This window comes from Malania oleifera, chromosome 4 (genome assembly GCF_029873635.1).
Source record: "Malania oleifera isolate guangnan ecotype guangnan chromosome 4, ASM2987363v1, whole genome shotgun sequence".
Classification (NCBI taxonomy): Eukaryota; Viridiplantae; Streptophyta; class Magnoliopsida; order Santalales; family Ximeniaceae; genus Malania; species Malania oleifera.
Window position 1 is genome coordinate 16,759,146 of NC_080420.1, and position 72,089 is coordinate 16,831,234.

General features: G+C 36.2%; 4 protein-coding genes across 4 annotated transcripts; all 4 read left to right on the plus strand.

Annotated features, from left to right (window-relative positions):
* The first annotated feature begins 900 nt into the window (after nucleotides 1-900).
* On the plus strand, nucleotides 901-30,046 carry LOC131152816 (endonuclease 4-like). Its single transcript, XM_058104692.1, has 9 exons — nucleotides 901-1,371; nucleotides 7,143-7,323; nucleotides 7,819-7,929; nucleotides 7,999-8,054; nucleotides 9,664-9,747; nucleotides 9,988-10,080; nucleotides 24,253-24,320; nucleotides 27,980-28,053; nucleotides 29,557-30,046. Exons 1-9 carry the CDS (start codon nucleotides 1,258-1,260, stop codon nucleotides 29,673-29,675), a joined length of 900 nt encoding a protein of 299 aa, XP_057960675.1. The 5' UTR covers nucleotides 901-1,257; the 3' UTR covers nucleotides 29,676-30,046.
* LOC131152815 (endonuclease 1) lies at nucleotides 29,969-33,648 on the plus strand. Its single transcript, XM_058104691.1, has 9 exons — nucleotides 29,969-30,183; nucleotides 30,919-31,099; nucleotides 31,195-31,302; nucleotides 31,445-31,500; nucleotides 31,977-32,060; nucleotides 32,250-32,345; nucleotides 32,506-32,570; nucleotides 33,186-33,259; nucleotides 33,371-33,648. The coding sequence occupies exons 1-9, from the start codon at nucleotides 30,046-30,048 to the stop codon at nucleotides 33,496-33,498; spliced, it is 930 nt and encodes a 309-aa protein (XP_057960674.1). The 5' UTR covers nucleotides 29,969-30,045; the 3' UTR covers nucleotides 33,499-33,648.
* A 7,987-nt stretch (nucleotides 33,649-41,635) lies between these two features.
* On the plus strand, nucleotides 41,636-43,590 carry LOC131153255 (tetrahydroberberine oxidase-like). The gene has a single exon (XM_058105443.1). It carries the CDS (start codon nucleotides 41,667-41,669, stop codon nucleotides 43,326-43,328), a length of 1,662 nt encoding a protein of 553 aa, XP_057961426.1. The 5' UTR covers nucleotides 41,636-41,666; the 3' UTR covers nucleotides 43,329-43,590.
* Nucleotides 43,591-48,000: 4,410 nt separating this feature from the next.
* LOC131153706 (uncharacterized) lies at nucleotides 48,001-48,810 on the plus strand. Its single transcript, XM_058106155.1, has 3 exons — nucleotides 48,001-48,099; nucleotides 48,210-48,296; nucleotides 48,421-48,810. Exons 1-3 carry the CDS (start codon nucleotides 48,001-48,003, stop codon nucleotides 48,808-48,810), a joined length of 576 nt encoding a protein of 191 aa, XP_057962138.1.
* The last annotated feature ends 23,279 nt before the right edge of the window (nucleotides 48,811-72,089 follow it).

Here is a 72,089-nt window from a genome sequence, read left to right on the forward strand (position 1 = left end):
TGCTTCACCTCAAAAATTCTTGGAGCATTTTGCTGAGCAAAACATTGTTCTAGCTCCAACCAAAGCTGATGTGCAGTCTCTGCATGTGTAGTGCTAGCCTTGATATCAACTGCCATTGTGTTCTGCATCCATGTTATCACGATGTCATTGTACCTCAGCCAATGTTTCATTGGAGGATCATTGGGGTCAGAAGGTTCACAGATGGTGCCATCAATGAATCCGAGCTTGTTCTGAATCCGCAAAGCCCTCTTCATAGATCTAGCCCAAGAATAGTAGTTGCTGGAGTCCAAGGTATGAGTGACAAGCATTGCACCTGAACCATCGCTGTTGCCAATATAATAAGGACTGGTGGGTTGCGTTGGGTCGTGAGGAACAGCTCCTGACCAATTGGTGTTTGGCTGCACAGGAATGGTGTTTGGTGGTGGGTTTGGAGGAGTGGTTTGGCTGGTATTGATGGATTCCTCCATCACTGCTTTGATATCATATAAGATTTTGCGTTTTGCTTGTTGTAAATGAAAACTACTGAACTGCAAGAGATCGAGTACAGGGGAGAGAGGGAGAGAATTTACTTTACTGTAAAAGCTAAAAATGCTGAACTAAGAGAGAGAGAGAGAGAGAGAGATGGAGAAAATTTTCGTGAATTTCTTTTGTTACAAATTACTGTACAGGATCAGTATATATAGAGTACAAAAAGGAATTAAAGAATCAGTTGGTTACTAACCACAGAAATAATATACAGTTATTTCTAACAATTTTCTATAACGAAAAAGAAGAGAAAACAAAAAAAAAAAGATAAAAAAAGAAACTGTTATGGATGGCTGCTGCAACATCTTAATTTCTTTCAATCTTCAACATAAAGGGACTTCATTAAAAAGGGGCCAAAAACAAATATATATATATATATATATATAACAAAACCCTCTATGGCGAATGGCGTTAACTCGAGTTAGCATTTGGAGTTTTCGTGGGACCCAGCAGTTATCCAAACCCCTAGGCCCCCATAAAATTGGATGCGCCCCGGTTGAATCCACCTCGAAGTTTCCGTTTTTTCTGATCCGTTGGAAGTGATTCCGGCCGGAGTTAAGATCAGTTTCCCATAGCTACCGCCCAGAGTGCAGCTCACCGGTGGTCGGGGCTGACCCACCAAAAAGTTTTGCACATCTGCAAGAACTGAGACTACTATCATTCATCTTCACGCTCAGCTCATTCGTCACTGGAAGTCTCTCTCTGAGATTCTTTGTGTTCTGATCAGCAGATATGGTTTGGTCCTATGTGCACTTTATTGGGAGCGCAATCGTACTCTGTTCATTGATTCCAGGAGCTCTGGGATGGGGAAAGGAGGGACACTACGCTGTCTGTAAAATAGCCGAGGTAAGGCCTTCTCTATGTTTATAATAATGGGTTTTTGGAATTGGGTACTTTTGGTTTGTTTTATATTTGTCGTTCGAAGAGTAAAGTGTTCATCTGAGTGCATAAAAAACAAATTTGGAACAATATTTTATGACCCATCTGGCATATATGCAGGTTCAAATCTTAGCAGTCCAAGTTCTGCCCCCATTTAAACTTATGGATATGTTGCAGCCTTTTGGGTGTAGCCATAAAACTTTGTTTCAATGGAAAAAAATTTGTTTGAAAATTATAGCTTTGAAGGAGAGTTTATCTGTGTTGCCTATATTGGACCCAGAAGCTTGGATTCGCGAATGGGTGTTGAAATCGTGCTTTAGTTCTAGTAAATTATACGCTTTATTCATTTCATCAAGGTAATTAGTTCTCTTTTAGAAGATTATTTTGATTATTTTTGTTCTGCAGATCTTAATTAAGTAAATGCCTAAATGGATATACCATTGTGTGAGATGGAAATTGTAAGGAAATTATCACAAAATTCCCAAATCATGTGAGAAACAAAATAGAGAATAACACACACTGGAGGAAAAATAATATACGCACAAGGCAGTATTTATGTGGTTCGATAATTTTGCCTACGTCCACGGAGTTGTAGGGATTTCACTATTATTAGGAAGAAAATACAGAGTGCGGCTGTACAATTTCAATGCATCAACCCTAGTCACCAAAACAATAGTTTTTATATCCTGCGCACAAGATTCACAATGGGCTAGAAAACGGACCAAAATTTTTTTCCTAGGGGGCCCCCCAAGCCTCCGCTCCATGGACTAGACTTCATAAAGAAGAATGTCCCATTAAAAAACCACGCAACATTATTTCAGGTCAGGATATCATCCGGATCAAACACAACTAGGCTCCAAAAAAGCCCAACAAATCTCCCACTTGGAGACTAGTTCATTCACCAACATCACCCGCAATCCTCCAAAAGAACAATCCCTCATCCTTGCTAGAATGCCAACTGAAGCTACACACGGCTTAAGCTTCTCAATAGTGACACCCTTAGTCAACATGTCTGTTAGGTTCTTAGATCCACAGATCTTCTCAAATATTACCAGCTTATTTTCAACAAGGTAACTGATAAAGTGGTATTTTGTCTGTATATGCTTCAACTTTGAATGAAAAGCCGAATTTTTAACAAGAAAAATTGCACTCTGATTGTCATTGTGTAGAATGCCCATCTCCTGCTTCTTACCCAATTCATCTAAGAAGCTATGTAGCCAAATCATCTTCTTTTTAGTTTCAGTTGTTGCAACATACTCAGCTTCTGTGGTAGACAAAGTAACAATCTTTTGTAGATTTGAAGCCCAAGAGCTGTACCACCTAAAGTAAATACAAACCCAGTAGTACTCTTTCTACTATCAATATCACTAGCAAAATCAGCATCTACATAACCCTGTACTTTCAGAATCCACATGACTGCCTCCTAATGCTGCTTTCCTGGTCTACTCATGAATCTGCTCACAACTCCCACTGCATGTGCAATGTTTGGCCTTGTACACACCATAGCATACATCAAGCTACCAATAGTTGAGGCATAGGGCACCTTGCTCATATGGTTCCTTTCTTCTTCTGTCTTCGGTGACTATTCTTTACTTAGTTTGAAATGACTACCCAAGGGTGTGCTCACTGGTTTAACTTCATTCATGTTGAACCTGTTGAGAATTTTCTTCACATACTTTGACTGTGCAAGCTTCAATGTACCATTAGCCTTGTCTTTAATGATTCTTATACCAAGGATTTGTTTTGCAGCTCCCAAATCCTTCATTGCAAACTGTTTTGACAATTGCTTCTTTAGATTATGAATCTCCTCAATGCTAGACCCTACAATGAGCATATCATCTACATACAACAGTAAAATGATGTAAGAATTGCCAAATAACTTAATATAGTAACAGTGATCAACTTCTCATATCTTGAACCCAATTCTATGCATAAAACTATCAAATTTCTTATACCACTGTCTTGGAGCTTGTTTTAGGCCATACAAGCTCTTTCTCAGTTTGCAGACTAGATTCTCTTGTCTCTGAACAATGAACCCTTCTGGCTGAATCATGTAAATGTCTTCCTCCAATTCACCATGAAGGAATGTCGTTTTCACATCTGACTGCTCAAGATATAGGTTTTTTGCAGCCATCATTCCCAGTACCAGTCTAATTGTTGACATCTTCACAAATGGAGAAGATATTTCTGAGTAGTCAATGCCCTTCTTCTACTAGAACCCTTTGACAACTAATCTAGCCTTATAATGTTTGCTACCATCATGCTAATTCTTTATTTTCTATACCTACTTGTTGTGCAAAGCCTTCTTCCCTACTAGCAATTTAGTCAGTTCCCATGTCTGATTCCCAACAAGGAATCATCTCATCCTTCATGGCTAACTCCCACTTACTTGAATTTTCATCCTATAAGGCTTTATCATAACACTCTGGCTCACCACTATCAGTTAACAGGAGATAATTTAGAGCGGGTGAATAACGCTGTGGAGGTCTAATGGTCCTGGAAGATCTACGGACTTCAGCTATAGGTGTACTTTGATCTACTGTGATTCTACATTCTCCTTATCCTCTTCACTTTTTCTTGGACAATACTTTCAGTCAATTCATCTAAGTTGACAAACTCAAATTTCTTCTGATCTATCTATGTGACATCTAGCACTATAGTTGACCTGTCCTTGTACATAACTTGTTCATTAAATATCACATTTCTACTTCTGATGATTATTTTGTTTTGTTTATCCCAAAATCGATAGCCAAATTTCTCATCACCATAGACAATGAAAAAACATATTTTAGATTTTGCATCAAGTTTATTATGAGCATCAAAATCAATATGAACATAAGAAACACAACCAAAAACTTTTAAATGGGAAAAATTTGCCTCTTTATTGCTCCAAAACTCTTCAGGAAGTCTGAACTTCATGGGAATTGAAGTTCCTCGGTTTATCAGGTAAGCTGCAGTACTAACAGCATTAGTCCATAAGGTTTTTGGTAGTTCAGCATGTAACCTCATACTCCTAGCATCATTGAGAGGTCTTTTTATGTGCTTAGCCACACCATTTTGCTGTGGTGTCCTAAAACTGGTCTTCTCCATCCTAATTCCATGTGCAGCACAATACTCACTGAACCCTCCATCTATGTACTCACCTCCATTGTTTGACCTCAAACATTTTACTTTCAAACCAGTCTCTGTCTCAACCATAGCCTTCCACTTCTTAAAAGTCTTACATCATATTTATTTTTCAAAAAATAAACCCATACCTTTCTGGTTGAGTCATCAATGAAAGTGATGTAATACCTTGAACCTCCAAGGGATGCAACCGGAGAAGGCCCCCACAGATCAGTGTGTACTAACTCCAATTTTTCAGCCTTCGGTGTCTTGCCAGTTTTCAAGAAGCTTACCTTTTTCTGCTTTCCTAAGATGCAACTTTCACGCATGTTGAAATCAACGGACTTCAATTTTGGTAGTTTCCCTTTTGATGGCAACATCTTCATCCATTTCTCACTCATGTGACCAAGTTTGCGGTGCCATAAGCTTGTATCAATACTTGCTTCAACAACTGCAATTGTGTCTCTTGGACTTGAGGTCATATATAGAGTATCAGTCTTCTTTCCACGAGCTAATACTCTGGCTCCCTTTGTAACCTTCCAAGTACTACCAACAAATAACATTGCATGTCCTTCATCATCAAGTTGTCCAATAGAAATCAGATTCCTCCTTAGGTCAGGAATGTATCGAACCTTCTCCAGTAACCAAACAGACCCATTGGGCAACAACATCCGGACGTTTCCTATACCCACAACATCCAAGGCTGTACCATTAGCCAAATACACTTTACCAAAATCACCTGCAACATAGTTCTGTATGATTTCTTGGTGTGAAGTGGTATGAAATGAAGCTCTTGAGTCCAAAACCCATTCATCAAGTGGACTGTCTACTGCAAGAAGTAATGCATCTTGTACCTCTTCTGTTACAGCATTAGCATAATCATCTTCATTCTTCGTCTTAAGACTTTTGCATTGCCTCCTAAAGTGACCCATTTTCCCACAGTTCCAGCATTGTACTTGTTGGTCTGATCTAGATTTACTTCTATTTCGATTATTATTTCTAGATTTTGATCTGCCCTGATTTGAATTTTTGTCATTGCTTTTGCCTTTTGTCTCAAGGTTTAGGGAAAAACTAGATCCTAAGGTTTTACCTGCATCTTTTCTGGGAATCTCCTCAGCCAGAATAAAATCTCGTATCTCGTATGTCATTGTACTTCAGTTTTTCTTTTCCTGTAGAATTGCTTACTGACATCCTTATTGCCTCCCAACTGTTTGGCAAGGAAGTTGAAATGATCAGTGCACGGATCTCATCATCAAAATCAATTTCTACAGACGAAAATTGATTTGTGATAGTGTTAAACTCATTTAGATGTTGTTCTACTAATGCATTTTCCGCCATCTTCAAATTGAACAGTTTCTTCATCAGATGCACCTTGTTGTTTGTTGACGACTTTTCATACATACCAGACAAGACCTTCATCAGATCTGCTGTGGTCTTCTCCTTTACAACATTGTCTGCAACAAACCTAGATAGAGTTAACCTGATAACTCTCAGTACCTGTTTGTCAAGAAGAGTCCATTCCTCATCCTTCATAGTCACAGGTTTTTCTGCTAGAAGCGGCAAATGCAACTTCTTCCTATAAAGATAATCCTCGATTTGCATCCTCCAGAATTCAAAGTCTGTGCCATCTAACTTTTCTATTCTAGGCGCCTTTCCTGCTTCCTTTGCCATTGCTCCCATTCAAACCTAACCCTAGGCTATGATACCAGTTGTTAGGAAATTATCACGAAATTCCCAAATCCTATGAGAAACAAAATAGAAAAAAACACATGCCAAAGAAAAAATAATCACATGCACAAGACAGTATTTACGTGGTTCGGCAATTTTGCCTACGTCCACAAAGTTGTAGGGATTTCACTATTATTAGGAAGAAAATACAGAGTGCGGCCGCACAATTTCAATGCATCAACCCTAATCACCAAAACAACAGTTTTTATATCCTGTGCACAGGATTCACAATGGGCTACAAAATGGGTCAAAATTTTTTTCCTAGGGGGGACTCCCTCGGCCTAAGCCTCCACTCCATGGACTAGGCCTCATAAAGAAGAACCTCCCATTAAAAAGCCACACAACATTATTTCGGGTCAGGATATCATCCGGATAAAACACAACTAGGCTCCACAAAGCCCAACAGGAAATGGGTGTTTAGCAATGAGTATGCAAAAGTTGGACTATCAGCCGTATGGGAGTTTGTCATCACCCCAATTCTGTAGTTTTAACTAGCTTGTTGCAGCAGTGTTTGCACTTGGGACACAATTTTTTTTTTTTACACGTCTCCTTAAGATCAGCTACATATGGTAAAATTTTGGTCAATGCACAATTTTAGTTTGTAGCTGTAATCAGCTAGCACTCTTGCATTATATGGAATGCATTTCTAAGTTCACCTTCCTCAAAAGCTTAATGAGCGAGAGTTGTGGGTGCTTAAAATTATACATTTAGCTGTATGTGTGGGGCAAAAACTTTTCCACTGAGAGTTTGTGGAACAGTCCCTATCTTCTTAAATTTAAACTTCATAGCATGTTGAAATGTGGTTATATCAGCATGAATCTGCCATTTCAATTATGAAGAAATCAGTCCTTGTCCAGATAAGCCTATAGCCAGAAAAATTGATGTGAGCTTTTTGATTGTTTCAGGGCCTCCTCACCCAAGATGCTTCAGCTGCAGTAAAGTCCTTACTTCCAGTTTATGCAGAAGACGATCTTGCAGCTGTTTGCTCTTGGGCTGATGAGATTAAACACAACTACCAGTGGCGCTGGAGCAGTCCCCTACACTATGTTGACACACCAGATTTTAGGTGTAACTATGATTACTGCAGTAGGTCCCTGTTAATTTTTGCTATACTTTTAGTCAATCAGTTTGAATAATTTTATAGTGTCATTCTTGTGAGCTTGAAAAAAGGACATTGAACCTTACAGCCCATGTTTTACTTTCATAAGTAGTTCTGCTTTTGTGTTCAACATCCGGAAGACTTGTTCTATCATTGAAGTTGTTCCATTGATGGTCAGCATATGTTTTTTTTTAGTAGTTTAGTGGATATCTACAATGAAGCTCTATGCTAGGTAATATTTTACTTGCACATTGTGATGCTGTTGTAATTGTTGTTGTTAAACTGATCAGGGAATTGATTTCATGCTCACATCTACAGAGGAAGATCCTTTTTGTAATACAAAGATACTTCTGCATCTTTTGATAATTCATTCTTATATTCTGACAAGCCTGAGCCAGAAGTTTCTACGACCTAAAACATTAGTTCATAAAATTTGATGCTGTCAACTGTTAGAAGAAATTAATGCTGTCAGTTGTTTTCAGGAGACTGCCATGATTTCAAGGGAAATAAAGATAGGTGTGTGACTGGAGCAATTTACAACTATACAACACAACTTATCTCTACTTATTATGATCCTGATTCAGGAATGAAATGTAAGTACCACTATTTGCTTGTTTAGATGTTGGCCTCAATTGTGGAGACTCATGCTTGATTGATTCCAGACAATTTGACGGAGGCGCTCATGTTCTTGGCACATTTTGTTGGGGACGTCCATCAGGTTTGTTTTTACTCTTGGAATATATGTAAATTATGGAGTAAATGAAAATAAGAAGAAATTCAGTTTAGTTTATCCATTTTCTTTTTGTCCCTAAATTTTCTATCCTTTGTTGGGTTAAACATTTCCCTCACAATGAATCAGAAATCATTACCTCTGTATTTCATCTTGACACGTGTGGCTATTGTTCTGGAAGACGTTAGGGGGATGGTAGGCTTTTACATGGAGTTTAATTATACACTACACACGGGTAAATCACTGAAAAATAGTGTATAATGTTTAGTTAAATTCAATTACTCTGGAGATTTTATGTTTGCCAAAGAACAGTCTTGGGAAATGGTATTGGAAAACACTGTTAAACTACTACTTGATCTAAAAGCTTAAACTATTAGGTTGTGGGCTAACAATGTAAATCAAGCCTTAACTCCCCCATGCATACAGCCTGTGCCACAGGGAAAGGTAAACAAAAAATGAATCACAGGGAATAGTGGGATAATTTTTAAGTATCAGAAAAATGCAGTCAACTGGAATAAAACCCAAGATCTCTTGGCAACAATAGATCTACTGCTCTAATGCCAAGTTAAGTTACCACTTGATCTAAAAGCTTATGCTATTAGATTGTGGGCTAGCAATGTGTATCAGGCCTTAACAACACCATAGCTAGAGGTTTGCAGCATTAAAAAATGGTAAAAAACTGAGATGGATTCATTTTTCGCTGATAACAATTCTGAAGTTCCTTCTGAATGTTTGAAAGCAGTTACTGAATACACTTTCCTCTTTTCATTTTTATTTTTATTTTTATTTTATTTAATTTTATTTTTATTCTTACAAAAACTAATGGATTGATGAATATGTTGTATTCATTTGTAGAACACTAGCTTTTAGTTTAAAGAAGAGGACGTGACTATTTTTTATCTTCAGATCACATTTTACTCACTTTTGTGTACAAACAATTTTTTTTTTTGGTTGCTTTTTGAATTTTTTTTTTAGTTTTGTATTTCTTCTTGATTGCTAAATCTATATGTATTTTATTTGTCACACTATATTTATTTGGATGTGGCATTGTGTCTTGAGTTGTAATGCTTGATTAGTGTCCCTGCATGAAGGTAATGACAGGAGATCCATGGTGACTTGACTTGAACATCAATTAGACGTATACTGCAATGTCATTATTACCATCTTTAATGACCAAGTTTCTATTTCATATTTTCAGTTATATTTCCTTAACACATTTTACTCACTTTTGTGTACATTCAAATTTTTTTTTGCTGCTTTTTGATTTTTTTTTTAGTTTTGTATTTCTTCTTGATTGCTAAATCTATATGTATTTTATTTGTCACACTATATTGATTTGGATGTGGCATCATGTCTTGAGTTGTAATGCCTGATTAGTGTCCCTGCATGAAGGTAATGACAGGAGAGCCATGGTGACTTGACTTGAACATCAATTAGACGTATACTGCAATGTCATTATTACCATCTTTAATGACCAAGTTTCTATTCCATATTTTCAGTTATATTTCCTCTTTTGAGTTATCGGAAGGTTGTACTCGAGAAATTGAAAGAAAGAAAATTGCACCCTTGGTCTTAATGTCTGTTTTTCTGATGACAGCCTCTTCATGTTGGCTTCACTGGAGATGAAGGTGGGAACACAATAAAAGTCCGTTGGTATCGCAGAAAAACTAATTTACATCATGTAGGTGCTGAGTATTTCTGCTATAATGGAATGTCTGACTTTCCATTTTTCTTATTTTTTTCCTTTTTGTGCTATTTTCTAAGATACATCGGTGAACTTCGGTTATGAATGGTTTCTATTATCAGGAAAATTGAGTGAGGGGAAGGGGTGAAGTTATCACAAGAAGCTCTTGTGCATGTTTTAATCATTGCTGTAGTATTTATTTCATATTTCCATCAAGTTAAGTTATTTTTGGTGCAGGTTTGGGATAACATGATCATTGAATCTGCCGTGAAGACATTCTATGGTTCGGATCTTGCAGTTATGATACAAGCAATTCAAAGGAATCTTACGGTATAATTTTCTTTCTTCCACTATTTTAAGGGGGTAAATGTACACACACATGGAGTTTGTATGCGTTCATGTGCTGGCACATGAACAAAGGAGGTTTTTTTATAGTCTCTTTACCTGATTCAGAGAAAATATTATGATGGGGCACTTGTCCTCCCCCCCCACCCTCTTCATCAAACAATGGCTTGATAATAATGCCAAAATGATGACACAACAGGCTTTTTTACCATTTTAAGTGGGCATTTGACTAACTTAAGCACTAAGCACTAAATGCTGAATCCAGTTCTGAATCTGTGAACCAGAATTAGAACTAAAGTGAACCCCTAATTCTGAATAGTTTAGGTTGTTTGGCAAAGTTCTGAATGTGAATATATCTTTTCTTAATATTTTAACCCTTAAACATTTTCACGAGAACTTAAAAAGAATAAAAAACAGAAAATTATTCAGTTATAAATAAAAAAAACAAGTATATATACTTTTTCATGTACAAATAAACAAAACAGACACATCCTATATATTGCATAGAAAGAAAAAAAATTCTAAGACATTAAAAATTGCAGATCTGTTCTTCTTCTTCTTCTCAGATTCTAGGGAAAAAATTGCAGAAAATTATAAGAACTGATGAGAATTATATGAGCTGGGATTACAAAATTGTTTTTGCTCCATGGGCTTGATTCTATAAACTGACAAAAAAAAATCCGAAACATAATAAAAATTTGCAGATCTGTTCTTGAATGGCTGTACTGTTTATTGTGGATCCCATCACCAAACAATTAAATAAATGTGCTTGCTACCACCCTTTAAAGTCCTCTTCTTCTTCTTCTTCTCTCAGATTCTAGAAAAAGATATTACAGAAAAGTATATGAACTAACAAAAAATTATATAAACTAGGATTGCAAAATCGTTTTTTTGCTTCAAGCGTGGCTGTGTGTGGAGAAGAGAGAGGTGCTTGGAGGAGAAGCAAGGCTGTGCATGGAGGCTGTGGTGGAGGCTGTTGTGCCGGACACCTCACTTGTGCCAAACACCAATACTCCAACTATTACTATTGAATATATAACCAAACTAAAGCAATGCAGAAACTAATAATCAAAGACAGCAATAAAGAACAACACAAGAATTTACGAGGTTCGGTAAAGAATTACCTATGTCCTTGGGCGTCAATCATCAATGCACTATTTCCAAAAAATTACAATTTGGGCAAATTTCAAATTACCAATAGTAATTAGAAATACCCTAAAGTATAAATATCATTTGTAATTCTACAAAGTGGGAGGTCAATTTACAAATGGTGAGGGAAGCTCCTTATATATCCTCAAGTTAAAGGTTTAAAAAAACCTTCCCACCGATGTTGGACTAAAAACCAACAAATCTCCATCTTGACGATAAATTCAACAATTTAGTCACAAACATTCTCTGGAGTTCCACATCATCGGTGCCTTTCAAAAGTATTCAAACTTGCAGGATATTGATTAAGTCTAAACAATGGTTGAACTTGATTGTTGTCACAACATTGGTCAACATATCTGTGAGATTCTCAACTGTAGCAATCTTTTGAAGAAGTATTTTGCCTTCATTAATTATGTCCCGCATAAAGTGAAATCGAACGTCGATGTGCTTCATTCGTGTATGGTAGACTTGGTTCTTTGCCAAATGAATAGTACTCTAGCTATCACAGAATATAGTAATGTGCTTCTGAACAACTCTTAAATTTTCAAGTAAGCCCTGCAACCAAATAGGTTACTTAACAGCCTCTGAAGCTGCCATGTATTCTGCTTCTGTCATAGACAAAGCAATAGTAGACTGTAAGGTAGACCTCCAACTCACCGGACCATTAACAAATGTAAATACATATCCAGTAGTTGATCGACGTTTATCCAGATCACCTTTAGAATTAGAATCCACATATCCAACAACATGCAGATCTATATTATTATTTTTCTCAAATGTATTCATAATGTTTCACTGCTTGCCAATGTCCTTTATCCAGATCATTCACATACCTGTTCACCATTCTAACAGCTTGTGAAATATCAGGTCTTGTACAAACCATTGTATACATCAGACTACCAATTGCATTTGCATAAGGAACTTGCAACGTATACTCACGTTCCTCATCTGAATTAGGAGATAAAGATGCACTAAGTTTGAAGTGAAGAGCAAGCGGAGTGCTAACTAGTTTTGACTGCTCAGACATGCTAAAACTTTGTACTGCCTTCTTTAAATACTGTTTCTGAGTCAAACTAATTCTCCCTCTCACTCTGTACCTGCATATTTCCATGCCAAGTATCTTCTTTGCTTCACCAAGATCTTTCATCTCGATCTCTTGATTTAACTGACCTTTCAATTTGTTGATTTCTTCCCTGTTCTTTGAAGCTATCAACATATCATCAACATACAAGAGTAAATGTATAAAATATCCATTTTGTAGTCTACGAAAATAAACACAATAATCATGTTTATTTCTAATGTACTTGTGACCAATCATAAACTAATGAAATCGTTTATACCATTGTCTTGGAGACTGTTTTAAACCATACAACGATTTTCCTAGTTTGCATACCCAATTTTCTTTTCTAGCAACCTTAAATCCATCTGGCTGAGTCATATAGATTTCCTCTTCCAAATCACCTTGTAAAAATGTAGTTTTTACATCAAGCTGAACTAGTTCAAGATCAAATTGTGCTACCAAAGCCAACAAAATTCGAATGGAAGAATGTTTAACAACTAGAGAAAATACCTCATTATAATCAATACCTTTCCTTTGTTCGTAGCCCTTAGCTACCAATCTGGGTTTGAAGCGAACGTTATTTGCATCTAGAAATCCTTCTTTCTTTGCGTAAACCTATTTGTAACCAATTGCTTTCTTACCTTTGGGCAGCTGGGTTAGCTCCTAAGTCTGATTCTTATGAAGATACTGCATTTCTTCATTCATTGCTTCTTTCCATTTGTCTGATTTAGAGTTCTTCATTGCTTCCTTGAAATTATAAAGAACATCATCATCTACAACTGGAAGTGCATAGGGCCATCACGTCAGCATACCGAGCAGGTTTTCGAATTTCTCTTCTTAGCCTCTGAGAAGCCATTGATTCTTGTTGCTGTGGAGATTCTTGGATTGAAATCTCCTCTTCTTGTACACTGTTCTCCACTGTAATTGGAGAGTTACATTGTGTAGCCTCATTTCTCACTTGGTCTCCCAAAATTGTCTCAACCTCCACCTATTGTTGAGTATCACTGGTCTTTTCTTCAATTGGTGACTCCTTACGTATTGTTTTCTTTATTATCGCAAGTTTATCAAAAGTTTGATCTTTGCTTATAATCATTCTTTTCGTCTTTAGACATCAAAACGGTATCCTTTGACTCCTACACTAATTCCCAAGAATATTGCTTTCTTGGCTCTTGGATCCAACTTAGATTCTTTAACATGATAATAAGCAACAGTACCAAATACATGTAAATAATCATAATCATTAGCAGGTTTTCCAAACCATACCTCATAGGGTGTTTTTCCCCCAATTGCAGATGATGATATACGGTTGATGATATGACACATATCTAGCAACTTTAACCCAAAACCTTTTGTCCAACCTAGCATTAAACAACATACATCGAACACTCTCCAGTAAAGTCTGATCATGCGCTTTGCCACCCCATTCCGTTGTGGTGTATTTCTAACTGTAAAGTGTCTAGCAATACCTTCATCTTGACATACCTTGATTAACGGATCACTCGTGTATTCACCACCATTATCTGATCTAAGTCATTTGATCTTTCGACCAGTTTGAGTTCAACCAATTTTTTCCACTTAAAGAAAATATCACACACTTCATTTTTATTTTTCATAGCATATACCCAAATTCTTTTGGAAAAATCATCAACAAAAGTGACAAAATAATGCATACCACCTAATGAAGCAATTTTGGTAGGCGATAGGCCCTTATACATCTGTGTGGATGTAGTCTAAAATACCTTCAGTTTAATGGATTGTAGTGCCAAATTTCACTATTGTCTGTTTTTCCAGAATACAATGTTCAAAAAATTTAAGCTTACATACGTTTGCACCCTTCAGCAAGCCTCGCTTAACTAATTATTGCAAAGATTTTTCACCCGCATGTGCTAATTGCATATGCCTTAACTTGGTTGTATCTGAACCTGCATCCTTCTAAAAAATAATAGTTGTTGAGCCAATAACTGTACTACCTTGAAGATAATACAAGTTATTTTTCCTAATATCTTTCATCACCACAAGCGCACCTGATTTAATCTTTAAGGTTCCATATTTCAAAGTAATAGTGAACCATGGTTTTAAACAACGGCCGTTATGTAGCGTAACGGCCGATACGTAACGGAAATCGAAGGCTCCGAAATCGATACGGGCCGATAATGCGGTTCGGAAAAAATTCACAGTCGTAACGGCTGCTACTCCAACATTACACTTCGTAACGGTCCGTTACGGACCGTTACATGGCCGACAGCTTGCAGAAATCTGAATCCCTAAAGGCTTTCTGCTGCAATGCTGCTTTCCCCCTCTCTCAATCACCCATCTACCATTCAATCTAAGTCTAATATTCAAAGAGCAAACTGGAAAGTAAAAAACTTACCTTGAAATTCTGTTGGCCGAAGCAATAAGAAGGCTTCACTTCTTCGAAGTTTGAGAGTGAGCAGATCTACTCATCTTCACAGCCTTCCAGGACTCAGGAATTGCAAACTTGCAGTTGTAGCAACTTGGTGAGTCACCGGCGACAGGTCTGCAGCAGTTCCGCTGCCTTTGCGAGTCACCGATAGCCTGTCGACAGTTTCCTCCGTCAGTCGTCGCACTCGCCACCAGCCAGCCCTTCGATTTTGGCTTCGGAGCTTGGAGTCATCGCTCATTGGCCGTTCGTGCTTCGCAGCCTTCGCTCCTTCGAGGCTTCGACGCTTCTCCGAGTCTCCTCCCCTCTCTCGGTCTCACTTACACTCCCCAGTGTATGAGATAAGCTTTAAAAATTCACTCAACACTCAACACCCACAGCACTAAGTCTTAAACTTTTCATTATTTTTTTTTTTAATTATATTTTGTTGTAAATTATGTTTGTTAAATTGAATTAAAAAAAAAGAGTAATTTAATAGAGTAAAAAATTAGAAATCAATAATAATTATGTAAAATAAAATTTTCTTAATTTATAAATATTTTAATTGTCTTATATTTTTTGAAAGGTAATTATGAAAATCTAGTTCCATCACATATTTCCTGTTTAGTAATATTTTTTAAGTTTTAAAACATCATTTTGACCTTAAATTTAAATTTAGGTAAAATAAATCTTAACATGATCTATTTTTTGTTTTTAGTTATCAAATAAAGTAAAAATTGATAACTTAATAAAAAAAATTTTAACCTAATAGTTGATACATTAATAATTCTGATTTTTACTAATTACTACTGGAATTTGTAGAAAAATTTTATTTTAATCCATATACTAAGAAAATGCTTAAAAAGTTAAATAATCAATTTGTACTGTATGGATATCTCTATTAGTGATGCTGTGATGTATGTGAAAGTAGAGTAAAAGTCCTTTTCACCTTTAAAATTACAATGTTAATTTCCTATAGTTATAAATGAAAATAAAATCAAGTTATAAAAAATAATGAAAATATCTTTTTAAAGATAAAGGAATATATTTTTTTGTAATAAAATATCTAATATTTTATAATTTTGTTTATTTAAAATAAAAATAATAAACATTACTTATTATTTTTAATCAAATATTATATTTTATTTTTACGTAATAAGTATTTAAAATTAGAAGGACTATTTAGTACTTATTATTTAATATTTACTAAATTACTAATTATATAATTCTTGTCATTTTTGTAGAAAGGTTGTAACTTTGTATTTTCTCTATATTTTGTGTAGAGATCATCAAATTAAGTCTATCAATATGTCACTTGATAGAGGAAATGAGAACTTACCTAGTGAGGATATTGGATGACATTTTGGTATTGCGGTGGACGGTAATAGACATGTTATTATGTGTAATGTGTATATTGAGTATTGAGTCTATTGATTCATTTTTAATAACTTTATGACTTTAATTAATTGATTCTTACATTTTTACATTTTTTACTCATTAAAGTAATGTAAACTATAAAAAAATATGCCTTTTTTTTTTTATAAATAGCGCACTCAAATTAATAGAAAAATCATAATGCCTATTAAAAAGCATTTGTAGGTTGAATGAAAGCCTTCAAAATTCATTAAAAATCATGTATTAATGGATTTCATGCTTATTTTTCGATTTTGGCATGGTTGTGCGTGCGTGAAAAAAATTCACGACCGTTGCGCCCGCTTCCCGTTACGTAACACCCGCATTTCCCACGTATCGCGACACTTGCGACCGTTACACGACGTTACCCGCGACTGCGATTTTGAACCATGTAGTGAACCCTTTAGATTCTAAGGCATCCAATGAGATATTTTTCTTTAGGGTTGGAATATATCTAACATCATTCAAGGTTTTAACAGTTCTATCTTGACATTTCAACTATATTGAACCTATTCCAATTGTTTTACAGGTATTCTCATTTCCCATAAAAACAACTCCACCATCTAATTTTTCAAAATTAGAAAACTATTCCCTATTGGGACACATGTGATAGGAACAACTAGAATCCAAAATCCACTCACCATAGTAATGTGTCGAAGATGTTCCAATGAGAGAAAAATATGACTTACTTCCATCACGCTTAATTATATAGGCATTAGAAGGTGCTTTGCCCTAATTCTTTTGGTGCAATTTAAGGCAATCTTTGTTCCAATGTCCTTTCTCATGACAAAAGGCGCATTCATCTTTAGTAGGTCTTCCTCAAGATTTACTCCTTCTTGCTTTATGACTCTAAGGACGTCCCCTTATTGTTAGTTGATCCTTCTTTCTGCATTCAGTATTAATTAATGCAGTACAAATAACATGGAAAGTAACTTTATCGTTCCTATACAATAAAGTGGTGGTGAGATGTTCATAATCATCAGGGAGAGAATTCAATAACAACAAAGTCTATTCCTCATATTTGACCTTTTCATCCAAATTCAACAAATCAACCAAATTTTATTGAAAAAATTTATAGAAATACCTGGTTGATACTAGAAGTAAAAAAAATTATTTTTCAAATAGAGCCAATTTTCCATACTTGTGGTCATACATGTACCTTCCAATGTCTTCCACAATTTCTTTGCAGATGTCTCTTTCATAATGCAATATTTTTGATTTATAGCGAGATACAAACGAATTGTACCACATGCCTGACGATTGATCTTTTCCCAATCTTTGTCGCCCATGTTTTCTGGTTTATCACCAAGAGCAACATCTAATTCCTGTTGGTACAGGATGTCTATCACCTCACATTGCCATATACTAAAATTATTGGTTCCATCAATTTATCCACCTTAAACCGAGCATTAATAGTTTTTGAAGATGACGATGAAGTTGTTGGGATTGGAGTTTGTGTGGACAAAGTTTCTTCTACTGCTGTGGGCATAATTTATGCCATCTTCCAAAACTATATATCAAATAGAAAACTAACAGAACAGAAAGCCTGGGATGAATAGTACCGCACTTATCCCAACCGTGTCTGCTTTGTATATCCAATGAAATTCCACTTTCACCAGGCCGACCTCCAGAAAGTGACTGAACTGCAATGGTCTTTGAGCACTTGCTCAGATAAGGTCTTTCTAGGCATAAAAAATGGAATTAAAGATCCTAATAGAGAAACACGTTTGTATCGACACTATTCAACCTAACTCTAATACTAATTGTTGTACCGGGCACCCCATTTGTGCCAAATACCAATACTTCAAGTATTGTTATTGAATATATATCCAAATTAAAGCAATGCAGAAACTAATAATCAAAGATAGCAATAAAGAACAACACAAGAATTTACGAGGTTTGATAAAGAATTACCTACGTCCTCGGGCGCCGACGATTAATCCACTATTTCCAGAAAATTACAACTTGGGCAAATTTCAAATTGCCAATAGTAATTAGAAATACTCTAGAGTACAAATACCATTTGTAACTCTACAAAGTGGGAGGGCAATTTACAAATGGTAAGGGAAGCTCCTTATATACCCTCAAGCTAAAGGTTTAAAAAAAACCTCCCACCGATGTGGGACTAAAAACCAACAGAGGCTTTGCATGGCTGTGTGTGTTGAAGAGAGGAGAGGCATGGCTCTGCTTGGAGCAGAGAAGATTTGCAGGAGAAAAGAGGAGAGAAAAGGGACAGGGTTTAGGTTTTGTGGGTAATTTGGTGTTTTTATTGGGGTGCAAATGTGTCCAAATGTGGTTTTAATTTTGTGCTGTCCAAATCAGCATGTGGGGAGATGCAAGTTTGGTTAGAGCCAAATCAAAACTTATTCAGATGTTAAACAAACACTATCGGTGTTGGTTTTTAGTCCCACATTGGTGGAAAGGTTTTTCTAAACCTTTAGTTTGAGGGTATATAAGGAGCTTCCCTCACCATTTGTAATACACCTCCCATTTTGTAGTGTTACAAATAGTATTTGTACTTTAGGGTATTTCTAATTACTATTGGTAATTTGAAATTTGCCCAAGTTGTAATTTTCTGGAAATAATGGATTAATCATCGGCGCCTAAGGACGTAGGTAATTCTTTACCGAATCTCGTAAATTCTTGTGTTGTTCTTTATTGCTGTCTTTGATTATTAGTTTCTGCATTACTTTAGTTTGGTTATATATTCAATAGCAACAGTTGTAGTATTGGTGTTTGACACAATTGGGGTGCTTGACACAACAATTGATATCAGAGCCAGGTTGAATAGTGTCGATACGAAGGTATTTCTTTATTAGGATTCTTGATTCCAATTTTTTATGCCTAGAAAGACATTGTCTAAGCAAGTGCTCAAAGACCATTGCGGCTCAGTTATTTCCTAGTGGTAGGCCTAGTCAAAGTAGAATTTCATAGGATATATAGAGCAGACACAGTTGGGATAAATGCAGTACTATTCATCCTATACATTCTGTTCTGTTAATTTGCTATTGGATGTAAAGTTTTGGAAGATGACAGAAATTTCGCCTGCAACAGTAGAATAAAATTTGTCCACACGAATTCCAACCCCAACAGCTTCGTCGTCATCTTCAAAGACAATAGCTAATGCTTGGTTTGAGGTGGAGAAATTTGATGGAACTAATAATTTTGGTATGTGACAATGTGAGGTGATAGACATCCTGTACCAACAAGAATTAGATATTGCTCTTGATGATAAACCAGAAGACATGGGCGACAAAGATTGAGAAAAGATCAACCATCATGCATGTGGCACAATTCGTTTGTATCTCGCTAAAAATCAGAAATATTGTGTTATGAGGGAGACATCTGCAAAGAAATTGTGGAAGACATTGGAAAGTACATTTATGACCAAGAGTTTGGAAAATCAACTCTATTTGAAAAAGAAATTGTTTCGCTTCTAGTATCAACCATGTATTTCTATAAATGACCACATAAATGTTTTCAATAAAATTTGGTTGATTTGTTGAATTTGGATGAAAAGGTCAAAGATGAGGGTAAGGCCTTGTTGTTAGTGAATTCTCTCCCTGATGATTATGGACATCTCACCACCACTTTATTGTATGGGAAGGATAAAGTTACTTTTGATGCTGTTTGTAATGCATTGATTAATACTGAATGCAGAAAGAAGGATTAGAGGGTCTGTAAGGAAATAGTAGCACAAGCACTGACAATAAGGGGATGCCCTCAGAGTCGTAAACCTGGAAGAAGTAAATCTCGAGGGAGACCTGCTAAAGATGAATGCGCCTTTTTTTCATAAGAAAGAACGTTGGAAGAAAGATTGCCCTAAATTGTAGCAAAAGAATAAGGGCAAAGCACCTTTGAATGCCTATATAGCCAAGTGTGATGGAAGTGAGTCAGATTTTTCTCTCATTGGAACATTTTCGACACATTATTGTGGTGAGTATACTGGTTGTTCCTATTACATGTGCCCCAATAAGGAATGGTTTTCTAATTTTGAAAAATTATATGGTGGGATTGTTTTTTTGGGAAATGATAATACCTGCAAAACAACTGGAATAGGTTCAATACAGTTGAAATGTCAAGATGGAACTATTAAAACCTTGATTGATGTTAGATATGTTCCAAGCCTAAAGAAAAATATGATCTCATTGGGTGTCTTAGAATTTAAAGGGTTCACTATTACTTTGAAAGACGGTACCTTAAAAGTTAAATCAGCTGCGCTAGTGGTGATGAAAGGTATTAGGAAAAATAATTTGTATTATTTTCAAAGTAGTACGGTTATTGGCTCAACAACTGTTGTTTCTAAAAAAGATGTAGGTTCAAATACAACCAGGTTATGGCATATGCGATTGGCATATGCAGGTGAAAAATATTTGCAACAATTGGTTTAGCGAGGCTTGTTGAAGGGTGCAAAGGTATGTAAGCTTGAATTTTGTGAACATTGTATTTTGGAAAAACAGACAAGTGAAACTTGGCACTGCAACCCACCGGACTGAAGGTATTTTAGACTACTTTTATACAGATGTATGGGGGCCTGCCAAAACTGCTTCATTGATGCATTATTTTGTCACTTTTGTTGATAATTTTTCCAGAAGAGTTTGGGTGTACACTATGAAAAATAAAAATGAAGTGTGATTTTTTCCTTAAGTGGAAAAGATTGGTTGAAACTAAAATTGACAGAAAGATCAAACGGCTCAAATCAGATAATGGTGGCATACATGGGTGATCTGTTTATTAAGGTATGTTAAATCGAAGGTATTGCTCGACACTTTACAGTTAGAAATAGACCACAATAGAATGAGGTGACAAAGGGCATGAATCAGACTTTGTTGGAGAAAGTTTGATGTATGTTGTCTAATGTTGGGTTGGACAAAAGGTTTTGGGCTAAGGCTGTTAGATATGCATGTCATCTCATCAACCGTCTATCGTCATCTATGATTGGGGGAAAAACACCCTATGAGGTATGGTCTGGAAAACTTGCTAATGATTATGATTTTTTACATGCATTTGGTATTGTTGCTTATAATCATGTTAAAGAATTTAAGTTGGATCCAAGAGCCAAAAAAGTAATATTCTTGGGGATTAGTGTAGGAGTTAAAAGATACCGTCTTTGGTGTCTAGAGACGAAAAGAATGATTCTAAGCAGGAATGTGATTTCTGATGAACTTGCGATGATAAAAAAAACAATACATAAGGAATCACTAGTTGAAAAAAAGACTAGTGGTACTCAACAACAGGTGGAGATTGAGATAATTTTAAGAGTCCCAGTGAGAAATGAGGCTACACGATGTAACTCTCCAGTTACAGTGGAAAACAGTGTACAAAAAGAGGAGATTTCAATCCAAGAATCTCCACAACAAGAATCAATTGCTTCTTAAAGGCCAAGAAGAGAAGTTCGAAAATCTATTCGGTATGTTGACATGGTTGCCTATTCAGTTCCAGTTGTAGATGATGATGTTCCTTGTACTTTCAAGGAAGCACTGAGGGCCGAGGAACTCTAAATCAGACAAATGGAAAAGAGCGATGAATGAAGAAATGCAGTCTCTTTATCAGAATTAGACTTGGGAGTTACCCTAGTTGCCCAAAGGTGAGAAAGCAATTAGTTGCAAATGGGTTTATGCAAAGAAAAAAGGATTTTTGGATGCAAATAATGTTCGCTTCAAAGCTAGATTGGTAGCTAAGGGCTACACGCACAAAAGGAAAGTATTGATTATAATGAGATATTTTCTCCAATTGTTAAACATTCTTCCATTCAAATTTTTTTGGTTTTGGTATCACAATTTGATCTTGAACTAGTTCATCTTGATGTAAAAACTACATTTTTACATGGTGACTTAGAAGAGGAAATCTATATGACTTAGCCATATGGATTTAAGGTTGTTGGAAAAGAAAATTGGGTATGCAAACGAGGAAAATCATTGTATGATTTAAAAAAGTCTCCAAGACAGTGGCACAAACGATTTCATTAGTTTATGTTTGGTCACAAGTACATTAGAAATAAATATGATCATTGTGTTTATTTTCGCAGACTACAAAATGAATCTTTTATATATTTACTCTTGTATGTTGATGATATGTTGATAGCTTCAAAGAACAGACAAGAAATCAACAAATTGAGAGGTCAGTTAAATCAAGAGTTCGAGATGAAAGATCTTGGTGAAGCAAAGAAGATACTTGACATGGAGATATGTAGATATAGAATGAGAGGGAGAGTTAGTTTGACTCAGAAATAGTATTTGAAGAAGGTAGTACAAAGTTTTGGCATGTCTGAGCAGTTAAAACCAATTAGAACTTTGCTTGCTCCTCACTTCAAACTTAGTGCATCTTTATTTTCTAATTCAAATGAGGAACTTAAGTATATGTCGCAAGTTCCTTATGCAAATGTAGTTAGTAGTTTGATGTATGCAATGGTATGTACAAGACCTGACATTTCACAAGTTGTTAGCATGGTGAGCAGGTAAATGCATGATCTAGGTAAAGGACATTGGAAATATGTGAAATGGATTTTATGATACATTATGAATACTATTGATGTTGGTATAGTATTTGAGAAAAATAATACTATTGATCAATATGTTGTTGGATATGTGGATTCTTATTTTGTTGATGATTTAGGATAAACGTCGATCAACTACTGGATTTGTATTTACATTTGTTAATGGTCCTGTGAGTTGGAGGTCAACCTTACAGTCTACTATTGCTTTGTCTACGACAGAAGCAGAGTACATGGCAGTTTCAGAGGCGGTTAAGGAAGCTATTTGGTTGCAGTATTTACTTGAAAATTTGGGAGTTGTTCAGAAGCACATTACTGTGTTTTGTGATAGCTTGAGTGCTATTCATTTGGCAAAGAACTAAGTCTACCATGCACGAACGAAGCACATTGACGTTTGATTTCACTTTATGCGGGACATAATTGATGAACGCAAAATACTTCTTTAGATGATTGCTACAGCTGAGAATCCCGCATATATGTTGACCAAGGTTGTGACAACAATCAAGTTCAAACATGGTTTGGACTTGGTCAATATCCTGCAAGTTTGAATACTTTTGAAAGGCAATGATGATGTGGAACTGTAGAGAATGTTTGTGATTGAAAAATTTGTTGAATTTATCGTCAAGGTGGAGGTTTGTGAATTTTTAGTCCCACATTGGTGGAAAGGTTTTTTTAAACCTTTAGTTTGAGGATATATAAGGAGCTTCCCTCAACATTTGTATTACACCTCCCATTTTGTAGAGTTACAAATAGTATTTGAACTTTAGGGTATTCTTAATTACTATTGGTAATTTGAAACTTGCTTAAGTTGTAATTTTCTAGAAATAGTGGATTGATCGTCAGCGTCTGAGGACGTAGGTATTCTTTTTACCAAACCTCATAAATTCTTGCGTTGTTCTTTATTGCTGTCTTTGATTATTAGTTTCTGCGTTGCTTTAGTTTGGTTATATATTCAATAGCAATAGTTGTAGTATTGGTGGTTGGCACAAGTGGGGTGCCCGACACAACAATTAGTTCATTGAATGTTGGACCATTTAGAGTTCAACCTTTACTTGAATGCTATTAAGTGCAAACAAATTCTCTAAATGTCCTAATTTGTGCATGCTTCAAGCCTTGTAATTGTGCTTCGATTCCTTGCTACTTGCTTCCCATTTTAGAATTTAGATTGTGCTTTTTTATAAAAATCTTCCTAGCATAAGACCTCAATATTCCAGTCAGATGAGAACTGTTTTGATGTCTTCATTGGTATAATTTCCTGGTCAAGGTTTTTCTATTTTAGAAATCCATGAATTTCAAAAATAAACCCACCAGGAATCAAGGATTTCTTTTGGGAGAAACCCCATTCTCTCTGTGCCATAGCCAATTGCACTGTACTTTAAATAGTAATGTCACAACAAGAAAGGACTGATTCTAAACATATGCCTTTCTGCAATCTCTAGGAAAGAAAGGAATAAAGCTTTTCTCTCTGATTATCTGTTCATTTGGGCTGGGTTTTTGGTTTTGTTAATTTGATTTGGAGTTGTGTTTGTATATGTGTGTGGCAGCAGATGCGTGTTTCTTTGCCATGTTTCTGATGAGTTGTTGGTGTTTTGGGTGCTAGCGCATGCATTTTTTTGTACAACATTGATATTAATCCTTGCATTTTCATTTCACTTATTTTAGGATTATTGGTCCAACGACATCTCATCATGGAAAAAATGCGCACTTAATCACACAGTTTGCCCAGACCCGTAAGTACATGTCATTTTCTTATTACTCGTGGACTCTCCTCCTTCCCTCTCTCCTCCCTTCCCCCTTTCCTTCTGCGTGCGTATATGCCTGCATGCATGCGAATGTGTTCTTTAAGATGCTTGATTTGCTGATAGGCTTGGACACTCTAGTACACAAAAAAAATTTAATTAATATGACATGCAGATGCAAATGCATGATTGAATGCTTTAAGATGCTTTCTTTATTGATTGATCCTAGTAGGCTAGTGCACTCATGGAAAGAGTTTAATGATATTTCCAAATGATTATATTTAAAACACATTATAAATTGGTTGCTTGTAATCATAATAATTATCAAATCATGATTCAAATCAAGCTCCAGTTTTGTGCTTTCCATGATGTGTATTTTTTCTTACAGGTATTGTGAGATTCACTTGAATTTGTAAAATTAAGAGAAAGAAATATAAATAGACATTAAAAAACATGGAATTGGTAAATCAACACAAGATTGTTCATGTAAATTTACATGACAAATTAAGTTTTATATCATTTGAGCACCTTTTCTTTAAGCTCAAACACTTGTTAGTTGTTACATTTTCAGATTGAGTCTTTTGGGGTGTTCATGTGTTGGTAAATTGCACTTTTATTTATTTATTTATTTTGTCTTGCCTTTTTTCTATTACCTCTGTGTGGTTGGTTTTGGCCCATTGCTTCAGCGATTTTACTAAAAGCATGCAGTTAATCATAAAATAAACAGATCAGCCAATAAATAAAATAATATTACATTACAAAAATTTAAAGTATCAAAAATATTATCTTCCACTCATAAAAGAAACTGGTAGATTGTATGTCTGGACAAGTTCCTGAGCAAAAAACAGAAAAAAAGTATAGTTGGACAAGTTTAAGTATCTACTTTTATAATATAGATTGTGTTGGTGTACATTATAAGTTCAAAGTCTACATTTATGCTTTCAACTTCATTTATTTTCTTTAAATGGCATATTGGCATTGTCCATGTGCCTTTAAAAAGGACAAAAACTAAAACCTTTAAAATGTTTTCACTCAATCATAAAGTATATGTCAGACACTGATATTGTTTTTTTATTAAAAAAAATTAAATTTGATTTAACTAGAAAGCTTTTAAAAATAATCAAGTTGCACATATCAAATATTGTGTACCTTGTGTATAACATGTTGTTTTGTAAGGTATTGATTATGGTGCTTATTATTTTTTCTTGGGTTCATTGCCCTGGTGCTTGATGTGACAATTGGCAAATTACTAATTCACAATTGCTAGGCATGTGCTTTTCTTGTGCCACTTGCACTGTAGTTCCTTATTTTGGCATGTTTCTATACCTAGTAGTAAGATATTGATTATTGTGCCTGTTATTTTTTTCTTGGGTCCATTGCCCTGGTGCTTGATGTGACAATTGGAAAATTATTGATTCACAATTGCTAGGCATGTGCTTTTCTTGTGCCTCCTGCACCCTAGTTCCTTGTTTTGGCATGTTTTTATAGTTTTGTTCAAAACGTGCCTTTAGTCCCTTTTTACAATGGATGAGTTCTTAGGCAATTTTATACCCTTGGATATCTTCCTTGGACACCAATGAAAAACCCTATCTTAGCTCTAGGGCACCTTATTCGTTTATAAATAAGACCTCAGTGTACTTTTCTGCAATCCTGCTCTTGTGAAGAGTATAACAGTACTGATGACCAGATTTTGCCGGAATCGGACTGTAAGGATCAGTTTTCCTACAATTCAAGTGGCTATTTGTTTGAGTATTTCTATACTTCAAGGCAATTCTCCTTTTAAGTAGAAAGTATGCTATGGGTGTTTGAGATTTTTAATTTCTATTGTTAATGGGTAGAAGCATGAATAGGGTTGTACTTTCTTCCTAATTGTGATTTGAATATATTTTACTTTGCTTTCATTTATGAATAGTAGTTTGCATGACTGGAATATTGAGTGCATTATTGCATGATAAAAGCATGCTTTTGATTGTGTTGGTTGTGTGTGTGTGGTGCTTTTGGTTCCCTCCTCATATAGGCCTTTGAACTGGCATAGGTTTCCATTCCCTATTCAAGAAGTGGATAGGTAGGCGACTTAGGTTTTCTTCTCAAATGCAAACATATGGTCAAAACATTTTTGTTTGTTTTAGTTTAATATTTTGATTCTACTCCCACAGTTTGCTCAACTTAAGCCTGCCACATAGGCTTTGGAGTTGAACCAAAGTACAAAGTTTATTTATTTATGATTACCTATCCCTGTCATTTGCTCAACCTTAGCCTTCAATGTATGTCTAGGCATCAAAAAATGATGTGATTGATTGGGTAAAGATGTTTTTTTAATTATTATTTGTGTATAATCACATGCTTGAATGATATTGGTTATTTTTTTCAGGATATTTGGTTCATGCTTGATTGAATAATTGCAAGAGTGGTTATGCTTGATTTGTTAATAGGGCATGATTGCATGTTTGATTTATTTCCTAGTTTAGGTTCTTTGTTTGGATTTATTTATCACTAAGAAAAAAAAATTGCCATAAAGAAGACTGAAAAGGAAAATGAGATGCTCAATGAGCCTTTTCTAGATTCACTGACCCTCTCAAATTTATTACTTGATCCTCCGGCCATAGACTTCCATTAGGATCTTTTTCCAAAAATTGGTGTCAATTGTCAAAATTAAGTTTTTTGCTCATTTTTCCTAAAAATAATAAGATGCTTCATTAATTAATTTGGATGTGATGACCATCATGGAGGTTCTTGTTATCAAGTTACATGATTCATCAAGTATTATCAAGTTATATAAGAGGGGTAATGGTTTATGAGGTTTCTTATCATTTTGGCACATGTTAGCTGGAGTTAGACTCTTCTAATTTAGTGTTGGAGGCCACGTTAATCCTACGTTGCTTGGTTTGCCCAATATTCTTATTTTCCAGATAATTTTATCTTTCTTTTTTCTTTTTTCATGTGACGTTTAAAAAACTAAGTTCAAAAACGTTTTATTGTCCCTAAGGCGAGGTTTAGGCCAGTTCAGTGGGGAGGTTGCCCTGCCTCAGATGCCCGGATACTGAAGGGTTATTTTTGGAAGCTTGATCCTGTTCTCTTATAGTGGTGCTGCAATTCGCAGATCATGTGAGACTCAAATGCTGCACTCTCCTTAACAACACATGACATGCATGCAAGTTTCCTTGCAATGAAGCTGGCAGGTAATCCTGCTAAGCACTAAATCCACATCCAACTTAGTAGAAACATTGGCTCTGAACCCTGCCAGATAACCAGATGCATGCATGATGCTTCTAAAATGTTTGTATACCTAGGTGATGAACGATACAATAAGAGAGTAGATTAATTTCAACTCCCATGCCCACAAAAGCATGAACACATGCTGAACTCCTGGTAAGCAACTTTGCAAACAAAATTTGTTCTTCAAAGATTTGGCATCTGATTTATCAGGGGAGTGATTTTCCATTACATGGTTGTGGCCAATGCCCCATTTTTAAAATCTGTGTATTGAATAACTTCATGCATATATCGTGTTATGATGGATTGATTTAGCTAGGACATCATTGGAGCTTTGTATGTGTGCGCGCTTGTATGTGCATGCGTGCTTGCTTTTGTGTGTGCCTTTTTGGGCATTTTTGTTTCTTTTGCCGAGAGATAAAAGTTCTACCTTTCAGGTATGCTTCCGAAAGCGTTAAACTAGCGTGCAAGTATGCCTATAGAAATGCCACGCCGGGAACCACTCTAGGAGGTAGGTAACAGTTTCTTTATTTCTTTCCTCTTTCTTCAAATGAAGATTTGGTATGTTATAATTGTTTTTTAACACTAATTTGCTTCCAAGCTACAACCACAACAATAACAAAACCAAGCCTTAAGTCCCACTAGGTGGGGTTGGCTATATGAATCCTTTTCCGTCAATATATGCGATTATGGACCATTTCTTTTGATATATTTAGAACTATTAAATCCTTACTCACTATCTCATTCCAAATTATTTTAGGTTTATTCCTACTCCTACTACCCCCAATAGTAACTAACTCACTCTTCCTCACTGGTGCACTATGTGAGTTACGTTGCAAGTGTCCATTCCATCTGAGTTGTCCCTCCCTTATCTTATCTTTTATAAGAGCTACACCTAACTTACTGCGAATGTGTTCATTTCATTTATCTTTCAATGTTATACCACTCATCCATCTAAGCATTTTCATCTTGGCAACTTTTACTTTTTTGATATTCTGTTTCTTCGTCGCCCAACATTCTGATACATATAGCATAATTGGTTTATAGCCGTCCTATAAAACTTCTCTTTTAATTTTAAGGGTATTCTATAATTACAAAGCACACTTGAAGTACTTTTCCATTTTACCCAACCTTTTTTAACTTTATGCATTATGTCATCTTTAATTTCTCTTTCAACTTGAATAATAGATCCAAGATATTGAAATCTATAAGTGTTATTTATTTTTTCATCATCAAGCTGAACTCCTGTCTCTAATATTCCTCCTACCATTACTAAAATTATATTTCATATATTCTATCTTATTTCTATTTATCCTAAAACCTCTAGATTCCATGCTTCCATGCTGTCATTTGCAAATTATATCAGATTTAGAATTTTTTTCTCAAGTAAATATGATGCAAACCCATTATTTTGGAGCTAAGCTCTCATAAAGTCTCACCAAAATTCATTTTTTTTTTTTCAATTTGTTTTTAATCAAAAATATTTTGCAAATATTTGCATGTTGATCTCTTCATTGTATTCATTTCAAATGGCGGGAATGAGTAATGCTTTTTATCCTATAACCCGTTGTTGCATCAGCTATCTGTGAATGGAAATGATTCAGTAAATTCATACACGGATACATGCTCACACAACTGTTATTGGATTACTTTGAATATTTCCGTCTGGTTCCCATGCACATTTTTGGTTGAGAATTGATGCAAGAAATCAGAATTAATTGGCCAAATAGCATTCTTTGGTGGTTCACACCTTCTTGCGTCATTCTTTGGATAGTCTTTACAATAATACTGCATCCTACACATGGCCAACCAATCCAGCAATATATGCAACATACATATCTTTTTGGTGTTTTAAACTTTAAGCATGTGCTAATAAACAGTACATGGCCAATTCAATTCAGCAATTATGTACAGATGGGCATCATGCAGGTGCCATGATATTCATTCTTAGCTATTTTTATTCCGTATCTCATTGTTATTAGTATCTTTTTCATTAATATTATATCCTCATCAGATGATTACTTCCTCTCTCGACTGCCCGTTGTGGAGAAGAGGCTAGCACAAGGAGGGGTCCGCCTGGCTGCCACCCTCAACCGCATCTTCGCTTCTCAGCCATTGATCTCTGAACAATGAAGATCAAGGCTCAGAAACCCAGCACATCTGCACCATCCAGCATAGCTTGAAATTCCCTTCACGTCATCCCCTCACCCACCAAATAGGTTACTATAGTCTTTTAAGACAAGCCAAGAAACATGTACTTTATTGTCACCCCAAGGTCGCATCACTTTCCTATCTTAATTCAGAATATGCCCCTAATCTCTGTGTGAAAGATTCAACTTCCGGAGCACTCAAAACTTCCAAATATGAAGCTTGTACTCAATGGAAACCTTTCATTTGTCGTGTATAAATAACATGGTGGGGCTTGGTGCTTGTATTCTTATCACATTGTTTGGGATATAAAACAGTTGCTGGAGCTTAAAATCAAAGAACAGGTGATTTGAAAATGGGGAGGATGATTGGAGGATTGCTGAGATTGTCTCCATTTCTCTTTGCTTTATTGTTTAGTTTTGCATTTGTTTTGTTGCCAAGAGCTTTGGCATGGAGCAAAGAGGGCCACATCATGACTTGTCAGATTGCTCAGGTACTGTTCAGACTCATTTCCTCAGCACAAAAATTTTGAATAATGCTATTCACCCCGATCTATGGGGGCACGTGGCAGAAGGAGAGTGAAGGATACACGAGCTCACATGTCCATCTCATCCGTTCCCCTTCTGCCACGTGGGTCTCCATTTACGCACAGAAAAAATTAGAATTACACACCAAGCAAACTTAAGTAAAAAACTTAAAAACGAACCAATTTAACTAAGGTAGGTCGATTTATTTGGTTTTAATTGAATATTTCTCGGCACCATTATCCTCTACAAATTTTATTACATCATTATTATTTTATTTCACACTGCTTTCATAAGAATATTTTGCTATATAAAAAACAATTAATGTGAACCTGAAACATTATTTTAAAACAAATAATGATAAAAGAAAGTTGATTTTAGTGCAAGAATAAACATGTTTTATGCTAAAATCTAGAAATATTTTTCTTGATTTATTTATTTTACATTTGCTTAAATAACATAAACTTTGTCAATTGTCATAGTAGTTTGTACCAATTTAATTCCATAAATTGTTATGTGTATACAACAAATATATATAATAATACTAAGTTATTATTAACATAAATTGTTCACTTCAATTTTAAAAGAATAAAAATATATTCATGTCAAATCATAAAATGTATTTTCAAATTTTTAAACAATAAAATTAAACAAAAATAAACATTGCGTGCCTTCCCAGGTTACTAATCATGGTGAAATCACAGGCTCATTTGGAACCGGGGGCGGCGGAAGCCGTCAGAAATCTGTTGCCGGACTACGTAGACGGCGACTTGTCGGCGCTCTGCACCTGGCCGGACCAAATCCGGCACTGGTACAAGTATGGCTGGACAAGCTCCCTCCACTTCATCGACACCCCCGATCAAGCTTGCACTTTTGATTATTCGCGTAACTATTGATTGTTTCTTCGATTGATTCATTCATTCCTTGAAATTATCTATGGGAGAAATTTAAACAACGAATGCATGAAAATTGAAATGCAGGGGACTGTCACGACCAACATGGAATGAAGAACAGGTGCGTTGCTGGCGCGATAAAAAATTTCACCTCTCAGCTTTCTCATTACCGGGAGGGAACTTCTGATCGTCGATGTAAGGAATGCATTAAATTAAAGCCCTCCCTCCCCCTGCTATGTTTCTCTGTTAATCTCATTTTCATTAGCTTAGATTTATATAATAGGCAACACTAAATTTGTGCCAGTTTTCTTGAGATACTGTTTTCTTTTTTCTGCAGATAATATGACTGAGGCTTTATTATTCTTGTCACATTTCATGGGAGACATTCATCAGGTATAATTGTAGTGCAAGCAAAATCTTTAGATTTGAATTTGTATTGTATTTGGATAAAATGTAACATAAAGCTGTATTAATTTATTCAAATTCATCCAATTCTAAATTTAAGATTTGAATATATTCAAAATTGACTAAATTTGATCTTATTTGGGTTTAAATTAAGTGACTTGAATAATTTGCATGCTTGAGTTCAAATTTTACAATATTAATGGCACTCGAGTATAATTAAGCTTTATCGAACCTTTATAATTTTATTATTTTTGTTGTATAAGTAAAAAAATATATACTTTAAGGGAAAATAGATTGAGGTCTCCTGAGATTTGGTAAAGAAAACACTGACTTTTTTTATTCTTACAATCAAATCGAGTTAGAATTTACAACTGAGTTAAGAGTTCAACAATTTTAAAGCCAATCAAATTCGAGTGTGTCACTGACAATTTCATTCTTTTTATTGTTTGTCAATTTTATTGCAGCCATTGCATGTTGGATTCACGAGTGATGAAGGGGGGAACACCATTGACTTGCACTGGTTTAAGCACAAATCCAACTTGCATCACGTGAGTACCATTGAATCTTTTGCAGTACTCGTCCCCTGCCCACCTCAAAAGCAAAAACCCATTTGAATTTGGAAATGCCCTTTTGACCAAGGAGTTATATTAAACTATTAATGAATCCGACATATGTTCAGACGACAACTTGCTTATTTACTGTTTGTTATATGTGTGTGTGTGTGTGTGTGTGTAAAGGTATGGGACAGGGAGGTGATTCTTACAGCAGCAGCAGATTTCTATGGGAAGGAGATGGACCTACTCCTTGAGGACATCCAGAAGAACTTAACACATGTAAGCAACCAACCCCAAAATCAATGTTGAACAACAACCTACTCATCTACCTACTCTGCATTAACTGGGAAGTTGGTCTAAATTCAAATGTTGAAAAATTCCCCTAATCTTTCGTTTTGGTTTTTAAATTCCTATTTCACTAATTAGCATTCTGGCGCAGGGATCATGGTCTGATGACGTTTCATCTTGGAACGATTGTGGTGACATCTCTTCCTGTGTAAACAAGTGAGCACACTCTCTCACTCTCTCTAAAACCACTGAGAAAGACTTAGGAGAGATGATCCATCACGAAAGTTGCAACTTAATTAGGTGTTATTTTAGTATTTTGACCTAAAAAGGTGTCATGAGTTCGACGTGTGAAAGTAGCCTCTTATAAAAATGTAAGTAATGTTGCATACTATAGATCGATTATGTTCCTCACTTTTCCATGCCCCACATTCATAGAGCTTTTGTGTATTAGATTGCTCCCTTGATGTTTTGACCTACTAAAATGATAAAATCCAGACGAACTCATATTAGAGCATATGTTTTATTCGCGTCAAAACAATGTTTTTAAGGGGTCATTTTAATATAGAACTTCTTTATTTTAGGCACAAGTTGGATCTTGGTAAGAATGAGAAAGGACATGGAATGGGAGACGTGTTGTCTTTCTTTGTTTAGCTTAGACCCAATATTGGTTTTCAATTGGCTAAAAAAAAAGGTTTTGACATTACACCCTATAATTGTTGGTTTGTAAAAATTACATGTAGTGATGACATTCTATAATTGCTTTCTTCCACTGAAATTTCAATTTTTTTTTCCTAATGATCCAAGCTTCTTTTTTGAAATACACAAATGCAGGTATGCAACTGAGAGCATCAACATGGCATGCAAATGGGGTTACAAAGGAGTTAAGCCTGGTGCAACTCTGGCAGGTACTTAACTAGCTCAATACAACCCTAGCTCAAAAAGCTAAAAGGGGAAGAACAGAGCGTGCTCTGCACCTTATTCACTGTTCATTAAAAAATGATTTATGTGTTTTACAGATGATTACTTCAACTCGCGGATGCCAATTGTGATGAAGAGGATTGCTCAGGGTGGAGTCAGATTATCCATGATTTTGAATAGGGTTTTCAGTCACACCCATCTAGAAGATATGACTGCAGTGATTTGATTAGCTTAGTCAAGTCACTAATTTGTAACCAATAATTAACCAGTTTCCAATGTTCATTCCTTTGACTATTGAACCTTTGGAATTTGGATAAATGTCATTTTCAATTGTATCAATTTGTCTCTAATGCAGATCAATTTACAAAGCTAGAAATATAATAATTGTGCCTTACGGAGGTTAGAATTTAGATCTTAAACTTAAATTTGTGTGTTTTTTTTTTGAAAAAAAATATTATAAAAAATTATAGTGACTTGTTCCAAATCTATACAAATGTAAATTCAGACCCCAAATTCTATCTAAATTCTTTCCCTGTATTAAATAATCATATACATGTGAACAAGGAGTTATGCAATGAATTATATACACTTGATCAATGAGACAAATTAATTTAATCTTTAAATTGTTGTTTAAATTGAAGTAATACTGCTAGGTGTGATAGATAAATTTATGAAAGAAAATTAAGATTGTACACTCCTCTAATTGATTATATACATAAAATATACAATAAATTAAACAGATTATATTATTTTATTAGTTAAAGTAGTAAATATCTAATAATTTTATACCAAGAAGTTATATTATATATACTATGCTTCATCATGTTATAATTATAAAGTTAGTTCTTAAAAATTAAAATATTAGCAACTTGAAGAAGACAAAAGTTAACAAAGAAGAAGAAGAAGGTTGGAATTGAACAATATATAAAAGATGTTTCAAATGAATAAGGATATAAATTAAGTTATTTTAAAAAATAAAATATTGTTCATATCAAGTCTTTAATTAATAGATATCATGTGAACATTAGTAAATAAATAGTTCAAATATTCATCTTTTCAACTTCAATATATATATATATATATATATATATATATATATATATATTTTCATTACATTTGTATCTCCAAATGATGTGTTCATCTCTAAAGACACTCATCGTCTTTGAAATTTGATAAAAAGATAGGGACCTTCCTTAAGATTTCAAAAACTTCATTAATCTCCTTGAGGTTTAAAAAATGTCACAAACAAACCTCCCTTCAAGTTTTTTAAGGGAGTTTTGTGTTTTTTGACAAATCTCAGGGAAGATCCTTAAAATTTTTATAACTTTAGGGGAGGTCCCTAAAATTTTTGAAAATATCAATATCTTTTTGTCAAATCTTAGGAGAGATCAATATCTTTTGTTCTTTTTAAAACTACTTAATTAATGAACCTTATGGACTTGTAATAACATCAATGTAGCTAGCTTGAAAGGTTTTCAAGAATGTGACATATGATATGTTAATTAGCTGCACATGTTAGAGAGCTGACTGTGCTATCCTTGTGTAGTTCGGAATGCATGTGATGATAATCATTCAACAAAGATGGTCATATTAAAAAAGAGGTTGCTTAGATATGGTGAATCATGTCTAACTTAGCCACCCAAGTGACTAAGTGAAGAATCACCTAAATGAGGTATAAGTCAAGCACTGCAGGCAGGACATAAAATACCTAAGGGATGGAATTGCTTATCACTCGAGTGACAAAGAACACGGAGTCACTATGTGACAATGGTTGCATAAGTCATGTGATGATCATTACATATGTCATCAGCCAAGGTTTGCCCATTATATTTGGCAATGATGGTTGCCTAAGTCATTGGATGAAAGTCAACCATCATTAAGTGGTAAAGTTGATAAACATTGGGTAAGTATGTTAATTATGATAACCTCACTCGGTGGGAGTCATGCATCTTACACCACTCAAAATAGGCATCCATTCTAGTCAACCAATCTTGGAAGACTTTAGGATCCTTTTGTCCATCAAAGGTGGGGGCTTCTATCCTCATTTCATCATTGTAAGGATCACAATGGTCCCTATGGCAAGGTCTCCTAATATGAAAGTCATCAACGTCATAGTCCTCATCATCCCAATGTTGGGCATAGGGCTCATGACGTGGGGGTATCCTAGCAATGTCATCTTGGCGACTCACTCGCCTTTGTGGAGGGAGGGAAGGTCTTTCTCTAGGAGTCATAAGTGGCTCTCTCTCAACATGAATCCTACGACCTTGGTGAGGATTCCCGACTTGAGTAGACATCCTAGGGGTTGGGAAAGGATTCGGAGAGCACTAGGGCAGCCCTTTGGAATGGTGTTTGGTTACACAAGATAAGGTCAAGTGTAAACGTAACATAATTGAGGTCCAAATACCCAAAATTCAGAGTATAGATGGGCTGTTCTTGGTAAAACCGTCACCCATTTTTTCTGGAAACCCGAGAGCTGCTAAAGGATTTTCAACTGCAAACACGTTTTGGTATTTGGGGCATAACTTTTGATACAGAACTCCAAATAAGGCGATCTTAGTGTCAAAAGAAAGCTAAGAAAATTTTCCACAACTCTTGTGTTTAAGGTTTTTGAAGATGGTAAGGTTTTGATAGTGAAAATCGCACATCAATATGGCAGACGGAAAATGAAGATGTTGGGACTTAGAGGGTTCGCCTAATTCGAACTAGGCTCTGATACCAAGATGATGTAGGACGGGAAAGGTCGACCTATGTCCTACGATTCAACCCTCACACAAGCACATACACTTAAACACTTTAATTTAAGAATTTAATTATCCGAACATAAACACAATAAATCATGTTTTATTTCACATGTTCAAGGATTTTGAAAGGTGTCTGACTTGTCCAGCAATTAAGTCCCGATTGGTTCTTTCACAAAGGAATGAAGTTATATACTAAAAAGTTGTTATTTCAAAGATTCAAGAATAAAAGTTCTATGTTAGCAAACTAATATTCATACAATTGATTTTAACTAGCAAGTACCAATATTGCAATCTATGGATCAAATGGGCTATTCAAAGATGTGATTTTAATCTACTAGCAAGGGTTCACAAAATATAAAAAAAGATTCAAACACAAGTATTGAAGTTACTAAGATATTGGTTTGAATGACTTGACGTTGTTCCACACGTAGTTAGGTCACACCGTTGGTCCTTTGTACAAGCTTTGAACCACAAGATGAACACAGCAATGAAGTGTAGATGATAATCGTCATGTGGGTATATGAAGACGCTGGCCGTGTGGTGTTGATGGGGGCCGTGAGAATATTAGATGGAGGAGGGGTTGATGGAGTCGTTGGATAGTTTAGTGGTCTCTCACCACTTGATCTCCGGAGAGAACGCCGTAGCCTCACACTACTCACTCACAAGGAGAGGAACAAGCTTTACAAGCTCAAGCAAAGAGATGCTTCTTCAATATTCAACTTCAACTTCCTCCCTTGTTCTTACAATAAAAAAGCTATTTATAGGCATAGCCTAGGAGACAAAGCTTTAAACACTCAACAACTCTCAACAATTTTCAACAACAACTCTCAATAACTTTCAACAACAACTCTCAACAACTTTCAACAACTATTAACCTAACACAATTAATACTTACTAAAAAAACAAGGAACTCCAACTCATAAGCATACAAGTCAAGCTTAGTTGTCTTGCATTATTACAATTCAAATTTGAAATTTAAACATATTCCAAAAGGAAGGCCAAAACCGTGTGGGACCCATTGGAGCCATGTAGGGGCCACATGGGTTTTGAGTTGGACTTCGCTTCAATACTTCACTTGGGTCTTCAAGCAAGGTCTTCAAGCACCTAGTAATTTTGAAATAACATATACACGAAAAATATTAACACAATAGCAAAGTCTTCACATAAAAAAAATCTTCCATCAAAGAAGTAGATGATCTTCAATTAATCCCATGTGTTCTTGCAAAATAGATATAAACAATAGTGGACATCTGGAGGTCATCCACGTGTCACCATGTCAGCAAAGGAGTGGAGATTGGGAGGTCGTCCATGTGTCATCATATCAGTAAAAGGGATACATAAGGCATGTTGATCCCCATCAAACCTTTAATGTTATGAAACAGTTCCAATTTATAATCAGGTTTAAATGTTTTACAAACTTTTCTATTATTATGATTTATTATTTTGATTTTATGTTTATAATCGTAGAATTAATGTAGGTTTGACCCTCAAAAAAGACATAAATACGTGTAATGGTTATTGTAAAAGGATCTCAAACTCAACTCAATAAACATCATGTAATAGCCCAACACTAAACAAACCCCAATGTCGTTTATTCCTCGTTACCTCTTTCTCTCTCACTTTTTTCTCCCATTAGTCTCCTCTCTCTATCTCTCCTTAACTCTTCTAATCTAAATCTGTTTAACTCCCTCTTTTCTCCCTTCTTTTACGATTTATACGATTGTTACTATCGCTATCCTTACACTTTTGATTAGAGTTGATATAACGAGTTTATTCACAACCAATCGACAATCTATCCATTTAAATCCATACCATCACCTAGGTGTTTGATTTTTTAGCAAACAAAAGTTTATGAGAATTCTAGGTGATGCATTTTAGATGTTTTGAGGATGCGAGATAACATAAGAACACTCAAAATTTTACATCTTTCCTAAATAATATTATGCTCCTATAGAATCTAACATGGCAAGAAAAAATATTTTTAAAATTTGTCACTTCTATACGATAGTGCTACTTCTTGTTCACTTTCATTATTTTTTAGAACATTTTATTTATTAATATTTTTTATTAGGATGATGATTATTAAAAAATATTACTAATAATTATTATATACATGCATCTACATTAGAAGAATTTTTTTTTTTAATATTATTATCTTATGCCTATGAAGGTATGGTTCAATGGTAACTTAAGGTGAACGAAAAATTACAAGAGGTGTCTAGTCGGACCAACTCAAGTGGTAAGGGTGACTTGTGACTTTGGTGACCCCAAGGTCACGGGTTCAATTCTCCCTTGAGGCGTTACGTCGGTGAATTATCAGGAGTGCGTCAATGGACAGATGGTTTTCACTCTCTGAGTTTGGTACCACCACATAGTATCTAAAGTGGCGCGATGGTAGTTGGAGTCCTCAAATTATTATAAAAAAAAAAAAAAAACTGCAGTAGGTCCTTGGTTCAATTATATATTCACTAGAAGCACCTTGATTACTTGTTGTTGACCGTGGAGGATGCAAATGTAAGGATCCAAGGGGCCCTCACCCGGCTTCCAAATGTCTATACCATAAACAAATCAGATAAAAATACTCTATTGAATATTTCTATTCATAAAAAAAATGAGTTCTAGAAGACATTTAGGTTAACCAATGCAAGTAACTTAAGAAAGATTGGTTTTGACATTACAAAAAATAGCTTTTTGGTGATGTTAGCTACTATATTTTAATTAGATTTTGTTTTTGAGATAATAACTTTTTAGTGTTGGACTTGAATTTATATGATTTTGAATGGAACTTTATAAAATTTTTTACATTGTGTTTGACTAAATTCACATAAATTCATATTCAAAGTTTGAATTCTAAATACCCAAATTCATATAAAAAATATTTTTAAAAAGGAACTTAGATGGACAACTAAACATTTTTCCCAAAGAATGAGTAACGGTATAAACCAAATTACCTGTTCTTAAACTAAAAATAAGACAAAAATTGCCCCCACGGGCATGACGCGATGGAAAGACATCAACAAGTAAGAAGGAGCATCGTGGGTTCAATTTCAGGTAGATACACTCACGGAACTAGCGGTACTTGTGGATGGTGAGAGTTTACTTTGTGAGTCAGCGAAGACCGTGGATGGTCAGAGTTCTCTGTGAGCTAGCGGGGACCGTTGATGATAATGGAGATGTGTCTTGAGGGTCGGATTGGCCAAACATTCAACTCATGCACAGAAGTTGTGTTCGTATTCCAGACTTTACCTTGATCAGTGAGACCTGGGGACAGAGGACACTGATCCGTAGATTTGGTGCCGCACCAGGGGATCCGAAGTACTTGTTGGTGACTGAAGTTCCTATATAATAGAAAAAAAAGACCAAAATTTTTTTTTATTATATGAATACATTTCGAGGAGAAAATCCTACTCTCCCAAAAGGATTAAGCGAAAAATTTTGAGACCTTTTACTAAGGGAACATTTCGATTATTAGAAGTTAAGACTTTGTACTAAATGGCTATGCAAATTCATAAATCCTAATCTTGAAAAGGAGCAAAAAAATTTTAAAAATAGAAAAAAATAAAAAATACTATTTTTTTCTTAAAATTTGATAAAAAAATAAGAACCTTTCTTGAGATTTCAAAAATCTCGTAAGCTTTCCTTGAGATTTTAAAAGTTCACAAACTTTCAGTGATATTTGATGATCATTGTGACGCTTATATATACTCTCCTAAAAAAATTTATCCTTTTTGACAGAATTTTAAAATTTTAGGAAGCGTTTTTAAAGACGTCTATACCTTTTGTTACATCTTCGAAGAAGTCTTTCATTTTATAAAAAAATTAAGAAAATTATGAATGAATGATCTCTTTTTGCAGGTATAGAATAATTAAGGCCCAAGGAATCTTGCAATTGACCAAAAGCATTAGGTCAAACAATCCAACGATAATATTAATTGTGAGGAGAAGTTCCTATACATATGCATCCAAACACGAAAGTCATTGCGGCTGCATGTTTTAGCTGCCCCTATCCGTCATGCTGCACCGCCGGTGGAATTTGCAAATTTAAAGATAATTAAGACGGCGTCAACCATGGCTATAGTCAGACCATGTATATATATATATATATAGATATACAGTATAATATAAAATATAATGGAGGATAGAGGCGGGTGTCTGCTGGTTGAACCATGCTTATCCTAATTGGTTCATGAACTTACTAGATGCATATTGCATATGCCCCCCAAAATCTACGTTGACCTTAGCTATCTACTACTCTCCTTTTATGGAATAAGGATCCATAATGCACACGTGATTTAGCAAAATTTTTGATTGAAAATTTTAAATTATGATTTTTTTTTTAAAATTCAAAAAAATTAATAGAGATGAAAGAAAGAACTGTGTAGTTATGAATTAACTATCAGTTAGTCATAGCATATTTATGTATTAATTCTAATTAGTTGCAAATTACTCATTTTTTACAGTACAATAACTATCAAACCAATATGTGTATTTTGAAAAGATAAAAATTAATGCTAAAATATATCCATTCGATCAAATGTTTGTTTGCTATTGAGACGATCATGAAATACGTGTATAAAATATTGGAAAACCAAATAACACCCATTAAATGTTCGTTCATGCTTTAAGAGCATCTTACATCCCTATGGCATGTGTCGAGTCAAATTCACACATGTATTCTCAAATATGAGTATTCAAATTAGTAATCATTTTATATAATATGGTGCAGTGGTGTTATGAGCCCATGCAATAATGCTTAACTGAGTAGGTCCTCTGGAAGGAGAACCAACGTGTTTCTCCCACTAGACCTATCATATAATAAAAACATATCAAACAGGGAGTGTTATACAGTAGAACTTGTATATAATATGATAGAACCTATTTTTCAGTGTATTTTCGATGAGAGAACCGAAAACATATCAAACAGTGAGTATTGTTATATAGTAGAGCTTGTACATCATATGATAGAACCTACTTTTCAGTGTATTTTCGATGAGAGAGCCTGAAAGATCTAATTATTTTTTTTGTTTTTCATAAAATAGTGTTGTTTTATTTGACTAGATTCAATATTTTCCTCAAAGTATTTGTAAAATCAGGTCGGTGGAAATGTTGCAAAGATAATCAAAGGCAGACATCTCTTAATGATTGGTCAACTGGGATAATAAATAGCATAAAGTTGAATTCATGAGAGTAGTCTGAACATTAAAAGTTACGTTTAAAGGTCGAGCCAACATTTGGCTAACATGACCACGATCACAGTCATCCACATTTGACTCAAATCAAAGGAAAAAATAAAAGCAATTTAAAAAGTCGCACACTAGACTTTTTCGGCGGGTTGACCAGCTCCAAAATACAAACTATTGAAATCTACTACATCATGCAAACGCAATTGTCAAATTTTTATATGTCAACCATATATTGCCATTAGCTCAATGGACTTTTTTTGTATATAATAAATATATATATATATATATATATATATATATATATATTTCTAATCGAAGAAACTTTCCAATTTTCAAATCCATGCAGAAGTCTAGATGCTTTGATCGTCAATTGCATCCCCACGCTGCTTCCCCCATCTCACCTATAAATACACCTTCTCATCTATCCTTTCCCCCACACAAAAATCTCATCACCCAAAGAAGAGAAAAAAATGAAGATTACTTCTGCAACTTCAAGCTTTCCCTTGCTTCTCCAATCCATTGCTTCGTCTGTTCTTCTCCTTCTCCTCTATTCATCAGTTTCATCTGCATATTCTTCTCACCAAGCTCATGACAACTTCATCCAATGCCTTTCCTCTTCAGCAGGCAACCCAGCCTCTATTTCCAAACTCATCTACACCCCACACAACTCCTCCTTCTTCCCTATCTTGCAGAACACAGTCGAAAATCTCCGCTTCGTGATGCCATCGACCCCGAAGCCACTCCTCCTTCTCACCCCCTCGCAAGAATCCCATGTCCAAGCTGCTATCCTTTGCTCCCAAAAACACGGCCTCCAAATCCGAGTCCGGAGCGGCGGACATGACTACGAGGGCCTTTCGTATGTCGCCGACGTCCCTTTCGTCGTCATCGACCTTGTAAACCTTCGGTCGATACAGGTCGATGTCGAGAGCAGCACCGCATGGGTTCAAGCGGGTGCAACAATAGGAGAACTATACTACACTATAGCTGAAAAGAGTAAAACCCTAGCTTTCCCGGCCGGCACGTGTCCCACCGTGGGAGTCGGCGGGCACATAAGCGGGGGAGGCTGGGGTGTGCTGTTCCGAAAACACGGCCTTGCGGCCGATAATGTGCTTGATGCTCGTGTAGTTGACGCTAACGGTAGGGTCCTCGACAGAGAAGCCATGGGCGAGGACATGTTTTGGGCCATTAGAGGAGGAGGCGGAGGCAGCTTCGGAGTCATCCTTGCTTGGAAAATAAAGCTAGTCCAAGTTCCACCTATTGTCACCATATGCTCACTCAATCGATCATTAGAAGAAAATGCAACCAAGCTTGTGTATCAATGGCAGCATGTGGCAGACAAGTTTCCTGAAGAATTGTTCTCTAGGGTTAGCATAAGAGTGGTGAATTCTACACAAGAAGATGATAAACAAAAGATGATAAGAGTCACATTCACATTTTTGCACCTTGGAAGAGTCAATGAGCTCATTCCAATAATGCAACAGAGTTTCCCTGATGTGGGTTTGGTGAAAGATGATTGCACTGAGAGAAGCTGGATTGAATCAACCCTCTTCGGCCCGGGGATCCCGAGCAACGCATCAGTCGAGTTCTTGCTAAACCGAACTCCGTTGGATCGAGGGTTTATCAAGACAAAGTCAGACTACGTGAACAAACCGATCCCGGAGACTGCCTGGAAGGGGATATGGAAATGGTTTCTTCAACCAGGATTAGAGGTGCCAGCCATGTTCCTGACTGGTTTCGGCGGAAGAATGAGTGAGATTCCGGAATCCGAAACTCCTTTTCCGCATCGAGCCGGGACCTTATACCAGGTTCAGTACTTGGTAACTTGGGAAGAAGAAGGGCTCGCGGCATCGAAGCGGCATATGGATTGGATCAGAGGCTTTTACAGTTTCATGGCTCAGTATGTTTCGAAATCGCCAAGAGCTGCGTATGTGAACTACAGGGATCTTGACTTGGGAAGGAACAACGAAGCGTACACCAGCTATAAGAGAGCAAGCGTTTGGGGGAGTAAATATTTCATGAGCAACTTTAAGAGATTGGCTGAGGTGAAGACAAGGGTTGATCCGGGGAACTTCTTTAGGAACGAACAAAGTATTCCATCTCTCTCTTCATGGAGAAAGAAGTTTGGTGATTGATTAATTAGAGCTGGCCCGGGAAAGGAAAAGAGTTAGTTTTTGGACTGTCAAATTAATCTTTATGTGTGCTTGACAAGGTATGAGCATGAATCAATAAAGGTGACATAAGTCGAATACATGCATGCATACGTGTTTATTTGATTTCTGTATAGTTTGTTCTGCCAAATAGTGTTGGCTTAATTTCTAAGTTTCCATATAGTTAAATTGTTGGATGATTCATTGTTTGATAAAGTTAATAAAGTTCAATTGCTTTCTAATTTAAGAAGTACTTTTCTTATTTGAATCGGACAGAACCATTTGAGCCATTTGCCGGGCTATTGCTCTCTACTTCCCTATGCACATACGGATGATTTTTTAGAACAATATTGAAATTTTAGGATGAAAGTTGGTGCTATCTCATATGTATTTTAAATTTTAATTTTGTGCTGAAAAAATTTTAAAAATAATAATAATAATAATAATAATAATAATAATAATAATAATTATTATTATTATTATTCTTATTATTATTTAAAAATAGCTGTGTGGTATGGAATTATCCTTGAATTAGGTAGTGATTTCCTAAAAATATATTTTAATTATTGTTTTTAATTTTTTTTTTCAGCGAGTTGCTAATTTCAATTTTAGCATTTTAGTTCAGAAAATTACTTTCAATTTTAGCATTTTAGTTCAAAAAAATACTCAGTGACACATGCCCATGATGACACAGGTCCACATGGTAAGCCCTCATTGGGTACAGCAAGCAATATGGGCCCCATTTCATAGATATCATCATCCAATGATACAAAAATAATAAGTGAGAAAATAAACTAAAAAATGGTTGATTCAATCAACCCCGTGATGTGGGATTAGGATGGGTGAGAGATTTGTATTATTTAAAGCCTATTGAAGTCGATACTAAACTAATTACTACTTATTAATTGATTTTTAAATTAATGTTAAGGTGAAGAAATTAATAATTTAAGTATGTTTTACCAAAATTAAGTTTGGGAGTATAGTTATACTAGGGAAAGGTATTAACACCTCCTATACACTCATTTTACGAATCATACCCAGTCAACTATTGATTATCTCAACTTAATTTAGATAACCCTTAATTAACTCTAAATTATCAATTAATTAATAATAAATTTTAGAAAAAAATGTAAAATATGGTATGGTTTGAGAATGTATAATAAGACCTCTAGAAAGAGGGGGTCATGTTAGATAATTTTGGTTGAATTGATATATGAGAGGTCTAAAATACCCCTCCACCCTTTGTTTTATTATTAGGCCACACACATGTACACACATGCAAATATGATGTATACAATGATTAAACATATAAAAACAATCATGAAAATGAATTAAATTAAACAAAATGGACTCAAAAACATTCCCCTAATTTTTAGAAAATTTTCTAGAATTTTTTTGGCATTTTTTAGAAATTTCCAATTCTATGGGCATTTTGGTCATTTTGAAAAAGTTATGCTTTTTTTTTTTTTTTTTTGCAATTTTTTTTTTTTGGATTTTCCTCTAGCTTATTATTTTTTTTTTTGGTTTTTTATTTCAAAGAAAGGAACAATAATAATGGTAATGGACAAAAAGAGGTACATTAATTTCCACACGTACCAAAAATAATAAAGGAATAGTGAAAAATCAATCTATACATACAAATTCATCCACAATTTTTATTACCCTTTTCTTGTCTTTTTTTATTTTAAATAACAACAAAAGCCCCACATATAAACATAAATACACACGCCCACATCCACCACCATGCATGTAAAAATAATCAATTTTTTTGCAAATGAAAGTTTCACTACTCTCATGGACTCCTGCATGTATATGAACACTTACTTACACACACTTATATTCACATACAGGCATATATACCCATGCCGCCAACTCACATATGCATGCATGTACATAATACATACATAACATGCATGTATATACATTACAAAAAAGAAAATTTTTAGTGAAGGTTTTAAACTGTCACTAATAATAAAAAAATGTCACTATTAATTATTTATGATGACGTAGTGACAGTTATGAATTAGTGACTATAATGGTCATCTCAACTGATTATTAGTGATGGAGACAGGCCGTTACTAAAAGTGTAATATTGTCACTATAAGTAACATTATTTTTAGGCTGAAAATCGTCACTAAAAACATACTATTAGTGACGGTTTAGAAACCGTCACTATTGCTAACTTATAGCAATGGTTTGCAACCATCACTATTGTCGTACCTTTAGCGACGGTTCACAACCATCTCTATTGTCTAACTTTTAATGACGGTTTGCAACCGTCACTATTGCCCTACTTTTAGTGACGATTAGCAACCGTCACTATTGGGACACTTTTAGTGACGGTTCTAGAGCGGTCACTATTGCCCACTTTTAGTAACGACTGTTAAACCATCACTAAAAGTTTCCAATAATTATTATTTTTTTCACAAAATCACGCATTCTTGTGAGAACCTTGTAGTTAATTTTCGTTACACATCATATTGAACTTGTTGTGCAATGAAACAAACGATCTTATAACGCAGTAACCAATAGTGAAATATACAGAAAACACAATCACACAGATTATATGAAAGTGATAAAACAATGACATGAAAAATTACGTGGTTCGCCAATGCCTACATCCACAGAGCAAACAACAGTGATTTTTAACTATCTTTTGTCAAAAGAAATATGGATTACAACATAAAACATGTATATATAACCCTCTCGGAGGTTTTGCCCACGAAACCCAACTTGTATAACTTCCCAATTCAAAATTTGAAAACTAGCACTAAGTAACCTAGTAAAACCGTCGACGGTTTAATGCCGAGACCAAATAGTCGGTATAACATTGCATAACAATCGACTATTTCTTTTGAACCTAACAAAATCATTGACGATTTCAGGAAAACTGTCAACGATTTAGTCATGTAGACTAGACAACATATGAATGCTTAGCGAACAAATGATCTTACAACGCAGCAAGTAGCAATGAAATATATAGAAAACACAATCACGCAGATTATTATATAAAAGTAATAAAATAATGACACGAAGAATTACGTGGTACGACAATGCCTACATCCATGGGAGCAAACACCAGTGATTTTTAACTATCTTCTGTCAAAAGATATATGGATTACAACATACAAAATGTATATATGCTTTCTTTCATCGGGTTCATAACGCCTCACAGATTCTTGGATCCTAGACTCGGGATGTTCTTATCACATGACTCCCAACAAAGACTGGTTCACCACTTACAGATTGGTGATTTATGGTTCTGTTCTGATGGGAAACAATGTTTCCTACAAAGTTGTCAGAATGAGGAATATCAAAATCAAGATGTATGATGATGTGGTAAGGATGTTATATTATATGTGATGTAAGACATGTACCAGATCTACAAAAGAATGTGATTTCATTGGGCACTTTAGATTGTAACGGGTATAGTATAATTACAAGTCTGAAAGTGCGATAATGAAGGTGTGTAAAGGCGCCTTGATGGTGATGAAGGAAAGAAGTTAGCGTGGAATATCTATGCATTGTTGGGTACCACAGTTGTAGGTGGAGCTGTAGCTACAAATTCTGAGTCAGATAATACTATTTTGTGTAAAACAACCACACACAAAACAGAGGGTATTCTTAACTACATTTATTTGGATGTTTGGGGGACCGGTGAGGGTAGCATCACTAGTTGGACATATGTACCTTGTGAGTTTATCACGAAAGGTCTAGGGGTACTTCATGTGGCACAAGTCAGATATCTTTGCTAGGTTTAACTTGTGGTTGAGGTGGAAAATTGATCTAGGAGAAAGATCCTCAGGTCAGACATTGGAACTAAGTACGCTGGTGTTCAACGACTTTTGCGAACATCATGACATAGGGAGACATTTCACAGTACGCAGGACACCACCACAGAATGGTGTGGCGAAAAGGGTGAATTGAACTCTAGCTGAAAGGGCTTGGGGTCTCAAGTTATATGCAGGGCTTGCAAAGAACTTCTTAGTACAATCAGTGAGTATGGTGTGTGTTTCTTGATTAATCGATCGCTAAGGGTATCACTAGATGGGAAAGTTATAGAAGAGGTTTGGACATGTTATACGGTAGACTACTATGATTTTGTGAGTGTTTGGAGGTCCAGTTGTGCATGTTTCTAGTGAGGTGAAATCTAAGATTGGCACAATGTCTAGACGGTGCATCTCTCTGGGGTATCAAAAAGGTGGGTTCAAGTTGTGGGATCCAATGACAAACAAGGTGGTGATCGGTGGAGACATGGTTTTTGATGATAAAGTCATGGTACAATGTACTCAAGTAGATGAAGAAAAAGAGGTGCTAGAAAAAAGCAGCAACAATGAGCATGTGGTGCAGGTGGATTTAAAGACTCGGGGCAAAAATGCAGGGAGTTCTAGCTCGAGAGACTGTAGTATCACAGTATAAATTGCAGCAGAAAGGAGATTGTGATGCAGATGGAGTTATAGACTTAAGGAAAATATGTCATTGTTCATATTGTAGGGAGTTCTAGCTCAGGAGACCAGCATGATCACAATGGGCCCAGATGCACTATCAGGCCACTGCCCAGGTATGAGTTAGATGATTTGATGTATTATGCATTCATTATTACCAACAAGGTTCCTACTATTTTTTAAGATACAGTGCATAGCAAAGGAAAAAATAAATGGATAAGTTCTATGGTGGAGGAGATGGAGTTACTGCACAAGAATCAGACGTGGGAGTTGGTGGAGCTTCCAGAGGGAAAGAGGGCGATAAGATGCAAGTGGGTAATCTCTATGTTCTTTTATGTTGTTGACATGTTAATTCTTAGGAAGATTTTGACTGAGGGTTAAACTATTAGAAACTCTGTTAAGAAAATAATTTGACATGAAGGTTTTGGGTGCGGCCAAGAAGATTCTTGGATTGGAGATTCGCAAAGATAGAGCTGCAGGGAGATTGTGGTTATCTCAGGGTGGCTTTGTGGATAGAAATGCAACGAGATTATCGTTATCATAGGGTGGTTTTGTGGAGAAGGTGTTGGAGAGGTTTATCATGGTTAAATCGGTCACCGTTGGTGAATAATTTTAATTTGTCTATTGCTTAGTACCCAAGGATAGACGGTGATGTTTGTGACATGTCAAAGGTCCCTTATGTAGTGGGGTGTGTGATATATGTTATGGTTTGTTTAAGACTGGGTCGGGCACAAGCTGTTAGTGTGGATACTTCAGACTATGGTGTCATGTTCGGCATACAACAGAGTGATCTGTCAGTTGTAGGATTTATGGATGCAGGCTATGTAGAGGACTTAGATGACAGGAGGTCTACAACACGACATGATGTGGGAGGGCCTATTTATTGGAAGTTCAGGGTTCAGTCTCAGGTTGCACAATTTACAGCTGATTTGGGGTATATGGTAGTAGCCGAAGCTGCAATGGAAAAGTTCAAGTATCACTTGGACTTGGTTTTATGTCTCCAGTTGTTAGACGGGAGGTGATTCCAATCTATTGTCCCAGGTAGAGCAGCAGATTATGCTTTCATATTTTCTCCTAAGTGATGAATATTAGCTAGGGTAGAGATTGTTGGGTATGTGGCTCATATTGAGTGAAACTCATGCACTGGGAAAGCATGGTGAAGCAAAGAATAGGGAAACTGGGCTGCAAGAAGAAACTGTTGACTATTTGGTCGACGGTATGATCAACGATTTGGGTCTCGAAAGATAATCATCGATGGTTTCAAATTTCAGTCTACAGGGGAATAGCTCTTGGTATTAAACCATCGACGATTTTGTTCTGCACTAAACACAAATTTTGAATCGGGAGATGAATAGATTGGGGGATTTGGAGGATTTTCCTCTGAAATTTGCTACAAAAGTGTTTTAGATGCATTCTAAGTCTTCTATACACATAGGGTTAGTATATTAACCATATTTTATAAATCTTGATGTAAGCTTTGACGAATTGATAGTGAAAATTAACTGCTTGCTTCCGTGGATGTAGGCACATTACTGAATCACGTAAATTATTGTGTCTTTGATTTATTAACATTCCTTTATTCTCTTTGTAAGTGATCGTGTTTCCATATATTCATCGTTGGTTTCTTGCATTACTTGTTCTGATTCATTTTTTGGTTTCTACTGCGTATTGGCATTGGCATTGGCATTCAGACCACTTTGTGCAACAACGTGAGATGATGAAACTTCATAAGAAAAATACTTTGATGGGTGTCAAAACATGCAAGTTTAATTTTTTCAAGTATTGTGTGCTTGGAAAACATAATAGAGTACATTTTAGGACAGCCACACACAAGACAGAGGGAATTATTGACTACATTCATTTAGATGTTTGAGGGCCGATAAGGGTAGCATCATGGAAATGACATATGTACTTTGTGAGGTTTTTTATTTTTTATTTTTTATTTTTTATTTTTATTTTTATTTTTATTTTTATGATTACTCACGAAAGGTCTGGGTATAATTCATGCGACACACATCAGATACGTTTGCCAAGTTCAAATTATGGAAAGCTGAAGTGGAAAACTAGACTGGGAGAAAGATCAAATACCTCAAGTCTGACAATGGTACTGAGTACGTCGATTCGAGGGTCATGGAGTTATGCAAGCAGCATGGCATTAGGAGACATTTCACAGTATGCAAGACACCACAACAAAATGGTGTAGTAGAAAGGATGAACCGAACTATAGATGAAAGAGCTCGGTGTCTCAGGTTGAATGCAGGGCTTGCAAAGAACTTTTGGGTAGAGGTAATAAATATGATGTGTTTCTTGATTAACAGATCACCAAGGATAGCACTAGATGGGAAAGTTATAGAGAAGGTGTGGACATGCAGTGCGGTAGACTACTCTGGTTTGAGAGTGTTTGGATGTACAACCTATGTGCACGTTTCTAGTGAGGAGATATCAAAGCTTAATGCAAAGTCTAGATAATGCATCTTTTAGGGGTAATAGAAAGGGCTGAAAGGGTTCAAGTTGTGGGATCTAAAGGCAAACAAAGTGGTGATCAGTAGAGATGTGGTTATATATATATATATGAGAAAGCCATGTTGTATCCTACTCTGGAAGAAGAAGAGAAACAGGTGCTAGAAAACTACAGCAACAACAAATATGTGGTGCAGGTGGAGCTAAAGACTCAAGTTGAAGATAACAATGTTCAGAACGTAGGGATTTCTAACTTGTTGACTTTTTGAGTTCGATCTCTATTTTGATGCTTACAAACACAAGTGTCTCTTTTGTATGTGTTTAAGTGCTGAACATGTATAATGCATGCATTTGCATGATATGGATGAATGCTTAGATCGACCATAGTAGACCCTAGGGACCAGAACATTTCACCAAAAACCTTTTTCTAAAAATTTAAAAATCATACAAAGCTTTTGGAATAGATTTAAGGTCAAAGATTTCGGTCGACCGACGCCAGATTTTTAGGCTAAATTAAAAAGCCTATGTAACACCTCGACCTGGGTCTGTCAGGGAGTACTGCGTCTCTCTTCCTCCACCTGAACTAGAAAATAGGGGGGGGGGAGTCTTGTCAAACTAATGACTGGCCCCACAGACTAACACATGTCCTTTTCAGTGTGTTCTATCCTCACTCACACACACTTCTGAGAAAACTTTCCAGAAGGTCATCCATCCCACGATTACTCTAAGCCAAGCACACTTAACTGTGAAATTCTTATGGGAAGGCTCCCGGAAAGAAAGGTGCATCTTATTGATATGGATAGTAACATCTAATCCTTTTAAGTCTTTCTTCCATGGGGTATCACATTCACCCCCATTTATAGAATGCAACGTCCTCGTTGTGAACCCATATTTCCAAACCCAGGTGATGTTAATCTCATCGCACTTCTGTTGGGCAATTGCTTTGATACTATTTTGTAACGTCCCGACCTGGGTTTTCTAGGGAGCACTACTTCCCTCCTTCTCCACCTGGACTAGACAACAAGGGGCCGGCCTTATCGGACTAATGACTAGCCCCACAGACTAACACGTGTCATTTTCAGTGTGTTTTGTCCTCACTCACACACTTCCTGAGAAAGCTTTCTAGAAGGTCACCTATCCCAAGATTACTCCAAGCCAAGCACGCTTAATAGTGGAGTTCTTATGGGAAGACTCCCAAAAAGAAAGGTGCACCTTGTTGATATGGGTACTAACATCTAATCCTTTTAAACCTTTCTTCTGCGGGGTATCACAACCTAGGTTGTAGACTGACCATAGGTCCCCATGCACAGGCCAATTAGAACATAACTTGAGTTTTGAAAGGGCTTCGAGCGACCGAACTTAAAAGGTTAAAATGGTTCAGGTGACCGAATGTGTAAAGAGTCAAAAAGTTGATTGAGGCCCGGGCGACTGAACTTAATTTGAACTGATTGTCCACGGTCGACCGAATGCTCAAAGTAACTTTTCCCATTATCCTCGAGCAACCGAACTTATAGCTCAAAATAGGCCTGGGTGACCGAATCATGAAGTTTGAAAACTCAAATCATGGACCAGGCGACCGAACCTCGAGCGTTTGGAAAATTGCCTTGGCCTAGCCACTTAAACTCACCCTTGGACCCTCGAACTCAAAATTCCACCTTTTCTCTTTGTGCCTGTTTGGGCGACTATTCCTAAGGACCGGGTGACGAAACCTCTTATGTTGAAAATTTTTTAAAGGTCTAAAACGTCATTAATTTTTAATTAAACTTTTCCAAAATATCGAGCGTGTCCCCAATGATCATAATTTTAGGAAAATCTATAAATACCCCCTCATAACTCTAGATTAGTAACTTTGATTAACTCCTAAATCCTCTCAAATTATTTTGTTAATCAAAGTTCCCCTAAACCGTTTTTAATGCAAAATCTTTTTCTTGGGGAAAATCTTTTACTCTCCAAAATTTTCTTTCATTTATTATTGTAAATCATTTTTTTAAGAGAGTATTTTTATTGCGCATTTATTTTTAGAGTGTGTTTATTTTAAAAAAGTTTTGAGCATAAATCTTATCTTCTCCAAATAATATTATTGCAAATCTTTATTGGAGAAAATATTTGTTTTACATTTGATCTTTAAAGCTTTTATTGCATGTTTCATATAACATCAAAGATCTTATATATTAGTTTTTATAAAAATATTTTTAGAGCAAATCCTATGTTCTTCGGTGTTTATCAGGGTTCAAATCTTTGAAGCATTTTATCATATATATCTTTCTTCAAAACTTATAATATTTATTTTGAAAAACACCCTTTCTCTACTGAGCATAAATCATATCAAAAGAGAGTTATCTGTAATGACCTGCTACTTACACCATTTCATTTTCATTTTTTTCCTTTAATATATATAAAACATATAACCAATCGATCCGTAATGCTACTGAAACATCTCAGGCCCCAAAAAGCACTGAGGAAACTCTGTACTCCATACATTCCTAAGCAGCAGTATAGAAGAAACTAAAAACATTCACATACTATACCAGGAAACCGTGAATTCCAAAATACACATATACATATATCACAAATACCTAATGACATCACCAAAACTTGAGATCTACCCCAAACCACTGGTACCAAAGAACACCTACCCTTCCAATAAGGGTAGCGTAAGCAGTCCTCTACTCGCGAGCCTTATCCGCTTGCCTAACTGGATCTCCTGAAAAATAGTAAGTCATTAGAATGAGGCAACGTTCAGTAAGAGAAAATATGCTATTACTAGTGTGTGGCGGTTGAGTTCACATTTAATATATAGATATAATACTGATACTGTAAAATAAATATGCAGGTATGCTGTACAAAACTCTCGTAATATAATTTAAAATACAATAGTGTATCTAAGTTTTCTATTCATACATACTGCTAATATTGTAATATAACTACTGCTGTGTGATATATCTATACATAGGAACTTCTGAGATAATACCTTGGGATTTGTATGTCATGATTTAAACCCTCATGATAGGGTTGTGCGGCCCGTAGGCGGGACTAACTTTGATTGGTCTACTAGGCAAGTCAATCTATATCTACTATCAACTAACAATCTAGCCCATTGTAGTCTCTTCGGGTAATCTCCAAATCTATCTCGTCTAACCGCCCACCTCAACCCAGCTTGCTGGGGAGACTGCAATCTCTCATGGCGCGGTTAGACAGAATCCACATACTATCTGAGTTATGTGATTGCACTCTATTTGAAATAGCAACGGTACCGTGCTCTGTTGTCTGTATTTGTCTGAAATTTCCTTAGGGATCTGATACTGTGTAATACTAATATATATATACTTATCTTGCTGTTTTAACATGATTTCAAAATAACCATGACACTATAAATCTGAACTGAAATATTTGATTGAAATATTAATATTATCTGTTTGAAATATCTGTAATATTTGTCTGAAATATCTGTAATATCTGTCTGAAATATCTGTCTGTGTGTTATGGTTTTAGAAATCATGTCATTATGAAAACTACTATAAATCATACTTTCTGCTAATATCTGTATAACTGGATATCTGTAAAGTTATTTAATCATCATACTAAATTGAAGTAAACTCAAGCCACACATTTGAGTAATCAAAATCTCATGCTCAATTTCTGTAATTCTACTGTAATACTAATAACAATAATATTCTGGCAACTGATCAATAAACTGATGTGTATGCATAAACATAATCTTCTCACATACATTCTAAAATCCCTAGCATAGCATATTTCTCTTACCTGATTACTGGAAAGCCCCTAGTATGACTGGTCCTACACTCACAGGGTTTCCCGTTAAACACACTGAAACAACATTCCCCATAACAAAACTTCAGTATTTCTTTGCATACTACATTTCTTATAACTATGGTAAAGCCAAATATTGAATAAAAGGTCTTAACTTAAATTTGGGTAGAAATCCAAGGCAGCCCCACCAACGATCCACTCCAGCAGACTTGGAGAGAACTTTCCTAGGAGTGTCGTGGTGGCCTTGGAATGTCAAACCGGCGAGAATTCGGCTCGAAAACTTAGAGAGAAGGTAGGAGAGACGACCAAGAGAGAGGAGGATTCTGCGCGTGAATTTTTAGTTAAAAAAATGAGATTTAAGCTATTTATATAGTGGCCTTCGTCGATGAGCCACGTCACTTCGTCGACGAGGTTAAGAAGGAAGTTCGTCGATGAATGCCTACTATTTGTTGATGAAATTCAGAACTGAAATATAGTCTCTCGGTATCTTCTTGTCCTGTGTTCATCGACGACACCTTGTTTAAGTTTTTAATTTTTAATTCTTTTTCTCTCCTTCTCCTATTATTAAATTATGAAAATTATCCGGGTCTCTACATTCTCCCCTCCTTATAAAATTTCATTTTTGAAATTTACCATTTATATCGTACATTATTCTCTAAAGAAAAATGGTCTACTTATTTTATTACTTATCCTCACTTATGGCGGAGGAATACCGTGGTAACATTCTATGTTCTGGGAGATTACATATATAAAACTAACAGACTACTTACTAACTAAATTAATACACTTACCTGCAAAAGAAACATTACCTAACTACTTACATTTTACCTGGTTATAACTAAATCTCTTGGAACAATTGCAGGTATTTCTGTCTTATCTATTCATCGAGCTCCCAAGAAGCTTCCTCTATAGTATGATTTCTCCACAAAACTTTCACCAACTGAATTTCTTTGGAGCGCAATGCTTGTGTCTTTCGATTCTAAGATCTGTACTGGTGCTTCCTCATAGACTAATGAATCTTTAAACTCTATTTCTACATAACTGATTATGTGGGATGGGTCTAGGATGTATTTCCTCAACATGGAAACATGGAGTACGTCTTGTATCCTGGACAAAGCTGGTGATAGAGTTAGCCTATAGGCAACTGACCCCACTCTCTCTAGTATCTCAAATGGGCCAACAAACCTAGAACTAAGCTTGCCCTTCTTCCCAAACCTCATAACCTCTTTTAGAGGAGCTACCTTCAAGAATACCCGAACCCCCACATCAAATTCTAATTCCCAGCGGCGAGTATTTGCGTAACTTTTCTGCCGACTTTGAGCAGTACCAATTCTTTCTTTAATTACTCAGACCTTATCGTATGCCTGCTGTACTATCTCTGGACCCAAAACTTGTCTCTCACCTACTTCATCCTAGAAAAGAGGAGAACGACACCTTATACCATACAGTGCCTCGTAAGGTGCCATGCCGATGCTAGCCTGATAGCTATTATTGTAAGAAAACTCAACTAGCAGCATAAACTAGGTCCAGCTACCCCCAAAATCTAGCACGCACTTCTGAAGCATATCTTATAATGTTTGGATTGTCCTCTTAGTCTGACCATCTATCTGAGGATGAAAAGCAATGTTGAATGCTAATTGTGTACCCATAGCCTCCTGAAAGTTTTTCCAGAATCGTGAAGTAAACTAAAGATCTTGGTCTGAAACTATGGATACCGGTATACCATGGACACGAACTATTTCTTGAACGTATATTTCTGCCAATCTATCCATGGAATAGCCAACTTTAATTGGGATGAAATGAGCGGTTTTCGTCAAATGATCAACGATCACCCAAATAATATACAATCCCTGTCGTACTGGTGGTAACCCAGTAATAAAATCCATAGAGACGTGATCCCATTTCCACTCTGGTATAAATAGTGGCTGCAACTGTCTTACAGGTCTCGGGTGCTCAGCCTTAACTTTCTGGCACGTCAAACACTGCTGTACAAATTCAGCAACTTCCTTTTTCATCCTACTCCACCAAAAATAATCTCGTTGATCCATATACATTTTAGTATTGCCAGGATGAACTATGTATAGTGATTTGTGAGCTTCTTCTAAAATCATTTTTCTAATATCATCATCGCTAGGCACACACAATTTAGTGCGAAATCTAAGAGCTCTGTCATCAGAGATACTGAATTTCTCTCCTTGAACATCAGTATCTAGTTATTACTCTCGAACTTTACGTCATAACCCTGAGCGGCCTTATCTTATATTATAGCGTCAGATGCACAAGCAATCTGGACCATAAATGCCTGAGATGAACCTCTATTAACTCTATGCAAATCTCTCTAAATCCATACAGATCGGGGTGCTGAATCTCCAAGCTGCCAGTACTAGTCCCACTGATTTCATGATCAAGGAATCTGCTGCCACATTCGCTTTCTTGGGTGTAACTAATAATGAAGTCATAGTCTTTAATCAGTTTTACGCACCTTCTTTTCCTCATATCAGTTATTTTGGGTAAAGAAAGATGTTAGGCTTCTATGTTATGTGAAGATTTGCATTCCCACCATATAGATAATCTCCAAATTTAAAGCTAAAACACGGTAGCCAATTCTAAGTCATGTTAGTATAGTTTTTCTATACTTTTTAAACTGTCTAGAAGATACCGATAAACCCTATAGTGCTACATCAACACAAATCCAAGACCCTTCAAAGATGCATCACTGTATATCACAAAACCCAAACCGTCCTCTCCTGATAGGATAGCCAACACTGGGGCAGTAACAAACATCTATTTAACTCTTGATTACTCTGCTCATTAGTCATCGACCATTCAAACCTTACATTTTCCTCGTTAGTCGCTCAGCGACCTGATAGACTAGAGTAACCAGTCTACAAAATGTCAGTAGTAGCCCACCAAACCTAGAAAACTTCTACCTCTTAGACATTCCCTGACCCCTTACCATTCACTACCGCCTCTATCGTACTCATGTCAACTGAACACCGGCCTCAGAGATCACATGGCCGAGAAAAGAACTTTGTCTCACCAGATTCAATTTCTTGAATTTCGATAAACTTTATCCTCTCAATGTTGCAAGACAGCCTCAAATGATGCTCGTGCTCCTCAAAACTCCTCGAGTAGAACCGTAATATCATCAATGAAAACAACCATAAATTAGTCCAAATAATGATGAACACGCGAGTCATTAAATCCAAAATACTGCTGGTGCGTTAGTCAACCCAAATGCATTACTAAGAATTTTCATGCCTAAATCTCGTTGGAAATTCCGTCTTTGAAACGTTCTTTGCCCGAACTTATCTGATGATACCTGACCGAAGGTCAATTTTAGATAGACTGGGTCCCCTAGAGCTGATGAAACAAGTCGGTCGATCCTAGGAAGATGATATTATTCTTAAACAGTCAGTTTAGTATCTCTCTGTAACCTATATATACACATCCTCATGGTCCCATTTTTTTCTTCACAAATAGAATTGGCGCTCCCTAGGAGCGACACACTGGGCCTAATAAATCCTTTATCCAGCAATTCCTGCTTGATCTTTTAGTTTTTCGGAACTGGTTGGAGCCATTCAGTAGGTACTTTAGATACTGTGTGAACCAAGTAGAAGATCCACAACTAATTCCACTTCACACTCTAGTGGCAAACAGGTATTCTTCTGAAAATACATCTTGAAAATTCTTATAACCATAGGAATTGGATTGTTTCAATTTTCTTTTGGCAATTCTTTTACACCATTTACTCTCAGAATAGGCAACAAGTCCTACAGCCATCTTGAATCAGTCTCTTACCTGAATAGCTGACGCAAGCTGTGTTAAATAACGTACGGTGAACTAAGAAATTTGTATTCTTGCTCACCTGGCGGTCTAAAAATCACTCTTTTAAAGGACAATCAATACTAACATAATTAATGCAACCAATCCTACCCAGAATTAGATCAAACCTTGCATGTCAAACACAAGATTCGATGACAGTTCCTTTTTCCTAAAGCAAAGTCTTTGATATTCTCCTACATCTCACCATGATCCAGTCGGGTAGCTACAGCCCAACCAACCATCCAACAACTATGCCTCTACCCCGTTAATTTAGGAGACACCAATGAAATAAAGAATGGGTGGCACCGGCTATCAAAAAAACAAAAGTTTTAATGAAAAGCAGTAGGGATACCTATAAACTATGCACTCAAGCTGCTCGGCGTCTCCCGGCATCAATGCATTGATCTTGCCGGTGCGGTGTTCTCGATTGCCTCTATGAGGCGCCTGATAACCACCCTAAACGGTCTGGGCGCTGGTGCTTGGGTGGCAATCCCTATCACGACCAAGAACTGTGCACAGTCTCCAAACGGTAGCATACTTCCTCTCCCCATTCTATGTTTCACATGGAGTCTCTGGCACATCTAGACAGAGGAATAGGCCTTCACCCTGAGACACCACCCCCCATCATCTGTCCTTGACTAAAACATATTGAATCTCCATTTACATGGCCCTCGACGGAACTCACTGAAATTACTAAGGCGCAGGCCTGTCCTCTGACTCAAGCGACGAACACCCCTCTGCCCATACCACTCTATAACGGCAGTTCTATCCACCACCTCTGCTAACGTTTGTGCTCGAAACTAGGTTAACTTGCCAAATATAGATTCTTTCCTCAAGCTTCTCAAACTTTTTTCTTGCTTTCTTCTCCTCATCTGGTGCCAAGTGTGGGCAAAACACAGGACAACATCAATAAAACCATGCGCATTACTAGACACTGTTATTGCATCCTGAGCTAAGTGTAGGAATTGCTGCCTTCGTGCTCCAAACGATAGTAGGGGAAATATGCAATCAAGAGCAGTTCCTTGAATCGACTCCACGGTCCACCGGCACTGGATCGACCTTTGTTCCTCAATCAATCGCGCTGACCTCCAATCAGCGCTTTGGTCTCCTATCAGTTAAATGATGCAAATGGACACCTTATGCTCGTCTGTACGTGCCAGCACTGTCAAAATCTCCTTAACATCTGACCCAAATTTCAACTACACTAAGGTCAGGTCCTCTAGGAAAAGATGGAGGCTTCATTCACGGTAAAAAAAATGCTGATTGTGCAGCCACGTCTCCCCTTACTTCCTAGCCATCTCAGCCACCCACTACTAGGGACGCGAGTAACATGCATCTGTATCTCTACATCCATACTGGAGGGTCCTGTTCTATCACCTCCAGCATTCGTACCAATGCTCCCAGAGATCCATCCTGTAAATTACAAAGAACACTATTTTAGGACATTCCCTCAAACACCCAATATCTCCCGTACAGATCTAATTTATTTTATTCAAATTAAAAACACAGATTCTCTATTAACTATCACCCCTGCCTCCTAACCAAAATCCAATCATTGCCAACCTAAAACACATGACTCGTCGATAGTTGCATGACTTTCCTGAAATTGTCACTTAGGAAAACAAAAAAACCACCACGAAATCTGTATCCAGAACATAGAACAAAACCTCAAATTATTTCCTATATTCTGGAATGTTCAGCAACATTCCTAGGGTCTACAGACCTAACAACCTAGGCTCTGATACCAAACTGTAAGACCTACTACTTACATCATTTCATTGAGGTGCATTTTCCTTAATATATATAAAACATATAAACAATTTGTCTATTAATGCTACCAAAACATCTCAGGCCCAAAAAAGCCACTAGGAACCTGTACTCCATACATTCATAAGTGCGGTATACAAGAAAACTCAAAACTCCACATAATTACCAAAGAATGTGATTCCCAAAAACATATATACATGTATCAAAAATACCCAATGAACACCAACCTGATCTACCCCAACCACTGGTACAAAGAACACTTACCTTCCAATAAAGGGCGCGGAAGTGTCCTATACCCGCGAGCTTGATCGCTTGCCTAGCTGGATCTCCTGAAAAATAGAAGTCATTAGGATGAGACAAAGCTTAATAAGAGGAAATAGCTATTACCAGTGTGTGGCCAGCTAAGTACACATTTAATATACAAACTAATTTGATACTGTAAATAAATATGCTGTAGTTGTACAAAAACTCTCGGAATATACATTTAAACTAGAAAGCATAAAAACTAGTCCAGCTACCCCCAAAAAATCTAGCAAGCCTTCTGATAGCATACTTTAATGTTGGATTGTCCTCTTAGTCTGGTACATCCTTATCTGAGGATGAAAAAGACATGTTTTAATGATTAATTGTGGTTGTACCCATTAGCTCCTGAACGTTTTTTTCCAGAACGTTGAAGTAAGTGTTAGGAAAAAATAAGGATCTGGTGAAAAATATGGATACCGGTATACCATGGAACACGAAATTATTTCTTGAAAGTATATTTAGGCACAATGTATCAATGGAATAGCCCAACTTTAATTGGGGATAGGAAATGAAAGAGCGGTTTGTCAAATGATAAAACGATCACCCCAAATGAATATACAATCAATGTCGTATGGGTTGGCTAACCAAACAGTAAGTGAATAAATAAAAATCACATAGAGAACGTTCTGAGGCCTGGAACAATGTAAAAACTCTTTGGGGGATATCGGTCACTCTTCAGTGACGATATGAAATAGTTGCTTTGGAGTGCGCAAACATGATGTACATGTATCCTAGGTCTGTCTCTGTCTCTTGGGTGCCTCACCGTAATTAAATTTCTTCTTTGGCAAGTACAAAACACTGCTTTGTACTAAATGCAAGCGAAACTGTACCCTTTTTTATGGCCTAACGCCAACCAAAAAATAATTCTCGTTGTTTGATTCCTAATACATTTTAGTATTGCCAGGATGAACTATGTATAGTGATTTGTGAGCTTCTTCTAAAATCATTTTTCTAATATCATCATCGCTAGGCACACACAATTTAGTGCGAAATCTAAGAGCTCTGTCATCAGAGATACTGAATTTCTCTCCTTGAACATCCCGTACTCTAGTTATTACCTCTACTAACTTTACGTCATCACCCTGAGCGGCCTTAATCTTCTCATATAGCGTAGACTGCACAAGCAATCTGGCAATAAATGCCTGAGGATTAACCTCTATTAACTCTATGCCAAATCTCTCTAAATCCATAAAGATCGGGTGCTGAATCTCCATAGCTGCCAGTACTAGTCCCACTGATTTCCTGCTCAAGGCATCTGCTGCCACATTCGCTTTCCTTGGGTGGTAACTAATAATGCAGTCATAGTCTTTAATAAGTTTTAGCCACCTTCTTTTCCTCATATTCAGTTATTTTTGGGTAAAGAAATATTTTAAGCTTCTATGTTATGTGAAGATTTTGCACTTCCCACCATATAGATAATGCCTCCAAATTTTTAAAGCATAAACCACGGTAGCCAATTCTAAGTCATGTATAGTATAGTTTTTCTCATACTTTTTAAACTGTCTAGAAGCATACGCGATAACCCTATCGTGCTACATCAACACAAATCCAAGACCCTTCAAAGATGCATCACTGTATATCACAAACCCGTCCTCTCCTGATAGGATAGCCAACACTGGGGCAGTAACCAACATCTATTTCAACTCTTGATTACTCTGCTCATAGTCATCAGTCCATTCAAACCTTACATTTTTCCTCGTAAGTCGCGTCAGCGGACCTGATAGACTAGAGTAACCGTCTACAAAATGTCAGTAGTAGCCCACCAAACCTAGAAAACTTCTAACTTCTTAGACATTCCCTGACCTTACCCAATTCACTACCGCCTCTATCTTACTCATGTCAACTGATACACCTGCCTCAGAGATCACATGGCCGAGAAAAGAAATTTGTCTCAGCCAGAATTCACATTTCTTGAATTTCGCATATAACTTTCTCTCTCTCAATGTTTGCAATACCAGCCTCAAATGATGCTCGTGCTCCTCAAAACTCCTCGAGTAGACCAGTATATCATCAATGAATACAACCATAAATTAGTCCAAATACTGATGGAACACTCGATTCATTAAATCCATAAATACTGCTGGTGCGTTAGTCAACCCAAATGGCATTACTAAGAATTTATAATGCCTATATCTCGTTTGAAATTCCGTCTTTGAAACGTCTTCTGCCCTAACTTTCATCTGATGATAACCTGACCGAAGGTCAATTTTAGGATAGACCTGGGTCCCCTAGAGCTGATGAAACAAGTCGTCGATCCTAGGAAGATGATATTTATTCTTAACAGTCAGTTTATTTATCTCTCTGTAACCTATATATACACATCCTCATGGTCCCATTTTTTTCTTCACAAATAGAATTGGCGCTCCCTAGGGCGACACACTGGGCCTAATAAATCCTTTATCCAGCAATTCCTGCAATTGATCTTTTAGTTTTTTGAACTCGGTTGGAGCCATTCAGTAAGGTACTTTAGATACTGGTGCTGACCCTAGTAGAAGATCCACACTAAATTCAACTTCACACTCTAGTGGCAAACCAGGTAATTCTTCTGAAAATACATCTGAAAATTCTTTAACCATAGGAATATTGGCTTGTTTCAATTCTTCTTTTGGCAATTCTTTTATATAGGCAACAAGTCCCTAGCAGCCATCTTGAATCAGTCTCTTCACCTGAATAGCTGACGCAAGCTGTGGTAAATAACGTACATGTGAACTAAGAAATTTGTATTCTTGCTCACCTGGAGGTCTAAAAATCACTTCTTTTAAATGACAATCAATACTAACATAATTAACTGCCAACCAATCCATACCCAGAATTATATCAAACCCTTGCATGTCTAATATCACAAGATCAGCTGACAGTACTTTTTCCTAAATAGCCAAAGTCTTTGAGTATTCTCCTACATCTCACCACTGATCCAGTCGGCGTAGCTACAGCCAACCCAACATCCAACAACTATGCCTCATACCCCGTTAATTTAGGATACACCAATGAAATAAAAGAATGGGTGGCACCTGTATCAAATAAAACAACAGTTTTATATGAAAAAGCAGTAGGGATACCTATAACTATGTCTCCAGCTGCCTCGGCGTCTCCCGGCATCAATGCATTGACTCTTGCCGGTGCGGTGTTCCTCGATTGGCCTCTATGAGGCGCCTGATAACCACCCTGAAACGGTCTGGGAGCTGGTGCTTGGGTTGGCAATCCCTATCACGACCAAGACCTGTGCCCAGATCTCCCACAACGGTAGCATACATCCTCTCCCATTCTATGTTCACCTGGATGTCTCTGGCCACATCTACGACAAGTAGGAATAGCCCGTTCACCCTGAGGACCACCACACCCCATCATCTGTCCTTGACTACCACCATATTGATCTCCTTTCCATGGCCCTCGACTGGAACTCACCTGAAATTCCTAAGGCGCAGGCCTCTTCCTCTGACTCTAAGCTACGACACCCCTCTGCATACCACTCTTGATAACGGCAGTTCTATCCACCACCTCTGCTAACGTTTGTGCTCGAAAATAGGTAACTTGCTCAAATAGATTCTTCCTCAAGCCTTCCTCAAACTTTCTTGCTTTCTTCTCCTCATCTGGTGCCAAGTGTGGGGCAAAACAGGACAACTCAATAAACCATGCGGCATACTATGACACTGTTATCTGCTCCTGAGCTAAGTGTAGGAATTTTGCTGCCTTCGTGCTCCAAACGATAGTAGGGAAATATCACTCAAAGAGCAGTTCCTTGAATCGACTCCACGTCACCGGCACTGGATCAGACCTTTGTTCCTCAATCAATCGCGCTGACCTCCATCAGCGCTTTGCGTCTCCTATCAGTTTAAATGATGCAAATGACACCTTATGCTCGTCTGTACGTGCCAGCACTGTCAAAATCTCCTTAACATCTTGAACCCAAATTTCAACTACAATCAGGTCAGGTCCTCTAGGAAAAGATGGAGGCTTCATTCACGTAAACTGCTTGATTGTGCAGCCACGATCTCCCCTACTCCTAGCCATCTCAGCCATCACCTACTAGGTGACGCTGCGTAACACTGCATCTGTATCTCTACCTCCCATACTGGAGGGTCCTGTTCTATCACCTCCAGCATTCGTACCACTGCTCCCTAGATCCATCCTGTAAATACAAAGAACACTATTTTAGGATCCTATCTCCCGTACAGATCTAATTTATTTTATTCAACTAAAACCACAGATTCTCTATTAACTATCACCCCTGCTCCTAACCCAAAATCCAATCTTGCAACCTAAACACATGACTCGTCGATAGTTTGCTATGACTTTCCTGAAATTGTCACTTTAGGAAAAACAAAAAAACCACCACGAAAATCCTGTATCCAGACCATAGAACAAAACCTCAAATTATTTTCCTATATTCTGGAATTTTTTCCGCTACATTCTAGGGTCTACAGAACCTAACAACCTAGGCTCTGATACCAAACTGTAATGACCTACTACTTACATCATTTCATTTTCATTTTTCCCTTAATATATATAAAACATATAACCAATTTGTCTATAATGCTACCAAAACATCTCAGGCCCAAAAAAGCACTAAGGAAACTCTGTACTCCATACATTCCTAAGTAGCGGTATACAAGAAACTAAAAACATCCACATACTATACCAAGAAAATGTGAATCCCAAAATACATATATACATGTATCACAAATACCCAATGACATCACCAAAACCTGAGATCTACCCCAAACCACTGGTACCAAAGAACACTTACCCTTCCAATAAGGGCAGCGTAAGTAGTCCTCTACCCGCGAGCTTGATCCGCTTGCCTAGCTGGATCTCCTGAAAAATAGTAAGTCATTAGGATGAGACAATGCTTAATAAGAGGAAATATGCTATTACCAGTGTGTGGCAGCTAAGTTACACATTTAATATACAAACATAATATTGATACTGTAAAATAAATATGCTGGTATGTTGTACAAAACTCTCGTAATATAATTTAAAATACAACTGTGTATTTGAGTTTTCTATTCATACATACTGCTAATATTATAATAGAACTACTGCTGTGTGATATATCTGTACATAGAAACTTTTGAGATAATACCTGTCGCGACGTCCCGGGAGCGCGTGTGCCCCAGGCGGCGAAATTAAAATCAATTTCAATATTTTCATGGAAAAACATGGATATCGGAGTCGCCACTAACCTTTAGTGCGGTTAGAACACATGATTACTACTCCGTTAGGGGTAGAATTGGTCTACATTACCAGAGTTGGGGTCGGGAGTTCAGTTACGCGAGGGGAAGGTACAAGCACCCCCTACGCGCCCGTTCTTACGAACGGTACCTAATTAATTTGAAATTATCCCTAAGTTAATCTAATAATTCTTGAAATTACTCCTTTTTATGAATTTATAAATACATGTAAAAAAAATAAATAAGTAAAATAATAAATAAATAAAGCTAATATATACATATATGTTCCCTCAGAGCTTAGGGTACGTGATGCCCGAGGGCTCATACCCCCGCACTAAAATCATAGGGATTTAAAAATCAAGAAAATATTTTAATAAAAATAAATGCTCTGATACATATAAGACCAAATAACAAAAAATATTAACAATAGTAATAATAATATTAATAGTGATAATAATGATAATATTAATTAATAATAATAATATTAATAATAGTGATAATAATTAATACCATATTGATACCAATATTAAAACTGATAATAATAACGGTAATAATACCGATAACAGTAGTATTAGCAGCAATAGAAGTAATACAATAATAATAACAATATTACAATAGTAACAAAGATAATATGCATATTTTAACTATAAGACACTTACCTTAATATGAACACACAATCAATGACCTACTAAATATATATAGAAATAATATTACTAAAACTAAGGAAACAATCTACTCATCAAATTATGGAAATCAAGTAGCCCTAAGATTAATCTGTAAATGTATACATTAATATATATGGAAAACCAGTCAACCCTAAAATTAATGTAAATATAAAAATAATAAATATGGAAATTATAGAGACAAATCGCCCTGAAAATCAACATGTAAATATACAATAATAAATATGGAAAATAATTAATGGAATTATGGTAACAACATCAACCCTAACATTAATATGCATAAATGATAATACAATAAATCAGAATATGATATACAATGTTAAAAATATATAACAGCAATGCAATAATTTTAAATATGCAATAATATACAATATAAACACAAATACATAATAAGGATAAAGCATTAAACGATTAAACATTAATATGGACATCCTGAGTAAATATACAAATAAAAATAAATGCATCGTCATATAAACCCCCTAAATACATATACAAACAAATGAATAACCGTAATAAAATACTAAATCCCCCTAAACAATATACAAGCTATAAAATAAAAAATGCATATACAATAAAATACCACTAACATAAATATATCGCACATTAATAATAACATGAATATGTGAAAATATATGCAAACGAACCAATAGCATAAATATACCGCACTTTCATAATAGCTTAAATATACGAAAATAACCTAAATGTAGAACACCATCATGATCTCAACCTAATGAACAAAAAAACATGCAATATAAATATAAAAAAAATTTCTGAATATACCATAACATGAACCTACACTGCACATACAAAATAATAATAATAATAATAATACAAAAATAACAAGAATGTACACCAGTGATTTAATACCTGCAAAAATACAATCTTGCATATATACAAAATAATAGCCCAGAATCATGATAATAATAAATATAAATATATATATATATATATATATATATATATATATAATAAATACAAACTAGATATCTTACCAAAACGCATGGGGTAGAGCCGGAGACCTTGGGGGAATGCTGCAGAGACATCCAGTGCTGGTAAACCAAAATAACCTGCTCTTCAGGAGTTAATAAATCATCAAAATGGTAGTAGTCTGAATCGCATGGAGGAAAGAGGGAAGCCGGAGTTGCTTGGGCGGATATGGTTCTCGGTTGCTGTTTGCAGATGATGGCCGGATGGGGACGGAGGTGGCCGGTTGCAGACGGATCTTCTGCTGCTACTGCAGGGGAATTTGGCTCGGTGAATGGAGGTTGGTTGCTCACGGCAGTGTTGCTTCGGATGGAGGCTAGAGAAGCCCTCAGGGGCTGTCTGTTGGTGTTCGAGAGACTTGCCAGAGCAAGGAGTGGCCGAAGATTGGCCGGGACGATTGCTGGGTCGTTGCCGGAGTTAAGCTAGTTCGGGGTGAAGGACTGAGGAGGCAAACAGGGGGCTCTCGGCTGTGGTGGGCATTGCTGCAGGGGAAGATGGAGCGTGAGGAAGAAAAGGCTGTGGGGGATGGAGAGAGAGTGGTGATGGCAGAGGGTGGCGGCGGTGGTTGGCAAGGGAAGAAGAAGAGGGAGGGAAAGATTAAGGGACGGAGAGAAGAATGAAGATGGGTAGAGGAAGAAGATGAAGAGCAGCGGTTGGAGTTGCCGCTGCTGCTGTGCGCCGGCTGTCTTTTGTGCAGCGCCCCCCCCCCAACCTCCTTATAAAAATAATTTTGAAAAAAAAACCCTAAAAACATTTCCTTTTTTGGTTTATGGTATTTTTTTTTTTGGAAATAATATATACTACTATTATAGAAATAAGGAAATAATAATAATAATAATAATAATAATAATAATAATAATAATAATAATAATAATAAACAATATAAATAGAAATAAAAATAAAAGTAATAATAATAATACTAATGAAAAATAATAATAATAATAATAATAATAATAATAAATAAAATAATAGTAATAATAAAAATACTAATAATAATGATAATAAAATTAAAAATAATAATGAAAATAATAAATAATAATAATAATAAAATAGACGTAAAAAAAATAAAAATAAAAGTAATATCAATAATACTAATGAAAAATAATAATAATAATAAAGAAAATAATAATAATAATAATAATAATAATAATAATAATAATAAGAATAAATAAAATAATAATAATAATAATAATAATAATAATAATAAAATAACAATAATAATAATAATAGTAATACATATATTGGGCCTGGGTAAAAATGGGGTGTCTACAATACCCTGGGATCTGTATATCATGATTTAACCCCTTATAACAGGTTTATGCGGCCTGTAGGCGGGACTTACTCTGGTAGACCTACCAGGCAAGTCAATCTATATCTACTATCAACTGACAATATAGCCCACTGTAGTCTCTCTAGACAATCTCCAAATCTATCTCGTCTAACTGGCCACCTCAACCCAGTTTGCTGGGGAGACTGTAATCTCTCATGGCGCGGTTAGATGGAATCCATATACTATCTGAGTTATGTGGTTGCACTCTATTTGAAATAGCAACGGTATCGTGCTCTGCTGTCTGTATCTGTCTAAAATTTCCTCAGGGATCTGATACTACGTAATACTATATATATATATATATATATGTGTGTGTGTGTGTGTGTGTGTGTGTTTATCTTGCTATTTTAACATGATTTCAAAATAACCATAATACTATAAATCTGAACTGAAATATCTAACTGAAATATCAATATTATCTATCTAAAATATCTATAATATCTGTCTGAAATATCTGTAATATCTGTTTAAAATATCTGTAATATATATCTGAAATATCTGTCTGTGTGTTATGGTTTTAGAAATCATGTCATTCTGAAAACTACTATAAATCATACTTTTTGCTAATATCTGTATAACTGGATATCTGTAAAGTCATTTAATCATCATACTAAATTGTAGTAAACTTATGCCACACATTTAAGTAATCAAAATCTCATGCTCAATTTCTGTAATTCTACTGTAATACTAATAACAATAATATTCTGGAAATTGATCAATAAAATGATGTATATATATAAACATAATCTTCTAACATACATTCTAAAATCCCTAACATAGCATATTTTCCTTACTTGATTACTGGAAAACCCCTAGTATGACTGGTCCTACACCCACAGGGTTCCTTGTTAAACACCCTGAAATAACATTCTTCAGAACAAAACTTCAGTATTTCTTTGCTTACTACATTTCTTATAACTATGGTAAAGCCAAATATTGAATAAAAGGTCTTACCTTAAATTTGGGTTGAAATCCAAGGCAGCCCCACCAACGATGCACTCCAGCAGACTTGGAGAGAACTTCCCCACTAGTGTCGTGGTGGTCTTGGAACGTCAAATCGGCGAGAATCCGCCCGAAAACTTAGAGAGAAGGTGGGAGAGACGAACAAGAGAGAGAAGGAGGATTCTGCGCATGAATTTTAGTTGAAAAATGAGATTTAGGCTATTTATACACTAGCCTTCGTCAACGAGCCACGTCGCTTCGTCGACATATGCGTACTATTCGTCGACAAAATTCAGAACTGAAATATTGCCTCTCGGTATCTTCTCGTCGATGGGACATGCCCCCATCAACGAGCCCCTTATGTGTGCTTGTCGACGAATCCCCGTGTTCGTCGACAAGACCCTGTTTAATTTTTCAATTTTTAATTCTTTTTCTTTCCTTTTCCTATTATTAAATTATGAAAATTATTCAGGTTTCTACAACATATATTTGAGCTTAAATGTGTACATCTTTGCTTGTATTTTCAGAAGCATTTTTATTTACAATAATGGTTTTATTGAACCGGGAAGTCTCAGCCCCGTAAGTGAGACCAATTCAGTTCAGCTCGGAAATTGAACTGGGGAGTTTCAGCCTCATAAGTGAGACAAGTTGGGCTCGGCCTTGTAATTGAGTTGCGGTTTACCTCGCCCCATTATGAGAGGTTTTAACGGCTTCTGCTCCACTCGTTTAAGTGAGCAGGTTTAATGGAATCCTTGGGGGGTATGCCCAATACGGGGACGTAGGATGATTTGGCCGAACTTCAATAACAAATATCATGTGTCGCTCTCTCCTTATCTTATTTAATTTATGCACTTTAAATTCAGCATGTGTATGCTTGGTCATTTATGGTTATAATAAATTGCATGCACACATTTATTTCTAATGAGATATGTTCAACATGTATGTTTGAATTTATCGCTTTATTAGTTTACATAAACATTTGTATTATGAATGAGATATGAACTGTGGTGAATCGATGTAAATGTTTAAATTAGCCAAAATATTTTTAAAACCAAATTCACCCCCCCCTCTTGGGATCACACCAATTTCAACATAACTCAAGAGACCACCAGCATCACAGTATAGCTATAAATAGGCCTAGACGCACTATCAAGCCACCACCCAAGTATGAGTTTGATAATCTAATTTCTTATGCACTCATTATATTTACTAGTAACGGGGATCCCACTACTTTTCAAAGGTAGTGCACATCCAAGAGAAAAGTACATGGATGGGTGCTATGGTGGAGGAGATGAAGTCTTTGCAAAAGAACCAGACATAGGAGTTGGTGGAGCTTCTAGAGGGGAAAAGAGCGATAGGTTGCAAATGGGTGTATAGGAAGAAAGAAGTAGTATCAAAAAAAGAAGGAGAAAAGTTCAAGGCTCATTTAGCAACAAAGTGTTACTCACAAAGGAAAGTGGTTCATTATGATGAGATCTTCTCCCTTGTGGTCAAACACACTTTAATCAGGGCAGTGTTGGGATTGGTGGCGCATTTCAATATGCATTTGAAGCAGATGGACATAAAGACAGTGTTTCTCCATGGTGATTTGGAGGAGCTGATTTACATGATACAACTACAAGGGTTTAGCTAGCTTGGACAGGAACACCTAGTTTATAAATTAAGGAAATCACTTTACGAGTTGAAGTAGTCTTTAAGGCAGTGGTAAAAGAGGTTTTACTCCTACATGATCCAGATTGTCTATAGGAGATGTGAGTATGATTGCTGTGTTTATGTGAAGAGCGTTGATGATGGTTCATTCATTTTTATGTTGCTTTATGTGGATGACATGTTGATTACTGCGAAGAGTATGACCGATGTCAATAATTTGAACCTTGTTGAGCAAAAAGTTTGACACTAAAGATTTGGGTGCGGTCAAGAAGATTTTTGGGATAGAGATTTGTAGGGACAGAGCTCCTAGAAGATTGTGGTTATCTTAGTGGAATTATGTTGAGAAGGTGTTAGCGAGGTTTAACATGGATAATGCAAAACCAGTGAGTATACTGTTGGCGAATCATTTTAAGTTGTCTACCGCCTAGTGCCCAAATAGAGACAATGACTTTCATGACATGTCAAACGTCCTATATGCTAGTGCAGTGGGACGATTTTGAATTAGTTGCCATAATTGTAGTTACTAATAATTATTAGTGACAAATTTTAAAAGCATCACTAGTTGTTGACTTTTTGGTCACATCCCCGTTTTGACTATGACAAACCATAGTATCTTATCTATGTGTTTTGAGTATTTGAACAAGTTTATTTTTCTAATTACGGATAACAGACGAGAAATGGAAGCTATAAGAGCACCTAAAACAGCATATCCCAACGTATTCCATGGAGTTGCAAAAGAGCCACGCATGAAGAATCAATTTGTATTTCAGGTTGTATTATGTTTTTATATTTATCATTTGGATTTGTAATCTTATATGGTCTGTAATAATGAATGCATTTCTTGCTTGATAGGATAGATAAGCTCAATGACCATAGCTGGACCTTAGGGATTGATTGACTGATGCCAGATTTTTGGGGTTAATTCTCAAATGCCTTAGACTGACCATAAGACCCCCTATACTACATAAAAATATGTCATATCTTCTTAAATTTAATCATCATATGAATAGGATTTATATACAAAGGGATTAGGACTGAAATGCACCTAAAATGCATGTTCGGTCGACCGAACCAGAATGCATAAGGAGCATTCGGTCGACCGAATTGGTATGTGGTCAATAGTTTGATAACACTACGGTCGAACGAATTTGGACCAGATAATATTGCTTGGTCGATCGAACCTCCTTGGGTCAAAAGTTCACCCTTCAGTCGACTGACCCAAAATGAGTTTCAATGCTCTGGTCGACCGAACGTCCTCGGGAGAAGCCCCAACCTCCTAGTCGACCAAACTTCTTAGTTCAAAATGATACGGTCGACTGAACCACTTGGAATTGGGAAATCGCTTTCAAAATCTCAAGATGATCGACCATCTTCTTAGGTCAATCTTTACCTGATCGATCGAACTGGAACACTTG

Excerpts from the sequence above, each read along its gene's own strand:
- LOC131152816 (XM_058104692.1), top strand. The coding sequence starts at position 1,258 with ATGGTTTGGTCCTATGTGCACTTTATTGGGAGCGCAATCGTACTCTGT. Across the intron at positions 7,930-7,998 it reads TCCTGATTCAGGAATGAAAT|ACAATTTGACGGAGGCGCTC; the intron begins GTAAGTACCACT and ends GATTGATTCCAG. Across the intron at positions 10,081-24,252 it reads CAATTCAAAGGAATCTTACG|GATTATTGGTCCAACGACAT; the intron begins GTATAATTTTCT and ends CACTTATTTTAG.
- LOC131152815 (XM_058104691.1), top strand. The coding sequence starts at position 30,046 with ATGGGGAGGATGATTGGAGGATTGCTGAGATTGTCTCCATTTCTCTTT. Across the intron at positions 31,100-31,194 it reads TTGCACTTTTGATTATTCGC|GGGACTGTCACGACCAACAT; the intron begins GTAACTATTGAT and ends ATTGAAATGCAG. Across the intron at positions 32,346-32,505 it reads TCCAGAAGAACTTAACACAT|GGATCATGGTCTGATGACGT; the intron begins GTAAGCAACCAA and ends ATTCTGGCGCAG.
- LOC131153255 (XM_058105443.1), top strand. The coding sequence starts at position 41,667 with ATGAAGATTACTTCTGCAACTTCAAGCTTTCCCTTGCTTCTCCAATCC.
- LOC131153706 (XM_058106155.1), top strand. The coding sequence starts at position 48,001 with ATGGATAAGTTCTATGGTGGAGGAGATGGAGTTACTGCACAAGAATCA. Across the intron at positions 48,100-48,209 it reads AAGAGGGCGATAAGATGCAA|GTTTTGGGTGCGGCCAAGAA; the intron begins GTGGGTAATCTC and ends TTTGACATGAAG. Across the intron at positions 48,297-48,420 it reads GGTTATCTCAGGGTGGCTTT|TACCCAAGGATAGACGGTGA; the intron begins GTGGATAGAAAT and ends TCTATTGCTTAG.